This window comes from Oreochromis niloticus, linkage group LG15, assembly GCF_001858045.2.
Source record: "Oreochromis niloticus isolate F11D_XX linkage group LG15, O_niloticus_UMD_NMBU, whole genome shotgun sequence".
Lineage (NCBI taxonomy): Eukaryota > Metazoa > Chordata > Actinopteri > Cichliformes > Cichlidae > Oreochromis > Oreochromis niloticus.
Genome location: NC_031980.2, coordinates 21,759,124 through 21,814,292, shown reverse-complemented (window position 1 = coordinate 21,814,292; position 55,169 = coordinate 21,759,124). Strand labels below are relative to the sequence as shown.

At 41.6% G+C, this 55,169-nt stretch overlaps 4 protein-coding genes across 8 annotated transcripts; all 4 read right to left on the bottom strand.

Moving 5' to 3' along the window:
• Positions 1–31,881: 31,881 nt before the first annotated feature.
• On the bottom strand, positions 31,882–35,035 carry LOC109194855 (uncharacterized). 2 transcript variants are annotated; one of them, XM_019346004.2, is made up of 8 exons: positions 34,774–35,035; positions 34,029–34,364; positions 33,596–33,862; positions 33,415–33,495; positions 33,148–33,237; positions 33,040–33,065; positions 32,345–32,413; positions 31,882–32,236 (listed from the first exon to the last, which is right to left on the bottom strand). In XM_019346004.2, exons 1-8 carry the CDS (start codon positions 34,829–34,831, stop codon positions 32,141–32,143), a joined length of 1,023 nt encoding a protein of 340 aa, XP_019201549.1. In that variant the 5' UTR covers positions 34,832–35,035; the 3' UTR covers positions 31,882–32,140. The 2 variants fall into 2 exon arrangements, with proteins under 2 accessions (XP_019201549.1, XP_025755065.1); XM_025899280.1 differs by lacking the exon at positions 33,415–33,495 and having other exon boundaries at positions 34,774–35,034.
• A 3,064-nt stretch (positions 35,036–38,099) lies between these two features.
• LOC102077310 (uncharacterized) lies at positions 38,100–40,708 on the bottom strand. 2 transcript variants are annotated; one of them, XM_019346016.2, is made up of 6 exons: positions 40,364–40,707; positions 39,842–40,177; positions 39,448–39,714; positions 39,198–39,296; positions 38,938–39,027; positions 38,100–38,848 (listed from the first exon to the last, which is right to left on the bottom strand). In XM_019346016.2, exons 1-6 carry the CDS (start codon positions 40,422–40,424, stop codon positions 38,841–38,843), a joined length of 861 nt encoding a protein of 286 aa, XP_019201561.1. In that variant the 5' UTR covers positions 40,425–40,707; the 3' UTR covers positions 38,100–38,840. The 2 variants fall into 2 exon arrangements, with proteins under 2 accessions (XP_019201561.1, XP_019201560.1); XM_019346015.2 differs by having other exon boundaries at positions 38,100–39,027; positions 40,364–40,708.
• Positions 40,709–41,509: 801 nt separating this feature from the next.
• Positions 41,510–45,164, bottom strand: LOC106096805 (uncharacterized). 2 transcript variants are annotated; one of them, XM_019346005.2, is made up of 9 exons: positions 45,002–45,164; positions 44,117–44,412; positions 43,706–44,035; positions 43,342–43,587; positions 42,653–42,739; positions 42,523–42,551; positions 42,355–42,411; positions 42,191–42,259; positions 41,510–42,001 (listed from the first exon to the last, which is right to left on the bottom strand). In XM_019346005.2, the coding sequence occupies exons 2-9, from the start codon at positions 44,175–44,177 to the stop codon at positions 41,861–41,863; spliced, it is 1,020 nt and encodes a 339-aa protein (XP_019201550.1). In that variant the 5' UTR covers positions 44,178–44,412; positions 45,002–45,164; the 3' UTR covers positions 41,510–41,860. The 2 variants fall into 2 exon arrangements, with proteins under 2 accessions (XP_019201550.1, XP_025755066.1); XM_025899281.1 differs by having other exon boundaries at positions 43,706–44,032.
• Positions 45,165–48,869: 3,705 nt separating this feature from the next.
• On the bottom strand, positions 48,870–54,346 carry LOC100707140 (uncharacterized). Of its 2 annotated transcripts, XM_005463315.4 has the most exons (10): positions 54,035–54,344; positions 53,046–53,381; positions 52,651–52,920; positions 52,398–52,490; positions 51,963–52,073; positions 51,724–51,813; positions 51,604–51,632; positions 51,091–51,147; positions 50,926–51,000; positions 48,872–49,971 (listed from the first exon to the last, which is right to left on the bottom strand). In XM_005463315.4, the coding sequence occupies exons 1-10, from the start codon at positions 54,087–54,089 to the stop codon at positions 49,855–49,857; spliced, it is 1,233 nt and encodes a 410-aa protein (XP_005463372.1). In that variant the 5' UTR covers positions 54,090–54,344; the 3' UTR covers positions 48,872–49,854. The 2 variants fall into 2 exon arrangements, with proteins under 2 accessions (XP_019201019.1, XP_005463372.1); XM_019345474.2 differs by having other exon boundaries at positions 48,870–49,971; positions 50,926–51,147; positions 54,035–54,346.
• Positions 54,347–55,169: the final 823 nt, after the last annotated feature.

Below are 55,169 nucleotides of genomic sequence, written 5' to 3'. Positions count from 1 at the left end.
TTTTTTTAATTAACTGAGCTAGCTAAGGTAAAGTTGAGTTTTGTGGTATTAATCCTAGTAGTGTAACAACTCACTTGTGTGTTCCAATACCTGCCCAGCCAGCCACTACTTATAATAATTCCTGACTCAGAGATTCCTTGTAATATACACAGCCTGCTCTCTCAAAAACTGGTGATACCCTTCTCTGAAACGGTTTATTCTCATGTGTGGGCCTCCTCAGAAAATGTCTACACTCTGACTGAACTCCCCGCACCTGTCCCTGGTCCTAGGATGAGGATGGCCAGGCCTCCTTCTACCTTAGTCTCTAGGGAATGCTGAGCATACTGTATATACCCAGTTTCCAGAGCTGGCTGAGCACCCTGCACACCCTCAGGTTTCAGAGCCAAGTGAGCATCCCCACCCTTAAGAGGACACTATGTGCCCAGCTGAGCAGCCCTGGCCTTCTAAGACTTCTGAGCTTCCCACATCCCATGAGAATTCTGACCTTCTGAGGAACTCTGGTCTTCAGAGACTCCAGTGCTGGTAGTGCCAGAATTTGCAAAGCCTCATGAACTTGAGTCCCTGTGTCCTGCCAAGCATTCCTCGCCTGAAAGTCCCTCAGGACCTGTGCCTGTGGGTTTTTGCACCACCTGCACCTCAGTAATAGGATTCCTCACCGCTAAATGAAGACAGTGCGGTGAAGTCTATGGTAGACTTGACAGATGGGTTCAATCTTTTGGTGGGATTACATCAGGGATCAGCTTCTTCTTGTTTGCAATGGTGATAGATAGTGGTGCAACGGATCAAAAATCTCACAGTTCGGATCGGATCACGGTTTCAAGTCACGGATCGGATCAATTTTCGGATCAGCAAAAAAAGAAAAAAGAAAAAAAATTTAACATTTACTTATTTACTTATTGAAGTATTTTTTGCCTGTTAAAAACATTCAACTCAAGACTCATTCCACGCAATTATATAAAAACAAATTATGGTACAATATAGGGCTTTGTATCTACCACTCAATTCAATTCAATTCAATTCAATTCAATTCAATTTTAGTTATAAAGCGTCAAATCACAACAACAGTTGCCTCAAGGCGCTTTATATTGTAAGGTAGACCATACAATAATACATACTGCTCATTATATCGCACTCCGCTGTGATATAATGAGCGGTCACGGTCACGTAGCTTTCCGTGTCCTTGGAGGTCCACCCATTTGCAGTTAGGGCAACAGAAGATGCCTGGGACAGTTCAGCCATAACTTTAAACTTTTCCTGCTCATACATGCTTGGAACGATCTTGCCACTAAAGTGGACGCGCAACAGGATATCATAGCGGGGCTCAAGCACGTTCATCATAGTTTAAACCCCTTGTTTTGCACAACGGAATACGGCCTCCCGTCTGCAGCTAAACACCCCAATAGCTTTTGTAATAGCTTTAGCCCGGTCGGATTGGGGAGCAACGGCTGCTTAAATACCGCAAACTCCTCTGCTCCTCCACTTGGACCGCTAGCGCTGGCCATAACTATCGCTTGACAGACTGACCACACGCACCATACACATACTTTTTTTTCTTCTTTTTCGAATCTTCGGATCACGTGCGTGCCGAACCGTGGAGTTGGATCGGTTCGGATTACGGATCAACCGTGATCCGTTGCACCACTAGTGATAGACAGGTTAACAGATGAGGTCAAGTGGGAATCTTCATGGACTAGGATGTTTACAGACTTGATCTGCTATTCACAATGTTTTTTTTTCTTTAAATAATTGTTCAGTCTACACCCACATCATAAATTGTCATTGGCGAATGATGTTCCCAGGTCCTGTTTTGCTCCTCCTTTTAAATATGGCAAGGCGAAAAGGAAAGATGTCATGAAATAGTCCTCGTAGTGTTCTCAGTGCAACTGTTTGCTTAGCACCTATCCCTGGATCTGTGCATAGTCCTTAGCCCTGATATATGTAGATAAATGTCATTGCTTGCTACACAGGCTTCAAACCCCTTGGAATTGCTGGAATAAATTAGTAGTAGTCTAGTCCAGCAGACCTCTCCTGCTGGACTAGAACCTTTAATGCCAGAAATGAACTAAAATTTGAGTTATTTACCAACCCTCAATATTGATGTTACAATACTGTACTGAACTTATAAATTGCAGGTACAGTGGAACCCCGACTTACGAAATTAATTTGTTCCAGAGGGTCTTTCGCAAGTCAAAATTTTCGTAAGTCGAAGCACCTTTTTCCATCGCCTTTTGAGTGAGGCGATGCTGGCTGAAGACGAAGTTCTTGGTGGAGGCTGAAGAAAGCATATGTATGCATGCATACATACGTACGTGTACATGTACATAACATTATGGAATTTAATTCTAAACATTAAAACTAAAACTTACATTTACGTTAATTAATGTACGTACGTACACTGTGCAATGATATTTATTTAACATTTTTTTTTAAACTCGCTCATATTTATGCCTTATGCCGGCCCCATTATGAATGAACGATAGGCTAATTGCAAACGAAAAGCACACGAAATAGCGCACTGCAGCAACAATACGTCTTTCGCAAACGGATTTCGTTACACGGGCATTTTGTCGTACCAAGGGCAAAAACATTGCTGTTAAGTGCCTTCGTAACTTGAATTTTTCGTTAAATGGGGTCTTCGTAAGCCGGGGTTCCACTGTACTTCAAAACACAGCTCTCACATGTATGTTAAAAACAGTCATATAATGTGACCATGACTAATTAAGGTTTTGTTGTATTTCAGCCCTGTTTTGAAAGGTGGCTTATATGCTGCTTCTGTGTTGATTGACAGTGTGTAGCAAAAAAATGATGACAATGCAAGCAAGGAAAAAAAACACATCCAAACTTCTATGTTTTTTAATGACCATTATAAGATTTTAAATACAGATTTTGACAAATACAGCAACAAATAGTGATTTACAGTTGATAGATTAGTTGGGTTAATAATACATTAACTGAAAGACTAGTGAAAGAGAGACACTGTGTGATAGAAAACTCATAAAATTAGTCCATTCATCCATTTCTGCTGCTCATCTTGGTTTGGGTTGAGGGGGCAGCAATCCAAGCTGAGTTGACCAGACTTCCCTATATCTGGCCACTTCCTCCAGCTTATTTAGCTCACCCAGGAGGACACTGCATCTGTCTTCACTATGAAGGCAATTAATTTCAAGGGAAATGATTAGCCTGCTTAGAACGGGCTTACCAGGGCCCCACCTTGAAGTCATATTCTGGGGGCTGCTTGTGGGAGAGTGTCTGGTGGCTGGTGCCTGGCATAACTCAAAAGCAACGTATGGGCCCACCTTCCTGTGGCCCCACAGAAAAAGGTGCTTCTCTGCACCTGTGCATTAGAGAATGGGTCCTAACGGCCTGTCCTCTTCGCCACTTCACTCCAGTGTCAACCTGAATGGGCAGAGCTCCTAACTCTGCCCACCACTGTTCTGTGTTTGACACGCGTGGCTAGTGTCTCACCGTCCAACGAGACAGGACACTCTCCTGTCACCTCTTTATTCTCTATCGATGGTGTTCTTTCGTTTTTCATCTCCAACCATACCACTGCGATCTTGTCAGGGTCCCTGTGCCTACCCGGTCGGCTCAGTATGGCTACATATGTTTTTATTTTCATTTTGTTCCTGCTCTCTCCCTTCCTCTCTTTCCCTCCTCCCTCTGCCTGGGCGGAGCTCACCTGTGGGCTCCTGCCCTTGGCCCACGCACCTGGTCGCGATCACGCACCTGTGGCTCATTATGAGAGTGTTCCATATAAGATGGCAGCTCTGTGTTTCTCGTCGCTGGACCGTTGCCGATCCTCGTCAGTGTAACCCCAGCTCAGTTAACTCTAGAGTGTTTCTCAGCGATCTTCCTTTGTAATCCCTTCGTGTCTCTGTGTACAGATTCCCTGGACCAACCCCTGTGTTTCCTGAGTGATCGAGTGTGCGAGGAGTGGAGTAAGCCATCGTGCTTTCTGTGGAGTGTGAAGAGGAGCGTGAGGAGTAGACGGAGTGTGTGTGTGGACTTTCAGCGTCTTTCCCTTTCCTGTGTGGACCCCTGGAGCCCGGCTTTCCCCTCACCTTTGTAAATAGATCACCTAGTGTGCTGTAATAAAGACTCTTGTGTTTTCAAGACTTAGAGCCTGCGCGTGAGTCCATTCTGTCCCGCTGTGTCAGATCTCTTCCTGCCATCAAGCTGCTTTGTCCGCTTCTGTGCCACTCTGCATGGTAGTTGCCATGCTGCCGTTTACCATCCCATGACTCTGCGCTCATCCGTTGTGCCTGGCCCTCTTATTGGCCTTTAGTGGCCAAAAGGCAAACCCTGATTGGTCATTCTTGCAGTTCTTCCAGGGCATGAACTCTCACAGGTGTGTCCAATTAGTGATGGGGGGCGTCAGCAGTCTCCTGGAAATAAGTCAACAAATGTCACAATTAAAGAATGTAATAAAAGTGTAAGAATAAAACAATTAACATTATTAAAAGATTAAAAATGATAAAACACAGCAACACATGCAAAATAATTAAAAACACCCAGTTAAAACATGCCAGTCACAACATGCACATTCTGCCTTATGACATAACTGTTGTTGTGATTTAGAGGTATTTAAATAAAATAAAATAAAATAAAATAAAATGGAAAGAATAGCTTTAGGAATTCAATTCAATTTTATTTATACAGCACCAAATCATAACAATAGTCGCCTCAAGTCCCTTTATATTATAAGGTAGACCCTACAATAATACACACAGAGAAAAACCCAACAATTATATGACCCCTATGAGCAAGCACTTTGTTGACAGTAGGAAGGTAAAACTCCCTTTTAACAGGAAGAAACCTCTAGCAGAACCAGACTCATGGAGTGGCGGCCATCTGGCACGACTGGTTGGGGTAAGAGAAGGAAGATGGGAGAAAAGACATACTGTGGAAGAGAGTGAGAGATTAATAACAAGTATGCGTCGGTGCAGAGAGGTATACTAACACATAGTGAGTGAAAAAGGTGACTGATGAAGAAATACTCAATGAATCATGGGAATCCCCGAGCACCCTACACTTATTGCAGCATAACTAAGGGAGGATTCAGGGTCACCTGGTCCAGCCCTAACTATATGCTTTAGCAAAAAGGAAAGTTTTAAGCCTAATCTTGAAAGTAGAGATAGTGTCTGTCTCCCGAATCCAAATTGGAAGCTGGTTCCACAGAAGAGGGGCCTGAAAACTGAAGGCTCTGCCTCCCACTCTACTTTTAAATACTCTAGGAACAATAGGTAAGCCTGCAGAGCGAGAGCGAAGTGCTCTAATGGGGTGATATGGTACTATATGGTACTATAAGATTAGGCCCCATCTTATCATTAAGATAAGATGGGGCCTGATTATTTAAGACCTTGTATGTGAGGAGCAGGATTTTGAATTCAATTCTGGATTTAACAGGAAGCCAATGAAGGGAAGCCAATACAGGAAAAATATGCTCTCTCTTTCTAGTCCCTGTCAGTACTCTTGCTGCAGCATTTTGGATTAATAGAAGGCTTTTCAGGGAGTTTTTAGGACATCCTGATAGTAATGAATTACAATAGTCCAGTCTAGAAGTAAAAAATGCATGAACTAGTTTTTCAGCGTCACTCTGAGACAGGATATTTCTAATATTAGAGATGTTGTGCAAATGGAAGCAGGCAGTCCTACATATTTGTTTAATATGTGCACTGAAGGACATATCCTGATCAAAAATTACTCCAAGGTTCCTCACAGTGTTACTGGAGGCCAGGTAATGCCATCCAGAGTAAGTATATGGTTAGATAGGATATTTTGAAAGATTTACAGAGTGCAATAACCTCAGTTTTATGTAAATTTAGAAGCAGAAAATTAAAGGCCATCCAGATCTTTATCTCTTTAAGACATTCCATTAGTTTAACTAATTGGTGTGTGTTATTTGCTTTCATGGATAGATAAATGTATGATGGTTGTCTTTCTGGAACCTGGTCCGATGTCCACATAGGATCTGTTGACTTGGTATTTGCTCTGGTTGATATATTGATATAAACCTTATATAGGCCTTCTATATACTGGTGTGTCTTTCCAAATCATGTCCAATTTGCCACAGATGGATTCCAGTCAACATGGATCTCAGAAGAAATTGAGAAAAATAAGAGGCAGTGAAAATTTCAAAAATGTTTTTGAAAAAGGTCTGAATACTTATATAAATGTGATATTTCAGGGTTTTTTCTTTTTAATTGATTCAAAATAGTTAAATCAATTATTTTTTAATCAAATAATTTTTATTTAAAAAATAATTTAAATTTAAATTTAATTTAAAGAACTACAGCATCAGGTTGCGTGATAAGAAAACAGAAAACAAGTAAAGGGGGTCTTGAATACATTCTGAACCAATTGTACAAAGGAGAAGTGAGGTGAGGGACTTTTTTCAAGAGCGCTGTTGTGGTAGAGGAGGTTGAGATCATGTGTGTCATTTCAGTAAACCACACGGCTACTAACAACAGCCTGCTCTGTGCTTTTGTTGTCCTCTTAGTACTCTTCATCTACTGTTGGTTCCGGTTTTCATCTTTCAGCATCTGACACTTTTTTTTTTTTTTTTAAGCGAGACTCATAACTGAACCTTCAATTATTCATTTTGTAACCACTTAGCTAAGATGGCATGAAAACTCTTGACCAGTGCTTCTCTTGGTTCTGTTGTTTCTGTACACGTGCATCTGTATTAAAGTAGTTTGTAGTGATAAGGCGTGCCAGTAGCTGCTCTTCTCATTTTGCAGGGAAGAAAAAATAAATGACACTGTCTAAAACAAAGTTGTGATCTCAAGTATCCTATCTATTTTAATGGATAAATGGGTCATTTAGCACCTTTCCTCATAATATTACTTTCCCCTTTATCTTTACATTTTTCTAATGTCATTTAGTGCAGTTTCCAATTAGCATTAAGCAAAAAGGAGTCAACCTGCCTGATGGAAATGAATCAGCTGTTTTCATCATCACTTTGAATTTGACATCTGCCTCAATGCTTCTATAGCTGGAAATCTGTCATAGTGTGGCAATGTTGTGTGGTTTCTAGCTCAACTGCAGGAGAAGGTATGAGGTAGAGTTGTTTAGGCTGCAGTGCCAGGTAATAACTGGCCCACCTGGTACGCATTAGCTGCCAGTCTTTTACCACCATTTTAATGATGTTTCAGTTCAGAGATATAAAGATATATAGTGGGAGATGTTGCAGCAGTTTGAAAACACAAGTCTTTGTGGGGAAAAAACAAACAAACTTTGACTGGTGACACCTACTGGTAAGAAGAATACTGCAGTGGCTTCCTTCCTCTTAATTGAGGTATAAACAGAAGTGATTGCATGGTGATATTGTGCAAACCAACCAATGTGGAGAGTATACTGGTGCCCAAACACTGATTTGAGCTATTTGCAGACAATTTGCATGTTCTTTGACTTCTTGGCTATGAAAACCAAATGATGCTGAGTATACAGTGTTTTTATTCAAAAAACATTTTTATAATTGTTTGATAGCTCCTTAATAGTTTAAAGAGGTTTAAAGTCAGTGTTTTCTTGTCATAAAAGTATCTTTTTTCACCTGGTAAATCATCATGGTACCTTATACTGAACACATCAATACACATCAAGAGTACTGACAGAGACTAGAAAGAGAGAGCATATTTCTCCTATATTGGCTTCCCTTCATTGGCTTCCTGTTAAATCCAGAATTGAATTCAAAATCCTGCCCCTCACATACAAGGTCTTGAATAATCAGGCCCCATCTTATCTTAATGACCTTGTAGTACCATATCACCCTATTAGAGCACTTCGCTCTCACACTGCAGGCTTACTTGTTGTTTTCTAGAGTATTTAAAATAATGATAATTTATAGGTTATTAGTCAGACTAATGTGAAATTTTAAAAAACTCATCAGAATCTCTCCTGGTAAGATGAAAATCTTTAAAATCATACATAAATATGAAAGAGAAGCAGAAATTTTACCTTTACATTTCAAAATGCAGATAATTTAGATAATTATGCCCAAAATGTTTCAAAATGTCTTCAATGCATAAAGATATAATAAAGTAAAATTGTGTAGTAAAAAGCGATATCATGAAAAAAAAGACTGCGAGATGAAGCCGCCCTGTGACTGGTAATTCTTATTTTTTTGGTTTGTTGATTGTAGCACAGAGGTTGCTGGCATCAGTGGAAGGTTCAGCAGAGAAGGTGTAAGGTTTCACAATGCTGTACTTCACTGTGTCATTTTCTTCATCATCATCGTTATCCTAAACCTGAAAATAAATACACAAACAGCTAAACAAACGAACATTAACATAGCAAAGAACAACACAAGGACATACAGCATCATAATATCTGGTACAACATAAACACAAGACATTGCAGGACTGCTTACCTGAGCTTTGCTGGTGGTGGTCTCAGTGTAGCTGATGGAGGCTTGGAGAATAGAATCAGCCTGCACAGTGAAGACGACATAAAAAGTGCTCAGTAATGTGTAAAATGCAGATTTAACATATAAACTCAATGGTCAGCTGCTGCTACTGAAGAGATAAGGTCAATAATGTCAACAGAATAAGTTTTATAAGACTTAATTTTTTTAATCTCATTTATAATTACATATATCTTGCTATCCTCCCGCAGGCCCACCACCCGCAGGAGGCGCCATAGGGGTCGGGTGCATTGTGTGCTGGGCGGCGGCCAGGAGCGGAGGCCCTGGCGGACTGATCCCCGGCTGCCAAGACTGGCAATAGGGACATGGAATGTCACCTCTCTGGTGGGGAAGGAGCCTGAGTTAGTGCGTGAGGTTGAGAGGTACCGGCTAGATATAGTCGGGCTCACCTCTACGCATGGCTTGGGCTCTGGAACCAGTCTCCTGGAGAGGGGCTGGACTCTGTCTCAGTCTGGAGTTGCCCCTGGTGAGAGGCGGCGGGCTGGGGTGGGTATTCTAATATCCCCTCGGCTTGCTGCTGGTACGTTGGGGTTTTTCCCGGTGGATGAGAGGGTTTGTTCCCTGCGCCTTAGGGTCGGGGAACGGGTCCTGACTGTCATCTGCGCTTATGCGCCGAGTGGCAGTTCAGAGTACCCAGCCTTCTTAGAGTCCCTGGGGGGGGGTGCTGGAAGGTGCCCCATCTGGAGACTCTGTTGTCCTGCTGGGAGACTTCAATGCTCACGTGGGTAACAACAGCGAGACCTGGAGGGGCGTGATTGGGAGGAACGGCCTCCCTGATCTGAATCCGAGCGGTGTTTTGTTATTGGACTTCTGTGCAAATCACAGTTTGGCCATAACGAACACCTTGTTCAAACATAAGAGTGTCCATAAGTGCACGTGGCACCAGGATGCTCTAGGCCGCAGGTCGATGATCGATTTTGTAATCGTATCACCAGACCTGCGACCATATGTTCTGGACACTCGGGTAAAGAGAGGGGCTGAGCTGTCAACTGATCACCACCTGGTGGTGAGTTGGATCAGGTGGCGGGGGAGGACGCTGGACAGACCCGGTGCACCTAAACGTGTAGTGAGGGTGTGCTGGGAACGTCTAGCGGAGGCCCCAGTCCGTGAGATCTTCAACGCACACCTCCGGCAGAGCTTCAACAGCATTCCGAGGGAGACTGGGGACATTGAGTCCGAATGGACCATGTTCAGCGTCTCCATTGCCGAAGCTGCTGCAGTGAGCTGCGGCCGTAAGGTGGTTGGTGCCTGCCGTGGTGGTAACCCCCGAACCAAATGGTGGACACCAGAGGTGAAGGGAGCCACCAGGCTGAAGAAGGAGTCCTATCGGGCTTGGTTAGCCTGTGGGACTCCGGAAGCAGCCGACAGGTATCGACAGGCCAAGCGGAATGCGGCTCGGGCAGTGGCTGAAGCAAAAACTCGGGTGTGGGAGGAGTTCGGAGAGGCCATGGAAAAAGACTTTCGGACTGCCTCGAAGAGATTCTGGCAAACCGTCAGGCGTCTCAGGAGGGGAAAGCGGTGCTCTACCTGCACTGTGTATAGTGCTGGTGGAGCGCTGCTGACGTCGACTGAGAAAATTGTCAGGCGGTGGAAGGAATACTTCGAGGACCTCCTTAATCCCACTGACACGTCTTCCGAGGAGGAAGCAGAGTCTGGGGATGAGGGGAATGACCCGCCAATTTCCGGGGGCGAGGTCACTGAGGCAGTTAAACAACTCCTTGGTGGCAGAGCCCCTGGTGTTGATGAGGTCCGCCCCGAGTTCCTGAAGGCTCTGGACGTTGTAGGGCTGTCCTGGTTGACACGCCTCTACAATGTTGCGTGGAGATCAGGGGCAGTACCCCTGGACTGGCAGACCGGGGTGGTGGTCCCCATCTTTAAGAAGGGAGACCGGAGGGTGTGTTCCAACTACAGGGGGATCACACTCCTCAGCCTCCCTGGGAAAGTCTATGCCAGGGTGCTGGAAAGGAGAGTTCGTCCGCTAGTCGAACCTCGGATACAGGAGGAACAATGCGGTTTTCGTCCTGGTCGCGGAACACTGGACCAGCTCTTTATCCTCTCGAGGATACTCGAGGGTGCATGGGAGTTTGCCCAACCAGTCTACATGTGTTTTGTGGACTTGGAGAAGGCATTCGACCGTGTCCCTCGGGGTGTCCTGTGGGAGGTGTTGCGGGAGTATGGGGTGTCTGGCCCATTGCTACGGGCCGTTCGATCCCTATACAACCGTTGCAAGAGTTTGGTTCGCATTGCCGGCAATAAGTCGGACTCGTTCCCGGTGGGTGATGGGCTCCGCCAGGGCTGCCCTTTGTCACCGGTTCTGTTCATAATTTTTATGGACAGGATTTCTAGGTGCAGCCAAGTGGCGGAGGGCTTTCGCTTCGGTGGCCTCAGAATCTCATCTCTGCTTTTTGCGGATGATGTGGTTCTGTTGGCTTCATCAGGTGAAGGCCTCCAGCTCGCACTGGAGCGGTTTGCAGCCGAGTGTGAAGCAGCGGGAATGAGGATCAGCACCTCCAAATCTGAGGCCATGGTTCTCAGCCGGAAAAGGGTGGAGTGCCCACTCCGGGTCGGGGATGAGTTCCTGCCCCAAGTGGAGGAGTTCAAGTATCTCGGGGTCTTGTTCGCGAGTGATGGGAGAAGGGAGCCGGAGATCGACAGACGGATTGGTGCTGCGGCTGCAGTGATGCGGACGCTGCACCGGTCCGTCGTGGTGAAGAGGGAGCTGAGTGTAAAAGCGAAGCTCTCAATTTACCGGTCGATCTACGTCCCTACCCTCACCTATGGCCACGAGCTGTGGGTAGTGACCGAAAGAACGAGATCGCGGATACAAGCGGCAGAAATGAGCTTCCTCCGAAGGGTGGCTGGCCTCTCCCTTAGAGATAGGGTGAGAAGTTCGGCCATCCGGGAGGGGCTCAGAGTAGAGCCGCTGCTCCTCCACATCGAAAGGAGCCAGTTGAGGTGGTTCGGGCATCTGACAAGGATGCCTCCTGGGCGCCTCCTGGGTGAGGTGTTCCGGGCATGTCCCACCGGGAGGAGGCCCCGGGGCAGACCCAGGACACGCTGGAGAGATTATATCTCTCGGCTGGCCTGGGAACGCCTTGGTGTTCCCCCGGATAAGCTGGAGGAGGTGGCTGGGGAGAGGGAGGTCTGGGCTTCTCTGCTTAGGCTGCTGCCCCCGCGACCCGGCCTCGGATAAAGCGGGTGAAGATGGATGGATGGATGGATGGATATATCTTGCTACCTGTTAATTGGAGCATTAGTATCATTGAAGAAAACATTTGAATCCATCTTAATTCAGCCATTGTTCTTGGTCTTTCTCCTTCCTGTTTCTCGCACTAATGACATTCAACATTCAACAGCAACATTCAAGTCCTGATTAAAACATAAATAAATGAAGATAGAAAAAAAATTGTTTTTTTTGTTTTGTTTTTATTTGTGATTGAAATCATTAAATCTCCTCCTCCTTTGGTGTGTACATTGTTTTTATATTCACAACATCCTTTCCCATTCCACAAAGAACAGGAATGAATGAAGAAAGCAGCTCCTTCAGTGGCAGGCTGCGGCACCCAGGTCTTTCCTCCCTATAATGAGTATAATGAGTGAAATAACCCTTCTGGATGATGTCCAACAAGTTTGAAGTAGTAACAGTAACTTAGTCACAAGTTATATGCCACAATCACTTTTTGGTAGCCCTAAAATGGCATGTTCTCAGTCATTATTCTCAAAACACAAGAAAGCGTCATGGTGATACTGGCACAATAGATCTTTATTGTTTTAACTACTATTTGGCAGTCTTATAACAAATATAAACAACGAGAGTAGATTTACTAAACCTGTAGGCATAAATTACTACATCGTGATGCGTGTAGTTATTCTTGACTGCGCTACACACTGCAAGCAAACTTCTAACAAGCAACACGGTTCCAGATTAATCGAGCGCAGATTAATAGAACTACGTTTTACCAGCGGACCGAAAGTGTTACTGTGGAAGCAGATTTCTTTTCTGTTGTATTAATCACATATTTAATCATATCACATTATTAATAGAAATTTCACTTTCTCACTTAGTTGTATGCATGTTCACTACTGAGGGACCTTATGCTCTACACACACAGTGAGGCCATTGTAATGGGAGACGTTAAACAGATAGTGAGACTCCTTTTCCTTATCAAGGATGTAAATCCTTAGGTGACGGCTAACCAGAAAACAAGGTCATAATTCTCTCTGTGAGGGAGAAGGTATAGCACCCCTGTGAGAGGGGCCAACATGTAAGAGTTTGTGGAATGTTCTTTGTCTTTGTCTCTGTATATAACATGTAAGGGCAGTGGCCACAATTCAGAGATGGTCCTAGTGTTTCACTGGGATGCTCTCTCCACATTGCAATGTGTTTATTAAACCCACTTCAAATCAATCTCACTGGGTGTGTTGCAGGTTATTGTTAAAATTTCCATAACATTACTGACGGGAATCTACAGCATCTTGAGCTCTATTAAGAAGTCATTCGTCATGTTGAATGACCAGCTGATAAACTCTCGGGTTGGTAATAAATGTACTACCTGTATAAGAAAAAGCATCATGTAAACAAATGGTAGCCTGACAGTAACTGTTATGCTTAATATAGCTGTTAGCTAAAAATGATAATTTAGCGCAGTTTGCACTGGGTTCAGCTATGAAAAACAAATATGATTCCAAAGTTGTCATCTTGTACCCTCTCAGAGCCCCGTATGCTTGTAGAGATCGCTACAGTAGGGAAACATGCAAATGAATGTCCAAACCATTGTATTTTAGGTTTATTTATGTCTTACACAGCATCCCAGCTCTTTAGCTAACTTAATAACTTTAGCTAAAGTGAATAGTTTAATTCATTAGTGCAGCACTACTGAATCACCTCTGTTTGAAGTGATATAATATGATATACAACTATCACTGAAACAGCAAACTGTAAAAAACAAACAAACAAACAAACAAAAAACAACACTTCTCATTCTTTAAATGTTTGGCCACAGCTGTAGATTACACTATCAGTGATTGTTCACTCTTGCCAATAATAACATTTCTTAATTCACTTTGTGCAGTTACAGGTAAACAATATCTAATATTTTATCTAAATGACTGCTTTGTCTTTGAAAAGGTGAAGAGCCTGAGGCCGGTGACAGTCCAGTTCTACTCTAAGTACATCCTTACATTGGCTCACAGGACAAGGCCACAGTCCTTTCCTGCCAGAAGAGAAGAGAAACTTCAGAGTCTTCATGAATTTCAACCACACCTGTCATCTTCCGTATGGCAGGGGTCTCAAACTCCAGAGCTGGTGTACTGCAATTTTTCCATAGCTGTGTCCGAATTTAGGGGAAGGATGCTCCGAAGGACATATTTGGAGGCAAATACGTCACGGCGACCCAACGAAGGCTGTCTGAATTCAGAGTCCTTCAAATGTGGCGACAAATGCATCTTACTTTTCCCCAAATTTGAAGGATGGCTGTGTCCAAATTCAGGGGGAGGATGCTCCATATGCCATATTTGGAAACAATGATGTCACAGCGAAGTGACGAAGGCTGTGCGAATTCAAAGAGTACTCAAAATGTGGCAACAAATGCGTCGAAGTGGTCGAAGCGGGAGAGGAAAACACGTTCAAATGTAAGTATATGAAAATCTGGTACAAACAATACAACGATACAAACCCTGAAAACCATAAATTTCACACCTTGTGGTGGACCACTGGAGGGCTCCACTCACACCCAGTTCTCAGGAAGTGTTGTTGCTATGTTTTAAAGTGTTCAGTTGTGTGGTGATGAGGAATAAACGAGGAGTGTTAATCGAGAGCTCTCGTGTCGTCTGTGTTTACCTCCACATTGGTGACCCCTGATTCGAACATGCTGCAGTCCGATGGTGGCACCAACTCCGCTCTGGATGCATCAGCAGCCGCCAGCCCTCTGCCTCTGGCTGCAGCTGCGTTTACTGTGCCGCTCGAGCTGCCGGACTTTTGGCTTCACGATCCCCCGTCGTGGTTCGTGCACGTGGAGGCTCAGTTCGCCCTTCGTGGCATCTCGGCTGACAACACGAAATATCACCAGGTGGTGGCCTCTCTCGACCCGCTAGCCACCCGTCGTGCGTTGACTCTCCTCCGGGACCCACCCGCCCGAGGGAAGTACGCCGCCCTTAAGGAGCTGCTTCTTTGGCGCTATGCCCTCTCCGACGCAGAGCGAGCCGAGAAGCTCCTCTCCCTCTCAGGCCTGGGTGGCGGTACGGCTCTCGAACTGATGGAGCGCAGGCTGTCCTTTCTCGGTCCGGACGATGGGGGATTCCTGTTCGCCCACATCTTCCTCCGACAGCTGCTGGCGGCCGTGAGAGCCGGCCTCGCCAACTCTCCGCTTCTGGGCACGAAGGATTATCGCTCCCTGGCTGAGGACGCGGATCGTATTCTCTTGGCTACCCGCGCTTTCCACGATCACGACCTAGTTCCAGCCTCGCCGGCGGCGCCTTCTACTTCCCCACTGACCTGCCCCAACGTGTCCGCTCCTTCGCTGGCGGCAAAGGTCGCGGCACAGCGACACCGCGACACCGTGGATGGGACCTCTGTTTCTACCATCAGCGTTTTGGCCCCAGAGCGCGCCGCTGCTTGCTGCCTTGTGCTTTTCCGACCCTGGGACACGGGCCCCGACAGCGCGCTGTAGCGGCCGTGACCGCTGGCAACAAAGAAAAACTGCTCTTCATAGATGACTCGCGCTCCGGGAGACGTTTCCTGGTCGACTCCGGCTCCCAGAAGAGCCTCCTTCCCCCGTCCGGTGCCGACAGTTTAGCAGCGGGCTGCGGACCGCAGCTTATTGCGGCTAATGGCTCTCCCATCGCAACGTTCGGGGAAAGGTTCGTGACTGTTTGTTTTCATGGTTGGGATTTCCAATGGACCTTTGTTGTTGCCGCTAGCTCTGTACCTATTTTGGGCGCTGATTTTCTTTGTGCCCACGGACTGCTGGTCGATATCGCTAACAGACGCTTAATCGATGCCCAGTCTTTTTCTTCAGTGCCCTGTTTCACTCGCGCCATCGAGCCCCTGAATCGGGCTAATTTGGTGACTTCTGGGAATGTTTTTCAGCGTTTGCTCTCTGAGTTCCCTTCACTGACTGTTCCTAATTTCTCAAACACGGCAACGAAGCACGGGGTTGAAAATTACATTCCGACGGTCGGTCCCCCGGTATTCGCACGCGCGCGCCGCCTCGACCCCGCGAAACTCTCCGTCGCTCAGGAAGAGTTTGCCGCTATGGAGCGCCTCGGCATTGTGCAGCGCTCGAATAGTGCCTGGGCCTCTCCGCTACACATGGTGCCCAAGTCCGACGGTCGGTGGCGGCCGTGTGGGGATTTTCGCCGTTTGAATAATGTCACGGAGAACGACAGTTACCCCATTCCCCACATACAGGATTTTTCCGCCCACCTCGCCGGCACCTCGATTTTTTCTAAAATTGACTTGGTGCGGGGGTATCACCAGGTTCCCGTGTGCGCCGAAGACGTCCCAAAAACTGCCGTTATTACCCCTTTCGGCCTGTTTGAATTTTTGCGCATGCCGTTCGGCCTGAAAGGCGCCGCCCAGACTTTTCAGCGGTTGATGGACTCTGTCTTGCGCGGGCTGCCTTTCGTCTTCGTGTACCTTGACGATATATTGGTGGCCAGCTGTTCTGAGAGTCAGCACGCGTCACATTTGCGTCAGGTTTTCCAGCGCTTGGCGGCACATGGCCTGATCGTCAACCCCTCCAAGTGCCAGTTCGGCTTGCCGGTTCTGGATTTCTTGGGCCACCGCATTTCCGCTGACGGTGTGGTTCCGTTGCCGGACAAGGTCCGGGCCGTTTCGGCTTTTCCGCGTCCCGTATCCGTTAAAGCGCTGCAGGAGTTCTTGGGGATGGTCAATTTCTACAACCGCTTTCTTCCAGAGCTGCGCACCTGCTGCAGCCTCTCTATGCTGCTTTGAAGGGTAAAACTGCTAAGGACCCAATTGATTGGCTCCCTGAACGCATCCAGGCATTTTCTGAGGCCAAGGCCGCGCTGGCAAACGCCGCCCTGCTGGCCCACCCGTTTCCGTTGGCGGAGATTGCGTTGACCACCGACGCGTCGGACGTGGCGGTGGGCGCAGTGTTGGAGCAGCGGGTCTCCGGTGTCTGGCAACCACTTGCCTTTTTCAGTCGCACGTTTAGGGACAGTGAGCGCAAATATAGCGTTTTTGACAGGGAGTTGTTGGCCCTGCACCTCGCGACCCGGCATTTTCGTTTTTTTCTAGAGGGTCGGAGTTTCACCACGTACGTCGACCATAAACCCTTGACATTCGCGATGTCCAAGGTCTCTGACCCGTGGAGCGGGTGCCAGCAGCGCCAGCTGGCAGCCATTTCCGAGTTCACAACTGACATTCAGCACGTGGCTGGTAAGTCCAACTGCGTGGCTGACTGTCTATCCCGCGCGCTGGTTTCTCCCGTTTATGTTGGCATAGACTTTGACGCTATGGCCGCTGACCAATGGGCGGACCCGGACGTCCTTGCCCTTCGGTCTGAGCAAACGGGCCTTGTACTGGAGGACGCCGTTCCGTGTGGAACGGCGGGCCTAGCCTGCTTTGTGACGTTTCCACCGGCCGACCATGCCCTGTAGTTCCACTTTCGTGGCGTCGTCGCGTTTTCGACTCCGTACACGCCCTCTCTCATCCGGGCGTCCGGGCCTCGGTCAAGCTGGTCAGCTCTAGGTTCGTTTGGCCGGGCCTTTGTAAATCGGTGAAAGACTGGGCAGCAGCGTGCATCCCATGCCAACGCGCTAAGATCCATAGGCACACACAGGTGCCCCTCGAATCCTTCCGCGTTCCAGGGAGGCGTTTTGATCATGTACATGTGGATCTGGTTGGTCTGGTTGGTGCCTCTGGCATCCACTACAGCAACAGCAGTGGCCAGGGCATTTTTGTCAACGTGGGTTTCGAGTTTCGGTCCCCCCGCCGACATCACCTCAGACAGGGGCCCCCAGTTCGTTTCCGAGCTTTGGTCTGCCATGGCTGACGGCCTGGGCGTCAAGGTCCACCGAACCACTGCGTACCACCCGCAGGCCAACGGGATGTGCGAGCGTTTCCACCGGTCGCTTAAGGCCGCGTTCCGTGCTTCTCTCACAGATGGTAACTGGGTTGACCGTCTTCCATGGGTTTTACTGGGGTTGCGCTGCGCGGTTAAAGAAGACCTCTGGGTTTCCCCGGCTGAACTTGTCCTCGGTCAGCCCCTCCGGGTCCCCGGGGAATTCTTGCCTGAGAGCCCACCCCCGTGCTTCGCTCCCTCTGTGCTGTCTCTCCGCCCCCCGAGAGACTCGTTTTCTCTTCCTGGCCCAGTGCACCATTGTCTGCCCGACACCTTTGTTCCGAGGTCGTTGGACTCTTCGCAGTTTGTTTTCGTCAGGCATGACGCTCATAGGCCTCCGCTGCGTCCACTGTATGACGGCCCCTTTAGGGTTATTCAACCGGGCCGGAAGCATTTCCTTTTGGACTTTGGGGGTCGTCAGGAGACTGTTTCTATTGACAGACTTAAGCCGGCACATGTGCTGCAGGATGATCAGTTGGTGCCAGCTCAGGCCCCCCGCCGCGGCCGCCCACCTTCCACTGGACTGGACAACCCTGCTTCTTCCTCTGGGAGCACCCCCCACCTGGCGGGGCCCAAGCTATCTTCAGCTTCTCCTGGCCGCCCATGCCAGCCTGGTCCTCAGGCTCGTTTCCCCTCAGCCAGCTCTCCACCTCCCTGGTTCAGCCGTTCTGGACGTTTGATTAAAGCGAGGGTTCTGGACTAAGGGATGACCCTACTGGATGTTCGGGGGGGTCATGTGTGGTGGACCACTGGAGGGCTCCACTCACACCCAGTTCTCAGGAAGTGTTGTTGCTATGTTTTGGAGGGAAAAGTGTTCAGTTGTGTGGTGATGAGGAATAAACGAGGAGTGTTAATCGAGAGCTCTCGTGTCGTCTGTGTTTACCTCCACAACCTCTTGCTTCCCGGTACCAAACGATTCCGGGACCGCTGCTGTACAGAACCTGTGATGTCCGGACGGTATTCCTCGTGTTCTGCTGTGAAAACGTTTGGATTTATCGATTAACATAGTTGCCATGGTTTCCATTCTTCTCTTATTTGTTGTGTGTGACAGGACAATACTGGAGAAGATGGGCCTGCAGGGGAAAGTCACCCCCTTGCAGGCCAGAAGACATGGGATGACTTTAAAAAATAACGAAGGCTTGTAGTTTGTGAAGTAGTTTCTGTTGACTTTCCACAACTACTGAGCAAAACGTCTCTCAAGAAAGCAGGGACTGTTCTAGACATGGAGAATGACAGTGTTGTCATGTTCAAGCAGCCTGTTCCCCTAGAGCTCACTAGTTCGGGACACTATTGTGTGGACATTAGAGATGAAAATACTACAGAAAGCTGCAATGAAAATGAAGTTCTCATGGTAACTGCTGAAATGTCTACAAAAGAGAAACAGAAAGTTCTTATGAAGCTTCATAAGCAGTTTGGTCATGCATCTGCAGAGAGGTTATTGAGGCTCATCCAAAGCTCTGGCAATACAGACCAACAATGTGCAGTTATTCTACAAGAGATAGTTTGTGACTGTGACATTTGTCAGAGATATTGCAAAACCAAGCCGAGACCTGCTGTTGGTCTACCCCTGGCTTCTGAGTATAATGAGACAGTAGCGATGGATCTACATGAGCTGGAGCCCAATGTGTGGTACCTTCACATCATCGACCACTTCACACGCTTCACGCCGGCAGCATCGTAAAGACAAAGAAAGCTGCAGAGATTGTCAACTCCTTCATTCACACCTGGATAAGCATTCACGGTGCCCCCAGATGGCTCTACACGGACTATGGCAGAGAGTTCAACAACACAGAGATTCGGGACATGGCCGAAAACTTCAACATTGAGGTAAAGACAATGGCGGGGTATAGTCCCTGGAGCAACAGACTACTGGAGAGACATAACATGACACTTACAGAAATCCTCCTGAAGGTAAAAAAGGAACAAGAATGTGACTGGCACACTGCATTAGACTGGGCCCTTATGGCCAAGAACAGTATGCTTAATGTACATGGTTATAGTCCACATCAACTTGTGTTTGGCCAAAACCCCAACCTTCCTTCTGTGTTGATGGATAAGCCACCTGCCTTAGAGGGCACAACTGTAAGTGCAAGAGTAGCTGAACATATATCAGCATTACATGCTTCCAGGAAAGCATTTACTGAGGCAGAGTATTCAGAAAGGATCAGGAGAGCACTACGCAAGCAACTTAGGCCTACAAATGACAAATATGAGGCAGGAGATAAAGTATACTACAAACGAGTCGACTGTACAGAGTGGAAGGGTCCAGGTGTAGTTATTGGGCAGGATGGAGCTGTTGTATTTGTAAGACATGGGGGGACTCTTGTAAGAGTACACCAGTCAAGGTTGAGTAAAGTGGATGCACAGAGTGGAGATAAACAAATACCACACAGTACTACTGATGATGACACTGACAACAAAGACACAGTTGAAAATGATGAGACAGAAGCACCCGATGGTGAACAGAGTATTAGTGAGGAAGAAGACATCACTATTGACAGAGAAACTAACACTACAGAAAACATGTCTGTCACACAAAATGCAAATGAGCCCTATACATACACTGATCCTGTCCCCTCTGCAGATGTAAAGTTAAGGGCAGGACCGCTGATCACTTTTACTTACAGAGACAACAGTGTTCAACACACAGCCAGATTATTAGGGAGAACAGGAAAAGCCAAAGGGCAATACAAAAACTGGTACAATGTGCAATATCTTGAGTCTGATGCTAGTGAAGGTGAAAAGAAAGCTGTAGACATGTCACTTGTTGCTGGTCTTTGCACTGAAGCTGAAAACAGAGATGCAGATGTACTCATAACAAAAGATATCTCCTCTGATGCTGCTAAGCAGCAGGAGATTGAGAGCTGGGAAAGTAATGGTGTGTTTGATGAAGTGAAAGACCTGGGTCAAAAATGTGGGTCTGTACACTCAAAGAAACTACTAATGGTATTGTCCCAAAGGCCCGACTTATGGCACGGGGGTTTGAAGAGGTAAATACTCAAGAACTGCAGAAAGACTCTCCAATATGTGCGTCTGAGTCCCTCAGAGTGGTGCTAGCTGTGATATGTCAGAACAAGTGGAAAGTAAATTCAATGGACATTAAATCTGCCTTTTTGCAGGGAATGGAACTGTCAAGAGACATTTATCTTCGCCCCCCACCTGAAGCTGGCAAGGACAATGTTCTATGGAAACAACAAGGTCTGCGTCAGGTGTTGAGGAACCAGGGCACCCTGATGACAAGTGGGCTACTGGAACAAGAAGGCATCGGTGGGCAAGAGACGAAAACAGGGCGTTGTTGGAATGCTACTACGCAAGTAACCCTGGCGGAAGGGGTTACATGAATAGGATGAGGGACCTATGGATTCTTCGATACCCAACATCCACAATGACGGCGAAACAACTAGTAGCTCAGTGTTCCAACATTCGAAAGAAGGGACTGCTATCACAGCTAGAGACTGACGAGGTACAACATAAATGCTACGGCAAGGAGGAGTCAGGACGCCAGGTCAGGGGGGAGATATCATCACCCCCACCCGAGATTGGGTACATAGCCCCAAGTGCGATAAGAGAAGGATCGTTGAGTGCCAGAGGAACTGACCTGAAGGATAGGATCATGGCCAAGCTTGAAACCTGGATCCCCCGTAGCCGGTTACCAAGATTACGTGAAGTACCCTCAGAAGGTCTGCTAGATGATGTTAACGCAGCACTACGGATGATACCTACAACCACGATTACCGACACTAACAAGCTAATCTACACTACGGCAGCAGTGATCAGTGAGATGCTTGGCTACAAGTTGAACAGCCACAAGGGGCAATACCCTCCATGGAGAAGGAGGCTAGAGGGCAAGATCAAAGTAGCACGGAGGGAGGTTAGCCAACTAACGGAGTTGCAGACAAAGAAGGTGCATAAGAAATACAGCAAGCTGCCCATACCTGAGGCCTTGGAAACTGCCAAGCAGAGACTCGAGGAGGTACACCAGAGAGAGAGAAGGCAGGAGAATAAACCAGCTGTTCTTCACAGAACAAGGGAACAATAACAGAACAGCACCACCAAGGCTGGAGACGGAGCAATACTGGAAGAGCATATGGGAGAAGGACGCAACCCATAACGGCAATGCTCAGTGGCTAGTTGATCTGAGGGCAGACCATAGCGAACAGGGTCCAGTAACCATCACAGTGGCAGATATCCAAGAAAGGGTCTCCAGTATGAAGAGTTGGACATGGTTCACGTCTACTGGCTGAAGAAGCTGACTGCACTCCACGAGCGTCTGGCAGCACAAATGAACCAGCTGCTAGTTAACGAGAGACACCCGGAATGGCTAACCGAAGGTCGGACGGTCCTGATCCCCAAGGACCCCAAGAAGGGACCGGTCCCATCCAACTACCGACCAATAACCTGCCTCAGTACTACATGGAAGCTCCTGTCAGGCATCATATCGGCTAAGATGAACAGGCACATGGGTCAATACATGAGTGGGGCACAGAAAGGGATTGGCAAGAATACCAGAGGCGCAAAACACCAGCTACTGGTAGACAGAACGGTCAGCCGAGACTGCAAGACCAGACTGACCAACCTGTGCACTGCCTGGATTGATTACAAGAAGGCCTATGACTCAATGCCCCACAGCTGGATACTGGAATGCCTAGAATTGTACAAGATCAACAGGACCCTAAGAGCCTTCATCAGGAACTCAACTCCAAGCCCATAGCACAAGTCACCATCAAGTGCGGGATCTACCAAGGAGATGCTCTGTCCCCACTGCTGTTCTGCATAGGCCTGAACCCCCTCAGTGAGATCATTAACAAGACTGGCTACGGATACCGACTAGCCAGTCTTGTCAGCCACCTCCTGTACATGGATGACATCAAGCTGTATGCCAAGAGTGAACGAGACATCGATTCACTGATACACACTACCAGGCTATACAGCAATGACATTGGAATTGACGTTCGGACTGGAGAAGTGTAGTCGGATGGTAACAAAAAGAGGGAAGGTAGTCAGAACTGAGGGGATTGAACTACCAGAAGGCAACATTGCAGACATAGAGGACAGTTACAAGTACCTGGGGATCCCGCAAGCGAATGGGAACCATGAAGAGGGCGCTAGGAAAGCTGCAACCACCAAGTACCTGCAGAGGGTCAGGCAAGTCCTGAGGAGTCAGCTGAACGGTAAGAACAAGATCCGGGCCATCAACACCTACGCCCTGCCCGTGATCAGGTACCCTGCTGGGGTAATAGGCTGGCCAAAGGAGGAGATAGAAGCCACTGACATCAAGACAAGAAAGCTCCTTACCATGCATGGAGGGTTTCACCCCAAGTCCAGCACCCTGAGGCTGTATGCTAAGCGGAAGGAAGGGGGCCGGGGACTGGTGAGTGTCAGCACCACAGTCCAGGATGAGACAAGAAACATCCACGAATACATCACGAAGATGGCCCCAACTGACAGCGTGCTCAGTGAATACCTCAGGCAGCAGAAACCCAAGAAAGAGGAGGAAGGCGAGGAACCATCGTGGAAGGACAGGCCCCTGCACGGGGGCACGGGGGGGCACGGCACGTAAGAAAAATTGTGTATGTTTCTGTTCTGTGTTCTGTGTACTGTTTGTTTGTATATGTGTCTTTCTGGCTGCTGTTACAACCAAATTTCCCCTTGTGGGACAATTAAAGGATTATTCTATTCTATTCTATTCTATTCTATTCTATTCTAAACTCCTCAAGATGGGTGGTGACCATGGTGGCCATTTAGAAGTCGGCCATCTTGGATACAACTTTTGTTTTTTCAATAGGAAGAGGGCCATGTGACACATCAAACTTATTGGTAATGTCACAAGAAAAACAATGGTGTGCTTGGTTTCAACGTAACTTTATTCTTTCATGAGTTATTTAAAAGTTTCTCTTTGTTCACAGCCATTGACATGTCGAAGAGGTTAACACGTGAGGAGCGGATCGAAATTGTGTTGATATCTGGTGAACGCAGTAACCGGGTCATTGCAGCAGATTTCAATGCAAGACACCCTACGAGACCACCCATCTCCCATGCTACAGTTAGCAAACTGCTCGCTAAGTTTCGTGAAACTGGTTCAGTGTTGGATTTGCCAAAATGTGGACGCAAGAAAACTGTCACTAATGAAGAAACATCAGTGGCTGTCCTAGCTTCATTCAGCAAGAGCCCACAGCGTAGCACTCGCCGCATGTCACTGGAGAGTGTCATTAGTCGAACATCCCTTCAGCGGATATTAGCTACTCATAAATGGCACCCTTACAAACTCCAGCTACTGCAGCATCTCAACGAGGATGACCCAGATCGGCGCACAGAATTTGCAGAATGGGCAAAACAAAAATTGGAACAGGACCCTCAGTTCACGCAGAAGATTTTGTTCAGTGATGAGGCAAACTTTTATGTGAATGGTGAAGTTAACAAACAAAACCACCGCTATTGGTCTGACACTAACCCACATTGGATGGATCCCTCCAAGACTGTTGGAAGAACAAAAGTGATGGTTTGGTGTGGTATATGGGGTACAACGATAGTGGGTCCATTCTTCATCAGTGGAAACCTCAAGGCCACTGGATATTTGAAATTGCTACATGATGATGTGTTTCCCTCTTTATGCACTGAAGCTGGCACGTTCCCTGAGTTTTTCCAGCAAGATGGTGCACCACCACATTATGGGTGCCAGGTCCGAGCATTCCTAGATGAACAGTTTCCTGGAAAGTGGATTGGTTGTCGTGGGCCAGTTGAATGGCCCCCAAGGTCTCCCGATCTGACCGCCTTAGACTTTTATCTTTGGGGTCATCTGAAGGCAATTGTCTATGGTGTGAAGATACGAGATGTGCAGCACCTGAAACTATGGATACTGGATGCCTGTGCTGGCATTTCTCCAGCGGTGTTGCTATAAGTGTGTGAAGAGTGGGAGAAGAGGGTTGCTGTCAAGGTCCGACGGTCCTCACCAGTCGGCCTACCTGTGATGTTGTGTTCTCGTTCCCTCTCCCCTCTCTCTCTCTGTTTGTTTACGTCCGTCGCGGGCGCGCTCCTGGGAGCGTCCCCGTGCTGAAGCCTTCGCACCTGCTGCTAATCATCCTATCTTAGCTGGACTATTTAACAGAGCGATCAACCTTCAGTCAGCGCTAGAGTATTAGCAAAGCTTGGTAGTGTAGCTGCTGATGTTTGAATTAAGCCTCTCTCTCAGGAACTGCCTCGTCATCGTTGTGCTCTGTTTGTTTGTCGCCAGGGACCGCGAGGAGAGAGGAGACGAATTTCGAGGGCTAATCACCACCTGGGACGAGGGTAACCGGAGAACATGGGGTGTTTATTCTCTTCCCGGGCACGGACGAAAAGAAGAGGAGAAAGCCACCCACTCACCTTTCATCGCACCTAGATCTGCTGTACATTGTTTTCTCCACTTTGTAAATAAACCGCACTGTTTACCTGCAAGGAGCTCCACTGTCGAGTCCGCTCTTTCTCCGCCCCTTGATAGTTGCATTGACAATCCAACACAATGGGCAGCACATTGAACACATTTTACAAGTGTTCAGAAACTTGTAAATAACTCATGAAAGAATAAAGTTACGTTGAAACCAAGCACACCATTGTTTTTCTTGTGACATTACCAATAAGTTTGATGTGTCACATGGCCCTCTTCCTATTGAAAAAACAAAAGTTGTATCCAAGATGGCCGACTTCTAAATGGCCACCATGGTCACCACCCATCTTGAGGAGTTTGCCACAAACAGGACTTTAATATCACCAACCATTCCCATTTTATTACGGTGTATCCATATAAATGGCCCACCCTGTAGAATGTTGGCTGCTGTGTGATCTTCATTAAGAACCTCCATCTTGAGAAGTGCTGTCACACGTTTACGTTCATCTATTCCTTGTGTAAACTCAACATTCTATCCAGTGGCCAGTGAGAGAAAGATATGCATTTGTGGAAAATTTGCTCGTCCAAATGTCAGACGTGCAGTGCACAAATTTCCCTTCAAGTTTTGAGAGTGCTTCTTTTACTTTTGTTTTCGCATCTTGGTAAAGTTGTGGTATAACTGTGCGAGAGAAATGCCAACGAGAGGGTAGTTGGTATTGAGGTGGAACCACATTGAGAAGCTTGCGAAAACCTTTATTCTCCACTACTGAGTAGGGCATCACGTCAAGTCAAATCATTTCTCCCACTGTTTGTTATTTGCTTTGCAGTAAGGTGGATAAGCCTGTTTTCCAATGGCTCAGCAGCAGCCACACTCTTTTCTATTTGGTTGCCCAAATCCATGTGGGGAGTTTCAGTTAAGTTAATGAGTGATGGGAAGGTATCCTAAGGTTAACATCATGTGAAGTTAATTTCAAAAGTTCATCATAATCATTAAAATCTCTCCTGCTTTCTTACCTGATAAATGAGGGCTAAAGGTAAAAAGCTGCTCTTTGTCATCTTCTGTTGTTACGTTACACTTAAAGTCAGAGTTAGATATGTGACTGTACAAAGAATTTACACAAGTCACAGTAGCAGAGCAGGAAGACTGTAATGTTTTTATGTTTGAGTAATCTCTATTCAGAGCTTCACTGTAATGGATCCACTTCACTTTGTGTTCACAATGTCCATGTACCTGCACAGAGCAGTTTAAAGTCATCTGATCCCTGCTCTTCTTTTCAGTCACTGGTGAAGATGAAATGCAAGAAGAATTAAAGAAGTATGAATATGTTTCTTTTTACTAACTGTAATGTTTCATTATGTTGCTCTAACAACAGAGTTTGAACTCCAACATATTGTGGTATAAATACTCACTGATGACATCAGACAGATGAACCACAGCATCTGGACCTTGCTGTCTCCCTGGATTGCCTCTAAACTGTCTGCAGGTGTAACGACCAACATCCTCAGCTGTGACCTTCTTTATAACCAGTGAGCATTCTGCTGTAACACTCAGTCTGTCTGATTTGACTGTTTCTTTGATCTGTCCAAGATTAACCAGCTCTACTGCTGCTTTTCCTCTTGAATCAGTGAAAAGCCAGGTGGTAGTGTGACAGCTGTGATGATTGTTGATCACGTTTTCACAAGGCAAAGTGACTTTATCTCCATCTCTGACAGTGAAGGAGAGTGAAAAATCTCCACTTAGATCTCCTGAGAATATAACAGAGAAAAAAAACATTACTTGTCTGAACGGAGATGATTTACATTATTATTACAAAAGAACTAACAAAAAACTTGGTTTGGGTTGTCAAACAAAAGCACAGCTGTCTTGGAGTTTAAAATAAAGTAAAACTCAAAAGAAGATAGAAAAAAATCTCTTACATGTTAAATGTATCCTTACCTTTAAACTGAAGCACAAATATAAAAAAAACCCCCAGACATTGTAATACATCTAGATGCATGAAGAGCTTCCTTTAATTAGTGAATCATGACGTCCTCATAAAGACTTTCAGCTTTCTCTTCTCACATTATTTAACAAACAGTTTGAAACAACAAGTTCAGCTGATTTGAATAATTTGTGTTCAATCATCGCCTTTTGCCAGTTACAAATGTAACAAGATGAGAAGGAAAACCAGAACAAACTCTGTTGCACTGGTCAACGACACATGCCTATCTAGTTTACTTCCTGTCTCTTCCTCATTCAGGCTGTGGTTATTTTTAATGTTATGGTTATTTGTTGTATTTATTTTTAAATGTAGATCACATGAATTCCCTTTTTCAAATGTGTAGACCCCTTCTCAACCAAACTGACACTGCAGTCTTACTAACTTTGGTGGAGGTAAATAAGAGTAATTTTATAGGATATTAAATAATGTGTTGTAGAGTTTTATCTCCACTGAAGCCACAGCACACTTCCTGTCCACTGCCATATATCAAAGTATGTATTCGTACCAGGAATGACATTACATTGTGCAGTGTGACATTCTGTCTTGTGCAAACTCATATTGCTTGTTCAGTGTTTATTAAACAACAGAATCCATGTTGGTGATGGTGATCAAGACTTTGCTCTTAATGATTTAGCTGGTTCAATTAATTTTTAATTAATTTAAAAAAATAATTAATTATGATTATTTTTTTTGTCGATAATGTGGCTACAACAGCACCAGAGTGGGGGAGGTGTTATTCACAAATGACCAGAATAAACATAAGTGGGAATATTTTGTATTTTAAATTGCTTTACTTTCTTGAAACCTAAAAATAAAATGTTGAGTTTTGTTTATTTAAATATTCATTGTGATTCCTGGTTTGTATGGTATTCATATTAACTTCCTGTAGTCCTTTGTGTATTTAGTTCTCAGGTCCTAGTTGCTTTGGCTTTATTCCTCCCTTAGTGTAAAAGTTGGTTCTGTTCACGTGGATGCAGTGGCAGGTTTTCACATTTTCAGTGCCACTCATCCAAGTGACTTCTTCAGTCTCATCTGATTGCAGATTTCCCCAACTTCATAACATTGGATTTGCATAATGACTGAAACTAGCACCCCTGATTGTTTTCTCTGTTTAGCTTTCTCATTTCCTGTCTTATTTTGGTGAGCATGTGTTCCATGTGTGCGTTGTCTTGGGTTTTACTTCCTTTGTTCCTTTGTTTTCCTTTCCTCCAAAGCGACTTTATCTCCATCTCTGACACTAAAGGAAAGAGAAAGATCTACTGAGAATATGCCAGAGAAGTAGAAATGTTACCATTACCTTTCAGAGTGCAGAGTAATGACATACTTAAGCAGAGAGAGTTTGAATTTGGATGTTTATTTTTTCATTTTTAAGACTGCAACAATCTTAGTTTGCTTTGCTTAAAGAAACATCACAATCATCATATTTACATAAAGAGCACTCATTTTTGAAAAATTAAAAATAAAATATGAAAAAAAAAGTTCTTCATTTTTATTTTTATTTTTTTAACCAGCTAGTGTATGTGTCTATTTGGCATTAAGTAGATACCAACAAGTAATAACTGGAGTTCATCATTACCTCCTCTGCTTTTGCTGTTTCCCCAGCTTAGTTTGTTACAATTATTATACAGCACCCCCTGCTGGACAACAGTAATTGTTAAAAAAAATAAACGAAACTGACGAAACTGGTAAAAAATACATGAATAAAAATAGAATGTTACATGGTGAACTTCAGCCTAACATCTTCCATTATACACTCCAGTAGACATAAAACTAATAACAAAACAGTAATGTTGAATGAAATGAAAATTGTGGATCCAAAATGCAGACTGTGGAAAACAAAAGCCAAACTTTTATTGGGGCAAGGAAAAATCCAACAGGGACCAGATAACAGTATCCATCAAACAAAACTAAATATACAACAGGAAAACTCACAAGCAGACAGACAGTAAGCTTAGAACAGAATGAGTGGTTACACCCACAACAAGGAAATGAAAGGGAAACAAACACTGCCGTAAAAAGTTATGACTCTAACTTTACTGGACACCTGTTTTCACTGACATTTGGAAGGAAGCAGAAAATTTACTGGGTTTTACTTGTACTTGATCACAGACGACAAGTAAGCTTGTCATGTAATGAAACAAGTGTATTTGTTCAGTGTTATTGATCTGATCAAGGTCTAAATAATCCAACACTAAACTTTGATTGGAGCAGATGCTTAAATCTGTTCAACACTGACCAGTGCTGACCAGTTATTTACTTTTTTAGTCCACTCTCCAAGTCAGTCAATAGGAAAAACATCCACCATCCACCTTTTCCACCATGTGTCACTTTGCACTTCAAAATCTCCAACAATTGTTGGATGTGTAAATATGATCAGATGTTGTAAAGGTCACACTAGCTGAGCAGGTAGACTGTGATATCCACACGCCATTGTCATTGTTATAGAGTCATTTCACCGTGTATTTGCATTCTTCATATGTGGACACAGAGCAGTTTAATGTCACTGTGTTCAATGTTCCCTCTAAGCTGCGCACGTGCGCAATTGCGCACTGCTGGCACGGTCTCTGCGCACAGAAAATCTGCGTTGCGCACAAAAAAAATCTAACCTGAACTGAAATTAAAATAAATACTTTAACAATTCTGTTTTGCAGTGTTAGTCAGTAAGTGACTGGCTGCTCCTGTATGGGATTAGAACGATGCCACCTTATCCTATAGTCCAGCCAATGATGCGATTCACATTCGTATATACGCAGCCAATCAACGTCGTTGACAGGCTATGACAGCGTCCTTATGTGCCGACACCGGTGTTTTAGCTAGCAAAGCGACGTGGCTGATGTGGAGTGAAGCCACGTTAATGACAACGTGTACAACCATTGGAGTTGTGAGCAGGACAGATGGAACAATTAACGGAAAAAGTGTGGACTTTATACCAGTTTTTAAATTGTGTTGATAAGCCACGTAAAACCAGAGTTATGATAAAAATATATACAATGTTTGGTTTTCTTCCAGAATACTATTGATATTTACTGCAGGAAGAAACGGTAAAAACGGTGTTTTATAAGGAAAACGCTCGAAAGCACTCTCCGCCTGTGAGCAAAAACAAAACCAAAAAAACCCCCACCCTTTCCTATTGGTCGAAAAAAGTACCATGTCGACCAATCAAAAAATGATATGGCAACGTGGCATCTAGTTGTTAAGAAACGGGGGGAAGTTTTAGGAGTGACGGCGGTTTTGAGATGTGAGAGATTTGAGACGTTTAGCGCAAATCTTGTGTAGTTAGTGTGTAGTGTAGTCAATAGTTATGTTGTGTGTATCACAACAATGAGGCGGCTGCTGAATGTTACAGGTGTTACAGGAGTGATACATCTCCTGTTGTCAGGCCTGCAGGTATCAGGCTGTTGTTCTCCTTTATCTCATAGTGGACAGAAATTAGTTTTTGGAGTGGCACAAATAATTTGTGTGGCATCAGATTTGATGCAGAACAGCTGATTGTTCTGTAAATAGTCTGAAATGTTTATTTAAAAACGCCTTGGCTGCATTAAAAAATAAATAGCTGCAAAAAACTTTGTTGTTTGCCAAACTGAGTTACTTTTTTGAAGAAGTAATTATATAATTAATTGCCCAACATTGGTCATTATATACTGTATGTGGCAGACAGAGTTACAGGACTCTCTCCCAGACCACAGACTCATAATACAAGTCAGAACTTTATGAAAAAAAAAAAAAAGACAGAAAGAAAGTTGTGTTTTCAAAATTGGAGTTCAAGTTATTTTTTACTTCCAATAGTGTTAACATACTGCACAGGTCATGAACAAGATTTTTTTAAATTTTCATTGTAAGTGGGCTAAAGCAGTTAATTAAAAGTAGTCTAACATAAATGTAAATGCTGTAATTTGATTATTTTAATAAACCATGTAACTTGGATGGATTAGATGCTGGCGTGACCACAGTGTACACGTCTGATGTCGCTCGCACTGGTCCAAGGGATCGCCCAGGGAGTTTGTGTGTTCGCTCAGACACATGAAAAATTAGAGGGAACATTGACTGTGTTGTCATCGTTATGTTTAATCACTGATAAAAAAAAAGAACAAGAATAACATTTACAGTAATCATCACTGTAATTATAGTTATTATAATGTTTCAATTTAATGTTCTAACAAGCTGAAAATATTATGATCGAAATACTCAATGTTAACAACAGACAGCTTAACTACAAGGACGGAAATTTTATGAGATCCTAATCTGTTTAACTGGCTGCAGACATATTGATCAACATCCTCAGAGAGCAGTTTGCTGCAACACTGTCTGTCTGATTTCGTTTTGACATTTTTGTGAAAAAATGTGCTCTTACACCTTTTGGTTCCTTGTTTCATTATAACTGAAGATTAGAAATGCAGATGTTTTACACACAGAGTGTTCTTTAAACATTTTAAAGGTACTGAAGACTGTTTGCACTCACTTTGTTCTTTATATGTACAGATCATTTGTATTGATTCTCAGGAGTATTTAAATAGATACTTTTTTTTTGTTTACACATTTCAGCATCCAGTGACACGTTTTACGGGAAAAGGACATCCAAATAACAAAATATCACCTTCCTTAATGAAACATGTTACAGTCTTTACCTTGAGTCTTCTGTGTGAGACAGGATGAAATGTGTGTCCTTTAGATATTCTAAACTTGCAGTGGATATTGTCTAGTTTCACTTTAACTCTCATATGTATGTGTCCTGATTTATGATCAATCTCAGGTGTCTTGAACTGAATTTCTTCATTTAGATAAGTTCAAGTGGTCTTTGTGAAAAAACCTGCTCACCAGAGGGAAGGTTCGTTTTCAGTAGAGAAGTGCGACCCGCATAATAAAACTTTCACAGTCATTCATGTAAAATTATTTATGTCATTCAGGTAATGACATATCCTCCGACTCTAATGCCTGATTCCATTTAATCCTGCTTTTGATGCTTACTGTAATAAGACACAAATCTTTGAATGATTGTTTATGAAAAATGAAACTAAACTTATAGAGTTATAGAAATAGAAAGTTATAGAAAATTTACAGGCAAATAGCAAAATAAAAACATCTATGTACATCATTTCAAAACTTTGAACAAAAGATAAAATAAAAATGAAAGCCTTGCAAATGTTACAAAACAAAATGTGTCACAAATTCTGCTTTTTAAACACTCACACAGCTGCTTCCTCCTTTTAAACTGAGCAAACCGATAATTCTTATAGAGACGAAGCTTTTTCACAGAAGCAATGACCTGATGATTAAGTTTCCTTTTTGTTTACTTTATGGTAGCATAGAGGCTGCTGGGATCTGTGGAGGAAGCTTTCACAGTGGAGTAGGTAACTATCTCATCGCTGTCACATTTACCCCAAACCTGGAAGCACACAGAGCACAGGATGTTTCACCAGATGTAACACAACACAGTGAAAACACCATTTAGTAATGCACCAATGAAGCTGGAAAGATTGATCATATGCATTACTTTGTTTTCACTGTAAGCCTTGTTGGTGTAGCTGATGGAGATGTAGGAAACACCATCTTCATGATCCACCTACACAGTAAAGAAAACATAATTACTACCCTCTGACATGCAGGAGGATCTACACTGACCCATCTCTGCCAAAGATGTCATGTTATCGCTCAAAATGTGTTACCACTTCTTTTGGCTTAGTTCAACAGCACCAGTTCACTTCCCTTCAGTTTGAAATCTATCTCTTGCACAGTGTGATGTTGTAAAGTGAGTTTTATAATGTTGAAGAACAAGTTCAAACAGCAGAAGTTGTGGTGAGTTTGATCTTATTATTTTCTGAGTGACTGAAGGGTTTGAGGTCAAGGCCTGAATAAATATATACATTACATCAGTGCAACTTTCAGTTACTTGCAACATGACAATGTGAGTGTTTAAACATCTGCAGCAATCATAGATAGGTAAAATGATAAAACATATAAAATGCAACACAACGGTCCAACTACCAGTACCATAGGGTCTTTTTTTGGGGTCAGAAAGGACTTCGCACATAGGCTGCGGTCATTTTTGGAGTTAATAATTATAAAATCAAAGCAAAAATGAATTTTACACCCTCTTTTTTCTTTTCTTGATCTTTTGCTGCACCAACCACTGCATCACCTCTGATCTATAGAATTAAAATGTGTAGTAAAGATTATTTTTGAACTCACATTTTCATTGGCTTGTGTTTTGTTCCCTGAAAAGAAAAGAAAAACAGGGTTACACATTTGACCACAGAGAAGATTCAGCTTTAATATTTAATGTGGGATTTCTCTCACCTCTCTTCAGTACAATCAGTTTCACAGCAAAGATTAAAAGTGCTGCTGAAATAACAGCCACGAGGATGTACGGCCACACCAGAGCTGCACCTGAACACAAATATCTGAATCTTTTCATTTACTGTTCAATGTCTGAGAGGAAAAAAAAGTGCAAATATGACATGCATGTGTCTTCACAAAATAAAACCTCATTAAGACTAGTTAGATATTCAATAATGTTTTTGAAAAAGCAAAAACAAACAAACAAACAAAAAACCCCATTAGGACCTGGGTTATCAGACTGTGGTGGTGCTGCTGTTGTTGTTGTTGTTTTTCTTGTTGTTGTTTTTGCTGTTGTTGCTGATGTTACTGCATTCACCCAAACAAAAGATCAAATTCAGCTAATTAAAAAGTTCTTTACTCACATCACAAAGTAATTTTCTCATCAGAATCTCTCCTGGTTTCTTACCTGATGACCGAGTACTGAAGGTAAAAAGCTGCTTTTTGTTTTCTTCTGTTGTTATGTTACACTTAAAGTCAGAACTTGATATCTGACTATACTGAAGTTTCAGAAAAGTCACAGTAGCAGAGCAGGAAGACTGTGATGTTTTAAATTTTGAGTGATCTCTGTCCAGAGCAACACTGTTATGGATCCACTTCACTTTGTATTTACACCGTCCATATACCTGCACAGAGCAGTTTAAAGTCAGCTGATCAGCTTTCTTCTGTTCTGTCACTGGTGAAGATGACATGCAAGAAAAAAACAAACAAACATTTTTATAATAAATCTTTTTCATAAAAACAAACTTTTTTTTAATAAAAATAGATCAAATGTGTTAGCATATTGTTTAGTTGTTCACAGTTTGTAAATACTGGTGGTCTGGTGTGGTGTAAATACTCACCGATGACAACAGACAGATGAACCACAGCATCTAGACCTTGCTGTTTTCCTGGATTGCCTCTAAACTGTCTGCAGGTGTAACGACCAACATCCTCAGCTGTGACCTTCTTTATAACCAGTGAGCATTCTGCTGTAACACTCAGTCTGTCTGATTTGGCTTTTTCTTTGATCTGTCCAAGATTAACCAGCTCTACTGCTGCTTTTCCTCTTGAATCAATGAAGAGCCAGGTGGTAGTGTCACAGTTGTGATGATTGTTGATCACATTTTTACATGGCAAAGTGACTTTATCTCCATCTCTGACAGTGAAGGAGAGCAAAAGATCTCCACTATGTGCTCCTGAGAACATGACAGAGAATCAAAAATGTTAACACTGCATGTCAGAGCGCAGATAAGTTTGCATAGTTATGCACACGTTTGCATTTGTATGGTTTTCATTTTCACTAGTGCACTGAGCTGGAAATGTTTTTAAATATTTCTCTCATACACATGTTGGATGTATCCTTACCAACTGAAGCACAGGTACAGCAATAAAAACACTTTAAGCTAAATAGATTTAACCATCATTTCTCTTAGTCTCTCTTTTTTCACTTTCTTCTTTAGCTTCTGAAAAATAAATGTATCAACTTCCCTGTTATTAGTGAGGTAATACATTCATACAATTCCGAATCTGCTGAGAAGATAAAATCAATAATGTCCTCAGTGTAAACTTTTGTAATCTCATTTATAAATGTATCTGTATTCTTACCTGTTAATTGAAGCATTAGTATCACTGATAAATGAATCCATCTGAATTCAGCCATCATGCTTCTCGGTCTTTCTCCTTCCTGTTTCTCGCACTAACGACAGTCACAGACTATATAGTCGTGCTCCTTGTGGCGATGCTGTGCTGACTTCCTGTTGTTGTTATCTCACTACCTCACGCTAACTGTTCAGGAATTCCTTTCTCTGACAATTTCTGTTGTTTCTGAATAGCTGGGGAACCAAACAATATTAAAGAGGTCAAAGGTCACTGCAGGCCATCAAACCCTGTAAATCTAAAATGAACACGTTGAACAGACAGCTGAATGTAGCTCAGTGACTTATGATAATCCCACTGTGCGTTTGTGAAGGTAAGATTATATCTTCTTGCTCTGATACTTGTTGGTCCCTCACTGTGTCTGTGAAGTGATGTTTTTCTGAGAAGTGAAGGGGCAGAGTTGGTGAGAATGTGGAAGTGTTACCGTCAGAAACACAGATGCTTCACACATTAAATTTCCTTTAGACATTTAAACTGAGTGTAACAGCAAACTGTTCTCACAGCTGAGGGTGTTGGTTATTACACTTTCATAAAGTTCAACATATTGGTCCTTTGTGGCTCATGTCTATGGTGTTAATAGTAAACATTTCAATCATATAATTTTCAGCTCAGACTGTCTCATTAAAACACAAACTGGAACATTAGTGAAGATTACTGTAAATTTTAATTTCATTGTCTCTTTTTTTTATTCGTGACTGAAAGTAAGGGCAACAGGGTAGAAACATTAATCTGCATAGATGTGCAGAGGCAAAAAACTCCCAGGCCCAACTATTGTCACTTCATTGGTACATTGTTTCTTCCTCATTACATCTTATTTAAGTGTCTCTTTCTGAGAACTGAAGGGGAAGTATTTTGGTGCAAATGTGGATACGACAGCAGCAGCATAACTCTGCAGGTTTTAACCTCTAATGACAACCAGACACAGGTCAGAAAAGCACAGACTGTCTTTTAGACATTTTAAAGCTGCGGAAGATGAATGTTTCTTTACGTTTAAACATTTCAGTATCCAATTATGCTTTTTAGGGGAAAAGTTTACTAGAAGTAGGACATGCAAAGTATAAATTCTCACCTTCTATAATGAATGAACCAGTTTACGAGAGATTTATTTTCAGTAGAACAATGCAATCCACAGAATGAAATGTTCACACTCCCTAATGAAAACCTTGACATGAGATAGGATACACAAAGCTGCCACATTAACACTGCAGACAATCCAAATGAGTTGTTTTAGATATTACAGATGAAGTCATGCTTGCTCTAACTTCCTCAGAGGTCCCTTGTCCTTGTATAGATGGAGATAAGCTTTTGGGCAGTGTCACGTTCCTGGGTCTCTGACCCAGCATTTTCAGTTCATGCTTTGAGTCTTTAAGTTATCCCTTTAAATATGTTGTGTAATAGGATGATCATTTGGTTGCCTTAAGTATAGTTTAGTTATGTTTTACTTAGGTCATCTGTGTTAGTCTGTCATGTTTCTTGTCTTCTTGTTCATATTGTCAAGCTTGTGTTGTCATGTCTGGATTCCACTCTGTTACTTGTTTTACTGTGAAAGTCCCTGTCCTATGCGCAGCGTTTCTTGTCTTGCTTCCCCTTGTCTCGTTAGGTCTGATTTGTCCCAGCTGTGTTCCCACCTGTTCCACATCCCCTCATTATCTCTGTGTGTACTTAAGTGCTCTGTCCTCCTTTGTTCAGTGTCAGGTCGTCTTTTGTCCTTTGTACCACCATGTTCCATGTTCCATGTTCCATGTTCCATGTTCCATGTACCACGTACCACGTACCACGTATACATGTCAAGTTTCATGTTTTGGGTTTTTTATGTTTATCTTTAGTTTCCCCAGTTTAGGTTACCTCTACCTTTCGTTTTGCAATGTCTTACCAGCCTTAATAAACGGCTCGCTTTATGTTAAGTTTGAGTTTTGTTTTAGAGTGTCTGCGCTTGGGTTCACCTCCTTTATCCACACAGTCAGCTTTGCAGCCTGACTGTGACAGGCAGGTCTCAAAGTTGTGGCTGAATGGCATATTTAAATGTACTTTAAAGTCAAATAGAGAAGCTAACAGGATAGGGCAAAAACTCCAATCCAAATTTACATTTGTAGTCATGAAAGCACAAACTGGTCACAGGATGCTGGGATGTAGTGCTGGGCGATATGGAAAAAATATTTATCACGATATGAATTCTTTTATATCACGATAACAATATATATCACGACCTGACCTGTGGTCATCTGGAAAGTATGCAGTCTGTAAACAGCGAGTGGAGAGGGTGCAGTCTTTGTTTTGAGTTACCGTAAAGCATGTCGCAAATCCGGGTGCACGTAAAGCAGCACTATGTTGCAAAAACACAAGACAGAGTTTCTTTGCGAAAAATATCATTTTTTTAATACTTTATTTTCTCTTGCATAAAGTTAAGAGTATGTATAGTGAGAAGACAACACTAATATATTTGCCACAGGCTATTTAACCCTTTAAGACCTACCATAGAACCAAGTCCGCCAGAGCTTATCTTTACATTTTACATGCTGTAGTGCCATTTGTGGGAGCATTTCATCAATACAACCGTTATAGCCCAAATTTTAATAATATGTATGCATTAAGTCCATAGTAACTACATAAATTGCAAAAAAGTGCAATAAACTACAAAAAATTGAAAATCAGTTTTGTTTTGTTTTTTACATATATTTCTAGTAAGAGAAATTTAAGAGGCTTATCCCTCAAAACTTTAAATACAAAAAGGTTTGAAAAAAATAGTTTCCAACCACGAGAAATTTATTTTGAGTGTCTTCATAGTTTTATTTTTGAGATACACTAATTTTTATATACTACAGGAAAAATGGAAATAAATAAATGCAAATTTGCAAAAACACAGCATGTGCATCAAAATAAACTATTTCCAACAGTGTAATTTGACTTCTAAGCATCCCAGAAACGATACAGAAAAGCATAAAGTCAAACATGACTTTTAAAAACACCAACATAGGCTTTGAAGCTAAAAAACTACATTTTCCGCCAAAATGACGTCACTTCTGGTTTTGGACAGGTAATGGCGGACATGCGATAGTTTGCGCTGAGTTATATTCCAACGAAGGAAGTGTTATGAACAGCTAATCAGATCGGCAAAGCGTGTTTCTGGAATATTATGTTTTTGTTGCTGGAAGTGCTTTTTATGCAATTTTTGCAAAGCTATATGTGGAAGGAAACCGTGACCTAGGGCAAGCTAATGGAATAAGATGTAAGTACAACTCCTCCGGTTTCATATGCAAAAAAAATTATTGCGCTACCTTACGTGGTTCCAGTTCTACAGGGATTTAAAAATAGTTAGGCAAAGATAACAGTGTGTGTGATTACATCATCGTCAATCAAAACTCATTTGAGTGCAGACCAGATTCGACCACACCTGGATACAAATGACTTTGTATCCAGGCTCAGGCTCATAAAACTAAGCTCAAAACTTTAAACTAAGTTTCTGCAGCTGAAAAAGAAAGAAATGAAAAATGGCTTTGAAATCTATTACCCAAGATTAAAGTGCCGACAGGAGTGTTTTGGAAATAATAGTGAGAGCATGTTTTCCAAGTTCAGAAATGATCAGCAAATGCAGATGTAAAAGAAAAATGTAGGTATGTGTATTCTTTTTACAACACACATGCTGTACAGGAGGCCTCTGCAGAAAGCGAAAACAACATGTCGTCCAGAAAACCTCCAAAAGCGCCCCCTGCCTGCTGAAAACTGATGAAAAACAATGGTCACCTCCAAAAAACACAGTACAAGGAGGAAGAGCTTTTTACAGCTGATGCAGGCAGGCAGTTTAGAAAAGTCACTGTGGTTCTAAACAGATCATATCAAGATTTCAAAATTGTTGTTCAAACTGTGACTAAAGCAAAACTAACGAGTCTCTTTTTAAAAGCTTCTGCTCCTCGTGCAAATATAAAGCATGTTGATGTGCTGATCACTGAGATCTGACAGAAGCTGGAGGGTTGGTCAAACTACATCAGAAGATTGGACTTTTTCATAGTTCACCATCTTTACACACCTGTAAAATACGAAATCATAAACCTGTGCTTCTTCAGAGCTTCATGTTAGGTTTATCAACCCTTCTTGCTTAGATGTGAATATTCTCACCAGCTCTTGTCCAGATGTTGACGACCACAACAGCTGCTATAAGTGCTGCCAAACCCAGAGGCACAATGATGAGCCTGTACCAGCATGAGCCTGGAGACAGAGCATGAAAAGCATGAAAAAAATATTTTAAATGTCATATTCTCATTGTTTTTGTTTTTTAATGTAGATGAATACAGAGGAAAAAAATATGTCATCTGAAATTAAAACATTTCATTCTAAAATACAGAAATATAGAAAATATGCTTAATATTGTTGTTTACCTGGTAATTTTGTTGAATCATCCATGATTTCCAGCTCTTTTGTTGTGTTTCCAGTTGTAGTTTCTGATTTTATTGTTGTTGCAGTATTTGATTTCTCACCTGAATAAAATTCAGTGGACTTTTCATTAGGAAACTAAGTTCAGTCAATTAAAGCTTCAAATCAATAAAATGAGCAGATATTTTAGGTAATTAGTCAAATTAATGTGAAGTTATTTTGAAAGGTTCTTCAGAATCTCTCCTGGTTTCTTACCTGATGACTGAGTGCTGAAGGTAAAAAGCTGCTCTTTGTTATCTTCTGTTGTTACGCTACAGTTAAAGTCATAAGTCGATATGTGAGTGTATGTAAGGTTCAGAAAAGTCACAGTAGCAGAGCAGGGAGACTCCGATGTTTTTAAATGTGAGTAATCTCTGTCCAGAGCTTCACTGTTATGGATCCACTTCACTTTGTATTTGCACCTTTCATATATCGACACAGAGCAGCTTAAAGTCACCGCATCAGCGTTCTTCTGTTCAGTCACTGGTGAAGATGAAACGCAAGTGAAAGACCAAATAAGAATAATTTCCTTTTTTTAAAATGTAACTTGTCAGCATGTTGTTCTAACAGGATGGTTTGAGCTAAAAAATATGGTGTCTCAAATACTCACTGTGAACAACAGACAGATGAACCACAGCATCTGGACCTTGCTGTCTCCCTGGATTACCTCTAAACTGTCTGCAGGTGTAACGACCAACATCCTCAACTGTGACCTTCTTTATAACCAGTGAGCATTCTGCTGTAACACTCAGTCTGTCTGATTTGGCTTTTTCTTTGATCTGTCCATGATTAACCAGCTCTACTGCTGCTCTGCCTCTCGAATCAGTGAAGATCCAGACAGTAGTGTCACAGTTGTGATGATTGTTGATCACGTTTTCACAAGGCAAAGTGACTTTATCGCCATCTCTGACAGTGAAGGTGAGCAAAAGAGCTCTACTATGTGCTCCTGAGAACATGACAGAGAATCAAAAATGTTAACACTGCATTTTTGAAGCGTGTATCAAACTCAGTTTTCATTGTTCACAGAAACACCACAGCTGTCTGTGCTAAGTAAAATGATATTACTCAAAATTAGAAAGAAGAGTTAGTTTTCAAATCCTTGGTTGATGTACAGTGTACAAATCATCCTTACCTCCAAACTGAAGCATGAGTATAAAGAACAGAAACATTTTTATCCATCTAAATGTAACCATTATGTCTCTCAGTCTCTCTTTTCTTCTCAGGCTTCTAAAGCATAAATGTGTCTTCTTCCTGTACTTATCGGTCTATGACTTCCTCATTATGACTTTCAGCTTTCTTTCTCACATTGCTGCTGTTATTCTTATGCAACCAGACTTACACAGCTTTCATGTTCCTCATTTATTAACAGCCAGAGTTGTCGTTAAAGCGACACCTAAAATTCATCTCTCAAATAGTTAAGTATGGTTTGGTTGTCCTGTCCACTTTGCTTTATTTACTTCTGCAATATGAGAAACTGAATCATAATACTCAGAGTTTACTCACAACAGGTGATCCAGGCGATTGATATATGTATTTATGTATATATGTATTTTTCGTCTGCTTATTTTGTTGTTTTTTGTTTTTTGCCCTTTATCCCCGTCCCTCCCCTTTCTTTTCCCCAGTCAAGTCTGTCCCGTATTTAACAAGTGAAAATAAAATAAAATAAACAATAAAAGGTGAATCAAATAGACCATTACGGCAAGGCTGGGATGGTCCATTTGGTAAAGTAAATCCGTTGGGCATCTTTCTTCGCCTTTAGACAATAATTCCGATGGCAAAAGAGCCAAACGGGACAGGTGCCCCAAAAAAAAAAAGTTTACTCACACCACCAAACCAAAAGGGCTCGTAACAGATGCCACATATACAATGAGATGTATGAAGCGGCACGCACTTTGAAACGCATGTTTTTTCTTTTGCTTGTGTGGTATAATACCAGTTTTCCTGCTGCGTCGAGTAGAGGGAGTTGCAGGAAATGCATCTTGAGTGGGTGAAACCCCTCTCTCCCGTTTGTCCAATCGAAAAGTTAACACAGACAGACAAATTTGCAGGACCATAAATCCCAAAGAGATGATTTTCACAAGGCACAGGGATTTAGAGGCGTGTTAATCACAGGATTTATAGCCCAATGTAAAAATGCAGTTTGTTGTTTTCCATTGTGAGTTTATATTGTTTTATGTGTCTGTTGTTGAACACTGAATAATTAACTAATTCAACTTTGAAACACACACTCAAACAGTTCTGAGATACAGATGTTTAAATGACTGCAAGCAGAAACAGCTGATGTAACATGTGACTTTTATCATGTCTGAGGATGTTAGATCATTTCTTCCACTGCTTCACATTTTGTTATAATGGATATACAGCACCCCCTTCTGGATTAAAGGGGTTGCTACAGTAATAAATTCTGAACTTTGTCAAACGAGAGACAATTTATGGATAAAACATAGTGAAACATTCTGTGTTAGAAATGTAAATGAGCAGTATAATGTCCTGTTTGTTAAACATGGAGAACTTAAGCCTAACAGAAACATTTTTACACAATCTGCTACAAATAACAGGTTGAAAAGGGTGTGAGCTAAACCATAACCAGTGTAACATAAGAAAGCTTGTATGAGCTGTAGCTGTTTCGTCAACACGTGTCTCTCACTGGTTTGTTGACGGCAGCATAGAGGCCGCTGGGATCACTGGAAGGTGCAGCAGAAGCAATGTGACTTTTCATGGTGATGTAGGTCACTGTGTCATCATCTTCATCATCATCTTGACCCACAAGCTGAAAATTAATACACAAAAAACAAAATAATTAAGACCATAATAATGTAGGGTAAGGCAGATATGATAATAGTATCATAATCTTAATATTTATTCTTAACACTCAGATATCAACATTTACCTTGCTCTTTCATGGGATTTTTTATTGTTATTAACTGACATCACCTGAATAACCAATAGGACAGCTTACCTGAGCTTTACTGGTGGTGTTGTTGGTGTAGCTGATGGAGGAATAGGGAACAGCGTATTCAGATTCAGCCTGCACAGATACAACAACATAGAGATTGCTCAGTAATGCTTAGATTCAACATATAGGAGAACAAATACAAGTGGTGAGTAAGTATTTGAGCTCACAGAGTCCTGAATGGTTCCTGGAGCAGACAGAGTCACTGCAGGGTTTAAATTGAGTTCCTGAAACAAAAAAAAAAACAGGCAAAGAAGCCTCATAAACACAGCAGGCTATAATCACATCAGTGAGAAAGACTCATTACTCGTATATAACATGAAAGTGTTATAACTCACAGCATTTTCATTCATCTGGGATTTGTGTCCTAAAAAAGAGAAAAATCAATTCAAGCTTTTAGAATGAAAGTCCATCCTGGTTTCTGCAGTCTCCCTGATGATGACAGCTCAGTCTTGTGAAAGCTCTCACCTTTAACTCTCTTCCATAAGATGCCTATGAAAGCACTCATTATGAGTACTGTTAACCCCAGCGCTACAACAATAAACTTCCACACACCTGAAGAAAAAGAAAAACATTAAACACATTATGTCTGCAGGTTGTTGTCTTTTTAAAATCCTGATGTATAAAAATCAAATGTGTTTTATTTTGGTTTTTAGGTTGTATAAAAGTACTCGGTTAAGATCATTGTGTTTGCTTAAAATGACCAACAAAGAAATATTGTCCTGGTTATAATGTTATTTCACTGAGAGAATTTTTTTTTTTTAAAAAGAAGCTTGTTTATAAAAGGGAACAGAAAATGAACAGCAGCCTCATTAAGCTGACTTCCCGTTTTCCTTCTTTCCATTAATACATCTCCACAGGATGTTTTCTTTTACAGCTTATTTTTGGGAACTTGCTGAAGTGAAGTAAGTGTATCATGTATAAGAATCCAACACTGACTGTTGATAGGAGCAGGCTTCTGAAGTCCGTTAAATGGTGCTTCTTTTATAGTGCTTTTCTACTTTACCTGACTTCAACGCGCTTTATATAACTCGCCTTATTCACCAAATCATACAAGCACTTTTTCTATGATCATATAAAAAAAAAAAATTGTTTGTTTGTTTATAACATGATGAAGTTATTGTAAGGACTGAAATGTTTACTTATCCCTTTCTAACCAGAGGATTGACTGAAGATAAACTCCTGCACGTTTCCACCATGTGTCACTTGGCACTTCAACATCTCAGAACTCTTGGATGTGTAAATATGATCAGATGTTGCAAAGATCACACTGGCTGAGCAGGTAGACTGTGACATCCTCAGGTCTTTGTTACCATAGAGCCACTTCACAGTGTATTTGCATTCTTTATATGTGGACACAGAGCACTTTAATGTCACTGTGTCGTCATCCTTATGTTCAGTTACTGTTAAAAAAAGAGAACAAGAATAACATTTACAGTAATCATCACTGTAATTATAGTTATTGTAATGTTTCAGTTTGATGTTCTAACAATCTGAAAACATTATGATGTAAATACTCACTGTTAACAACAGACAGCTCAGCTACAGAGTCTGAACCTTCTTGATGTCCTGATTTGTTGAACCTTCTGCACGTGTACTGACCAACATCCTCAGCTGTGAGCTTCTTTATAACCAGAGAACATTTTGCTGTAACACTCAGTCTGTCTGATTTAGTTTTGGCCTCTCGGTGAATCTTCCCATGTTCAAACAGCGTTACTATGGCTCTATTTGATTTACTGAAGAGCCAGGTAGTGCTGTTGCATTTATGTTGATCATCTGTCACATTTTCACATGACAAAGTGGCCTCACTTCCATCCCTGATAATAAACTCAGAGTGGTCAGCTGCTGCTGCTGAGAAGAAAAGAATAAAATCAATAATGTCAACAAACTAAGCTTTTGTAATCTCATTTATAAACATTTAAATATCCTTACCTGACAATTGAAGCATTAGTATCACTGATGAAAACATTTGAATCCACCTGAATTCAGCCATTCTCCGTCTTTCTCCTTCCTGTTTCTCACATTAATAATTACTCTCTGAAACAGTCCTTCTTGTAGAGCTGCTGTGTCCACTTCCTGTGATTTATGCTGATATTATGCTGATAGAGAGGGCCAGGTGAAGAGGACAACTATCTGCTGTTGATGTCCAAGCTGTAACAGATGAGATGTTTTCTTTCTTGCTCTAACACGTGTTGGTTCCTCATTGCATTTCTGAAATAGTTTTTCCTCTGAGAAGAAAAAGGGAAGTCTTTTGGTAGGAACGTGAGTACATCAGCAGCAGAATTTTTAGCACTTAAGGAAGACCAAAAAAAGAAACACAGATCGTTTCCACACTCAGTGTCCTTTAGATATTTTACAGCTGCAGAAGACCATCTGCATTCACTTTGGACTGTAGTATATAAAAGGATCATTTGTGTGGACTCTCAGGACTGTTGGATGAAATGTAACTTAAAAGGTATATAGACAAGCTAATTGGACAAACCTTCCACTGGAACAGCTGGTACAACATGTGGCTTTTATTATATTAGTTTCACTGCAGATTAAACATCTTCACTGCTACACCAGTTTCTTAAAATTTGGGCTATATGCTTTCAAATCATGGCTGGATAAAAGTTCTCAAACACTCTTTAATGTTTTTGATAATTTATATGCTTTTAAATATATAAAAATAGTTTTTAATCAAGACAGTCACCATAACAGAGCACTTAAAATTGTTTTTAGGAATTAAAAGCAGTACAAAACAGAAACAGGCTGCAGGTGGTGCTGTTGCTCTGCTTTCATCCACTCCACTCTCCCATTTCACCCCCACTAACTTACACCTGCCAGTGGCTGTGTCCAAATTCAGGGGTAGCATGCTTCGATGGCCGCATTTGCAGGCAATTACATCACAGCTGTCCAAAGTCGAAGAGTCCCCCAAATGCAGCGACAAATGGGTCCTCCTTTTCACCAGATTTGAAGGATGGGTCTGGTGCAATGTTCCCTCTAAGCTGCGCACGTGCGCAATTGCGCACTGCTGGCACGGTCTCTGCGCACAGAAAATCTGCGTTGCGCACAAAAAAAAATCTAACCTGAATTGAAATTAAAATTAAAACTTTAACAATTCTGTTTTGCAGTGTTAGTCAGTAAGTGACTGGCTGCTCCTGTATGGGATTAGAACGAACCTTATCCTATAGTCCAGCCAATAATGCGATTCACATTAGTATATACGCAGCCAATCAACGTTGTTGACAGGCTATGACAGCGTCCTTATGTGCCGACACCGGTGTTTTAGCTAGCAAAGCGGCATGGCTGATGTGCAGTGAAGCCACATTAATGACAACGTGTACAACCATTGGAGATGTGAGCAGGACAGACGGAACAATTGACGGAAAAAGTGTGGACGTTTTTTTAATTGTGTTGATAGGCCACGTAAAACCAGAGTTATGATAAAAATATATGCAATGTTTGGTTTTCTTCCTGAATACTATCGTTATTTATATTTACTGCGGGAAGAAACGGTAAAAACTGCGTTTTATAAGGAAAGCGCTCGAAAGCACTCTCCGCCTGTGAGCAAAAACAAAACCAAACCGCCACCCCTTTCCTATTGGTCGAAAAAAAGTACCGTGTCGACCAATCAAAAAATGATATGGCAACGTGGCATCTAGTTGTTAAGAAACGGGGGGAAGTTTTAGGAGTGACGGCGGTGTTCTGAGATGTGAGAGATTTGCGACGTTTAGAGCAAATCTTGTGTAGTTAGTGTGTAGTGTAGTCAATAGTTTTGTTGTGTGTGTCAGAACAATGAGGCGGCTGCGTAATGTTAGAGGTGTTACAGCAGTGATACATCTCCTGTTGTCAGGCCTGCAGGTATCAGGCTGTTGTTCTCCTTTATCTCATAGTGGACAGAAATTATTTTTTGGAGTGGCACAAATAATTTGTGTGGCATCAAATTTAATGCAGAACAGCTGAATGTTCTGTAAATAGTTTGAAATGTTTATTTAAAAACGCCTTGGCTGCATTAAAAAAAATAAATAGCTGCAAAAAACTTTGTTGTTTGCCAAACTGAGTTACTTTTTTGAAGTAGTAACTATATAATTAATTGCCCAACATTGGTCATTATATACTGTATTTGGCAGACAGAGAGTTACAGGACTCTCTCCCAGACCACAGGCTCATAATACAAGTCAGAGCTTTATGAAAAAAAAAAGAAAGAAAGAAAGTTGTGTTTTCAAAATTGGAGTTCAAGTTATTTTTACTTCCAATAGTGTTAACATACTACACAGGTCATGAACAGGATTTTTAAAATTTTCATTGTAAGTGGGCTAAAGCAGTTAATTAAAAGTAGTCTAACATAAATGTAAATGCTGTAATTTGATTATTTTAATAAACCATGTAACTTGGATGGATTAGATGCCGGCGCGACCACAGTGCACACATCTGATGTCGCTCACAGTGGTCCAAGGGATCGCTCAGGGAGTTTGTGTGTTCGCTCAGACACGTGAAAAATTAGAGGGAACATTGGTCTGGTGTATCCTTAATGGCCCACCATATCCCAGGATTCAATGCGGGTCATACAGGAGAGTTTTTCTCATAACAATCGTGGACGAAGCGGGAGTGAATGCGGAAGAGGAACACACTTTTAAATGTAAGTAAATAAAATTTTGGTGGTACAAAAGTTACATTTTTTTAGTGGTTGTGTTGTTAGGCTTTGGGCCTTCGCATATAATGGTTATTTTTTAATTATAATAATCTAAAAATTGCCCGTTAACAAGCTTGTATGGTGGGTCGGTTTTTCATGTATTGCCGCTTACACACAGTGAAGAGGAGAAAATGATCATCTCTTCACTGGGGTGAAGAATTCGGCTACTGGGGCATGGAGGTATAAGAATAAATCAATTTACACATCATATACATATGAGTATGGTTTTATTAGACCTCTCTGCTGAATCACACTTGTCATTAATGTCTGTCTCTCTTCCACAGCACGTCTTTCATCCTGTCTTCCTTCTCTCACCCCAACCGGTCGCAGCAGATGGCCGCCCCTCCCTGAGCCTGGTTCTGCTGGAGGTTTCTTCCTGTTAAAAGGGAGTTTTTCCTTCCCACTGTCGCCAAAGTGCTTGCTCATAGGGGGCCATATGATTGTTGGATTTTTCTCTGTGTGCATTATTGTAGGGTCTACCTTACAATATAAAGCACCTTGAGGCGACTGTTGTTGTTATTTGGCGCTATATAAAATTGAATTGAATTGAATTGAATTGTAAATCCTGAGGCTGCACAGCCTTTGTACAAGCACACACACTTCTTAGCAGTGCAAAGCTATGAGGACAAACAGCAGCATAGAAAAATCCAGGCAGCTAGCATGTGTCTGTCCAACCAATCAGAGAGCTCCTTAAAATCCACAGTGTGGCTAATTTGCATTGCAGCAGGATTTTAAAATGAAGTTGCTAATCCATCTGCTAAGCCAAATGTTAATCCCTGAGCTAATCCGTAAGCGAACAGGAAAGGGAAATGGATTTTGAAATGAGGAGTGGAATCGCCATTTTAAAAAACATTTTGAAAATCAGTTTAATCAATTGGAAATTGAAAATGGTTTTTGTAATGAGCTTTTTAAATGAGTTTATTAATGTGGAATTTAAAAATGAATTCACAAATGCAGAATTTATTCTACAATTCATTATTTAAGCAGGATTCTTTCAATGTGCGCGGCTCTTGTGGTCCTCCATACTTTACACCCATAACAGGCAGTGGCGGGAACATAACTGCTAGCGACCATTTCAAAAATCGTTAAAAAAAGTAAGTTACTTTGACCATTTTTAACGTAAGTTAAATAAAAAAAATTCCCACTAAAACTCAAATTAAATGATGCCACAGTAAATAGCCCACAAAATGAAGATTTCCTTTGAACAGTAGTGCCTTTTAACCGTATGTTAAAAACTGGATCATTTGTTTAGGTGTTTTGGTGCTCTAATGGAAACTTGTTCATGTCACATAACATTGACATCCACATCTTAATCACTGTGGAAAAAAGGCAAAACAAATTTATACCGTTATTGGAAAAAACTATGGAAAATAAAAACATTTCATGGCAGATGATTATTGCTTTTACTTACACTTATTAATTAATCTACTCATCTATTTACTGAGTTTATATTTTGGCCTTTATAATGGTTTGGATGTCCATACCAAACATTTAGAATCAGAAAAATAAAATAAATTGAAATCTTACAATACAAGTTTTTCCTGCTAATATTTTTTTCCAATTTATTTATTTTTGCCAGATAAACCTTGTTCCTTTCCTCCTTCCTTTATTAGGTACACTTCCTTTTTCTTGATGCTTCTTGCTTCTTTCTTGACACACATGCAACACAGCTGTGCCTGAACTGTTATGCTCATATGAAACAGACAGGCAGCATTTATGGTGACAATTCTAGAGTCTATTAGGGTCCTTCAACCAACAAAATTCCATGTGAAGTGTGTGAAATGGTAGCTGACATTGCTACTGTTTTCAAAATACAAATATAAAATATGACAAAAATGTGATTCATGAATGAATAAGTTGTCCTAATGTAGTTATCTTAAGTAAACATTGCTTATTTGCTTGAGGCAATGAATTTGCATATATATATATATATATATATATATATATATATATATATATATATATATATGTATATGTATATATTGAAATTCTGAGAACATATGATGTTTTACAGACTACAAAAAAAATTAAAAATAAACAAAATACAACAATAAATGTCATGAACCAGCTGTGTGCTGGTAGGAGAAGACCCAAATGCAGACTCACAGAGGCAAAGAGCAAACTAAAAAAACACAGCTTTATTTGCTGGCTGGGAGAAACAATACAAAACTACACTGGAAAAATAAACTAAGCACACAGAGAGGTGCACACAGGTAAACACACACCGTACAACACAACACAGAGCAAGGAAAACACAGGGGTTAAATAAACTGAGGGATAACGAGGGAATGAGACACAGGAGCAAGGCACAGCTGGGAGGAATCAAACATGAAAAGACCAAGGGAAAGCAAAACCACAAACACTGACATGAGACAAGGGATCGTCAAAGTAACAGGAAATATAACACAAAGACGCTGACTTGACACTGAACAAACTGAACATGGAGCAGAGAGACAGGAGTGACAAAAGACACGACTCACTGGGGAGGCAGAAGGAAGATGGAGACAAAGGTAACTAGACATGGGACACAGGGAAGGCAAACTAACAGGAAACCTAAATCCAAGGATCTAAGAATATAACACATACAGGAAACAATGAAGAGAACCAAAACCCATGAAATACAATAAACAAAGAACATAACTAAAACCAACAAAAACACAGGGTCAGAGACCCAGTACTGTGACAATAAAACTCATGTGCTGGAGCCTTTATTGGCTGCTTGGGATTTTACATAATGTAAAAACACTTTTTAATATCATAAAATCGTCAGGCCTAATCTGCAGATATACAAACACATAAAGCAATAAACAATCTATGAAAAAATATAGTGCAACATTCTGTGTTAGAAATTAATAATTAAAATACAGATTACATTATCACTGTAGTTAAATCCTGGGAACTTTAGCCAAACAGAAACCCTCTTTCATTACACAAGAATGGAAAGAAAGAAAGAAGTTATCAAATAAAAAGAGATTCTGTGTGTTTTTTCTGTGTTTTAGTTTTTTGGTTTGTTGATGCTAGCATAGAGGTTGATGGGAGCGGGTCCAGGAGAAGAGACTGGACATATAATGTAGGTCACAGCTTCACCTTCTTCATCGTCTTTATGGGGAACCTGAAAAAGAATACACAGCTTTTTTCTTTTTTTCCTTTTGTTTGCTAACCTGGCCTGTCTGGGAGCTTTAACAAACGTTTTTGTTACAAACACATTTACTTTACCAAGATGAATTCTACTCTCTACGGCTCCTCTTGTGAGCCAATTTCTTTTTATTTTAATATTTTTTGTTTTGACATATGAACAGATGAGGACAAAATTACGAGCCTCTCAATGAAATTTAACATTTTTGTCAAAATTCCCCAAGGGGTTTTTCTTTTTTTTAACAGCAAGAGGTCTTCAGCATTGCATTTTTAAGCATATTATTTTTCTTTTGCATAAATAAATCAAACATAAATAATTTCTACTTACACACCATGACATAACTATTTCAGAAAAACACAAAAATGTCCATGTTCAATATTTTCACTTCACTGAAAAGTTTTGAGCCAGAGGCCGACCGTCTAGGAATGGGTCAGAGACCAGAAGCAACTCACCCCCCCCAACACGTTTGTAAATGATCACAGCAGACCCCACTACATGAACATGCTTTGCATCATCTTTATTCACTGGTTGCTGTACAAACCCTTAGCTGCAGCTTCTTTGCGCACAGCCTGACGCTCCAACAACCATGAGAGGAGTTAGCCCACACTTTAAGCTGACGAGGCGTGATGCCGCTCAAGTGCTCAAGTGTGTCCGCCTCCCCTGCAGTGGCACCACAGACCACGCCCTGCCACAAGGTCCTTACTCCTTACTATATATGTATGCTTGGCCAGGGTTCCTCTGCTTAAGGAGTGAGAACGTTTTGCACCAGAGGATGCACCAGAGGATACCCCAGCAGACAGGTCAATAACCACGCTAGATCTTCCAGCCATGTGCCCTAAAACCACTAAGTACCTCAATCAACGGGTAAGCAGTAACTACCGACAGGGGTCAGTAGGAGGAGCAACCCTGCAACCTTAACGATCAAATTACCTGAAGACCTGGACAGCTGTAGGTGGTCTCAGTGTAGCTGAGGGAGGCGTAGAGAACAACATCTTGGACATCAGCCTGCACAGTGAAGACAACATAAAGACTGCTCAGTAATGTATAAAATGCAGATTCAACAAATACATGTGGTGAGTAACTGTTTGATCTCACAGATTCCTGATTGGTTCCTGGAGCAGATGAAGTTACTGCAGAGTTTAAATTCTGTTCCTGAAACAAACAGGCAAATATGTATATGTATATATATATGTATATATATGTATATATATATATATACATATGTATATATATATATATATATATATATATATGTATGTATATATATATATATATATATATATATATATATATATGTATGTATATATATATATATATATATGGATATTCATTGATCCTTATGTGAGCTTTTATCAGGTTTGCCATGAATCAGTGTTTTTATCCTGATGAGTGCTGCCTGTTCATGAGCTCTACTGTGAGCTCTAAAATTTCTGTATAATCCAACATGTTTGTGTTATTGGGAAAGGTTGTTTTATTGCAGACATTCTAGCTTAATTTTCTATTTATTAGCTGTCTTGTCCTAATGTGTCATGCTGTTTTGTTGTTCTCGTGGCACAAGTGAAGGAAAAAATCTAAAATTATCTCTTTCATTCTGATTAATAAACTCACCATGTTTTCATCCATCTGTGCTTTTTTCCCTAAACAATAGAAAATAAGAAGTCGACTTTAACTTCCACAAACAGAATCCAGGTTTATCAACCTTTATGTTTATATGTGAATAAATCCCACCAGCTCTTATCCAGATGCTGACGACAACAACAGCTGCTATAAGTGCTACTAAACCCAGGGCCACAATGGCGAGCCTGTACCAGGACCAGTCTGGGAAGAGAGTGAAAACATGAAAAGTGTATTTTAAATGTATGTTTAAGTACATGATCTGAAATATCAGTGCATGCCTTTTAAAAACACATTGTTTTTTAATATTTACTGAAGTCTGTAGAAAGAGAGAGAGATATTGTTGCCATTACCTGGTAATTTTCTCAAACTATTCATGATTTCCAGCTGTTTTGTTGTCAGACCTCCTTTAATGCCAGATTCAGTCATCATTTCCAATTTAATTGTTGCTGCTGCATTTATTTCTTCACCAAAAACAAAAGAATAAAATTCAGAAGACCTTTCATTCGGTATGTTCTATAACAGTTGAATGATTTGTTTATGCATCTTCATCTGAACAAAAAAACAAAACTTTGGCAACTACTCATATACAAAGCAAACTGTGAGAGTTTGCTTTGTATATGTAATATTGTTAATTAAAACCCATAAATGAAGTCATTACTAACACCAATCTGAATGACTTTTGATTAAACTTTGCTCATTCACTAACAACAACTAACATTTTCACCTAAAATTCAGAAAGAAAAAGGCTTTGCTGAAAAAATGATACAGAATATTGTTGACATTACCTGGTAAGTTTGTTGAACCATCCATGATTTCCAGCTCTTTTATTGTAGTCATTGTGTCTAATTTGACTGTTGTTGCTGTATTTGTTTCTTCACCTGAACAAAAAAACAAAATTCAGTGGCCCTTTCATTAGAAAACTTTCTGTATATTCAGTAGATTAAATCTTCAGATTAATAAAATAATTTAATACTTTAGGTAGTCAAAATACTGTGAATTTATTTAATAAGCTCTTCAGAACCCCTCCTGGTTTCTTACCTGATGAATGATGGCTGAAGGTAAAAAGCTGCTCTTTGTTATTTTCTGTTCTTTTTAAGCTACACTTAAAGTCAGAACTTGATATGTGACCATATGTAAGATTCAGAAAAGTCACAGTTGCAGAGCAGGAAGACTGTGATGTTTTTAAATTTGAGTAATCTCTATCCAGAGCTCTTCTGTTATGAATCCACTTCACTTTGTGTCTACACCGATCAAATGTCGACACAGAGCAGCTTAAAGTTACTTTATCAGCGTTCTTCTTTTCAGTCACTGGTTAAGATGAATTGCAAGAGAAAAACAAAGCAAGAATACATATTTATTTCTTAAATATAATGAAAATATGCTGTTCCAATGACACCACTTGAACTAAAATATATTGTGGTGTAAATACTTACTGACGACAACAGACAGATGAACCACAGCATCTGGACCTTGCTGTGTCCCTGGATTTCCTATAAACTGTCTGCAGGTGTAACGACCAACATCCTCAGCTGTGACCTTCTTTATAACCAGTGAGCATTCTGCTGTAACACTCAGTCTGTCTGATTTGGCTGTTTCTTTGAGCTGTCCATGATTAACCAGCTCTACTGCTGCTGTGCTTCTTGAATCAGTGAAGAGCCAGGTGGTAGTGTGACAGTTGTGATGATTGTTGATCCGATTTTGACAAGGCAAATTGACTTTATCTCCATCTCTGACAGTGAAGGTGAGCGAAAGATCTCCACTTAGTGCTCCTGAGAACATGAAAGAGAAACAAAAATATTACCATTACTTGTGCAAACGCAGATAATTTACATTCTTGTGCACAAAATAAATGTGTGCACCAAACTCAGTTTTGCTCTAACAAAAGCACAGCTGTCTACATAAAGATTTCAGAATAAAGTAAATCTGAAAAGAAGTTGGAAAAAAATCTCTTACATGTTAAATGTATCCTTACCTTTAAACAGAAGCACAAAACCCCCCAAACATTTTAATACTTGTAGGTACATGTAGATCTTCCTTTCCTACAGTTGCATTATGAATAATGCAGTGTGAGTAGCCAAAAATATATTATATCGAATGGTAAATGGGCTAGTTCTTATATAGCATTTTTCTACTCTACCTGAGTCCTCAAAGCACTTTATATGCTTTTTGTGGTTTAACACATGAAATAGAAATTTTTTTTAGCTAAACAATTCTCATATTTCGCATAAATCGCATCATTTTGTGCAGTTACTGTTGATTTAAAAAGTAAAGAAATATAAATAATGACCCTGGACTAAAATAAAGTCTTTACTCTAATATGCAGTGTCTTAGTTTATTTTCAGATCTGAAAATGTATTTTAAAAATTTGTTGTTGATATTAAGTAAAAACTAGGTTTTAGAGTATTTGTAAAGGTTACCTTACCTGAATAAAGAAGCAACAAAAACAGAGAAATGTTGAATAATTTGTGTTCAATCATCGCCTTTTGTTCTGGTTTTCCTTCTCATCTTGTCACAACTGCAACTTGCCAACTCTGTTGTACTTGTCAAAGACACATGTCTATCTTCTTTACTTCCTGTCTCCTCCTCATTCACGCTGTGGTTATTTTTAATGTTGGTAGGTCATATGAATTCCCTTAGTTTTTACAAACGTGTAGATATGAAAAAAAAGAACATCCATCCTTCTTTAACCAAACTGAGACAGCAGTCTTACATACTTTAATGGAGGTAAATTAGAGTAAATCTACAGGATATTAAAAATGTGCTGTAGAGTTTTATCTCCACTGAAGCCACAGCACACTTCCTGTCCACTGCCATATATAGAAATATGTACTTGTACCAGCAATGACATTACATTGTGCAGTGTGACATCGCCAGTTAATTAGGCATTGCCTTTTTCAGCTAAGAAACATCTCCAAACTGCAAACTTTGCTGTCTAAATCTGAGTTAGAAATGGTTATTCATGCTTTTATTTCATCTCGCTTAGATTATTGTAACAGTCTTTTTCTTTGTTTGAGCAAAAGGAATCTTGACTGTCTCCAGTTAGTCCAGAATGCTGCTGCAAGGCTTTTAACTAAGACACGAAAAAGAGAGCACATTACACCAGTGTTACGTTCATTACACTGGCTTCATGTACATTTTAGAATCCATTTTAAAATCTTGGTACTGACTTTTAAAGCTTTGAATTGTGATGCCCCTGCCTACGTTTCTGATCTTTTAGAACCCCACGCTCCCTCTCGCAGCCTGAGATCATCTAATCGAAGGCTGTTGGTAGTCCCACGAACTCGTTTTAAGACCAGAGGAGATAGATCTTTTCGAGCGGTGGCCCCCAGGTTGTGGAATGCTCTCCCTCCATCATTACGTTGCCTTGATTGTATTTATTCTTTTAAAAAGCAGCTTAGACTCATTTATTTAGATTGGCTTTTAATTAGATTTGTGCTGTATGTTTGATTATTAATGTATTTTATGTATTTCTGTTTTTATGTTACTGTGAAGCACTTTGTGGTTTTTATCCTGTGAAAAGTGCTATATAAATATATTGATTTGATTTGATTTGATTT

Excerpts from the sequence above, each read along its gene's own strand:
- LOC102077310 (XM_019346015.2), bottom strand. The coding sequence starts at position 40,424 with ATGGTTACATTTAGATGGATAAAAATGTTTCTGTTCTTTATACTCATG. Across the intron at positions 40,178-40,363 it reads ACTCATGCTTCAGTTTGGAG|GAGCACATAGTAGAGCTCTT; the intron begins GTAAGGATGATT and ends TCATGTTCTCAG. Across the intron at positions 39,297-39,447 it reads CTTCAGCACTCAGTCATCAG|GTGAGAAATCAAATACTGCA; the intron begins GTAAGAAACCAG and ends AATTTTATTCAG.
- LOC100707140 (XM_019345474.2), bottom strand. The coding sequence starts at position 54,089 with ATGATTGAACACAAATTATTCAACATTTCTCTGTTTTTGTTGCTTCTT. Across the intron at positions 52,491-52,650 it reads CTTCAGCCATCATTCATCAG|GTGAAGAAACAAATACAGCA; the intron begins GTAAGAAACCAG and ends TTTTTTGTTCAG. Across the intron at positions 51,633-51,723 it reads CAGCATCTGGATAAGAGCTG|GGAAAAAAGCACAGATGGAT; the intron begins GTGGGATTTATT and ends TCTATTGTTTAG.
- LOC106096805 (XM_019346005.2), bottom strand. The coding sequence starts at position 44,177 with ATGGCTGAATTCAGGTGGATTCAAATGTTTTCATCAGTGATACTAATG. Across the intron at positions 42,412-42,522 it reads CCCAGATGAATGAAAATGCT|GAACTCAATTTAAACCCTGC; the intron begins GTGAGTTATAAC and ends TTTTTGTTTCAG. Across the intron at positions 42,002-42,190 it reads ACACCACCAGTAAAGCTCAG|CTTGTGGGTCAAGATGATGA; the intron begins GTAAGCTGTCCT and ends ATTAATTTTCAG.
- LOC109194855 (XM_019346004.2), bottom strand. The coding sequence starts at position 34,831 with ATGATGGCTGAATTCAGATGGATTCATTTATCAGTGATACTAATGCTT. Across the intron at positions 34,365-34,773 it reads ACTAATGCTTCAATTAACAG|GAGCACATAGTGGAGATCTT; the intron begins GTAAGAATACAG and ends TCATGTTCTCAG. Across the intron at positions 33,496-33,595 it reads CTTCAGTACTCGGTCATCAG|TAACATCAGCAACAACAGCA; the intron begins GTAAGAAACCAG and ends GGGTGAATGCAG.